Raw genomic sequence first — 72,089 nt, forward strand, 5'->3', positions numbered from 1 at the left:
TTAGAAGTGGGTGGATGAAGGGAGGTATTCTAATGGTGGGCATACCCACTGATCAATATCTTTTTTTCGTTCAGCCCACAGGCTGCATGAAAAAAAAGTTTACAATATATGCCCAACAAGGACCAGCAACGTACTGGTATGTTGCTGGACTTTGAGTGGTTATACCAGAATGATGCCTGCAGGTTTAGGTATCATCTTGGTATCATTCTTTTCAGCCAGCGGTCGGCTTTCATGTAAAAGCAATCCTAGCAGCTAATTAGCCTCTAGACTGCTTTTACAAGCAGTGGGAGGAAATGCCCCCCCCCACCGTCTTCCATGTTTTTCTCTGGCTCTCCTGTCCCAACAGGGAACCTGAGAATGCAGCCAGTGATTCGGCCAGCTGACCATAGAGCTGATCAGAGACCAGAATGGCTCCAAACATCTCTATGGCCTAAGAATCCGGAAGCTACGAGCATTTCATGACTTAGATTTCGCCAGATGTAAACAGCGCCATTGGGAAATTGGGAAAGCATTTTATCACACCGATCTTGGTGTGGTCAGATGCTTTGAGGGCAGAGGAGAGATCTAGGGTCTAATAGACCCCAATTTTTTCAAAAAAGAGTACCTGTCACTACCTATTGCTATCATAGGGGATATTTACATTCCCTGAGATAACAATAAAAATGATTTAAAAAAAATAAAAATGAAAGGAACAGTTTAAAAATAAGATAAAAAATCAAAAAATTAATTAAAAAAAAAAAAAAAAAAAAAAAAGCACCCCTGTCCCCCCCTGCTCTCGCGCAAAGGCGAACGCAAGCATTGGTCTGGCGTCAAATGTAAACAGCAATTGCACCATGCATGTGAGGTATCACCGCGAAGGTCAGATCGAGGGCAGTAATTTTAGCAGTAGACCTCCTCTGTAAATCTAAAGTGGTAACCTGTAAAGGCTTTTAAAGGCTTTTAAAAATGTATTTAGTTTGTCGCCACTGCACGTTTGTGCGCAATTTTAAAACATGTCATGTTTGGTATCCATGTACTCGGCCTAAGATCATCTTTTTTATTTCATCAAACATTTGGGCAATATAGTGTGTTTTAGTGCATTAAAATTTAAAAAAGTGTGTTTTTTCCCCAAAAAATGAGTTTGAAAAATCGCTGCGGAAATACTGTGTGAAAAAAAAAAATGAAACACCCACCATTTTAATCTGTAGGGCATTTGCTTTAAAAAAATATATAATGTTTGGGGGTTCAAAGTAATTTTCTTGCAAAAAAAAATAATTTTTTCATGTAAACAAAAAGTGTCAGAAAGGGCTTTGTCTTCCAGTGGTTAGAAGAGTGGGTGATGTGTGACATAAGCTTCTAAATGTTGTGCATAAAATGCCAGGACAGTTCAAAACCCCCACAAATGACCCCATTTTGGAAAGTAGACACCCCAAGCTATTTGCTGAGAGGCATGTCGAGTCCATGGAATATTTTATATTGTGACACAAGTTGCGGGAAAAAGACAAATTATTATTTTTTTTTTTTTTTTTTGCACAAAGTTGTCACTAAATGATATATTGCTCAAACATGCCATGGGAATATGTGAAATTACACCCCAAAATACATTCTGTTGCCTCTCCTGAGTACGGGGATACCACATGTGTGAGACTTTTTGGGAGCCTATCCGCATAGGGGACCCCGAAAACCAAGCACCGCCTTCATGCTTTCTAAGGGCGTAAATTTTTGATTTCACTCTTCACTGCCTATCACAGTTTCGGAGGCCATGTAATGCCCAGATGGCACAAACCCCCCCCAAATGACCCCATTTTGGAAAATAGACACCCAAAGCTATTTGCTGAGAGGTATAGTGAGTATTTTGCAGACCTCACTTTTTGTCACAAACTTTTGAAAATTGAAAAAAGAAAAAAAAAATACGTTTTTCTTGTCTTTCTTCATTTTCAAAAACAAATGAGAGCTGCAAAATACTCACCATGCCTCTCAGCAAATAGCTTGGGGTGTCTACTTTCCAAAATGTGGTCATTTTGGGGCGGTTTTGTGCTATCTTGGCATTTTATGGCCTTCAAAACTGTGATGGGTAGTAAGGAGTGAAATCAAAAATTAACGCTCTTAGAAATCCTGAAGGCGGTGATTGGATTTCGGGGCCCCGTATGAAGTTAGGCTCCCAAAAAGTGCCACTCATGTGGTATCCCCGTACTCAGGAGAAGCAGCAGAATGTATTTTGGGGTGTAATTCCACATATGCCCATGGCATGTTTGAGCAATATATCATTTAGTGACAACTTTGTGCAAAAAAAAAAAAATTGTCACTTTCCCGCAACTTGTGTCAAAATATAAAATATTCCATGTACTCATCATGCCTCTCAGCAAATAGCTTGGGGTGTCTTCTTTCCAAAATGGGGTCATTTGGGGGGGTTTTGTGCCATCTGGGCATTTTATGGCCTTCAAAAATGTGATAGGTAGTGAGGAGTGAAATCACAACTTTACGCCCTTAGAAATCCTGAAGGCGGTGCTGGGTTTTCGGGGCCCCGTACGCGGCTAGGCTCCCAAAAAGTCCCACACATGTGGTATCCCCATACTCAGGAGAATCAGCAGAATGTATTTTGGGGTGCAATTCCACATAAGCCCATAGCCTGTGTGAGCAATATATCATTTAGTGACAACTTTGTGCAAAAAAAAAAAAAAATTGTCACTTTTCCGCAACTTGTGTCAAAAATTAAATATTCCATGGACTCAACATGCCTCTCAGCAAATAGCTTGGGGTGTCTACTTTCCAAAATGGGGTCATTTGGGGGGGGTTTGTGCCATCTTGGCATTTTATGGCCTTCAAAACTGTGATAGGTAGTGAGGAGTAAAATCAAAAATTTATGCCCTTAGAAATCCTGAAGGCGGTGCTTGGTTTTTGGGGCCCCGTACGCGGCTAGGCTCCCAAAAAGTCCCACACATGTGGTATCCCCGTACTCAGGAGAAGCAGCAGAATGTATTTTGGGGTGTAATTCCACATATGCCCATGGCATGTTTGAGCAGTATATCATTTAGTGACAACTTTGTGCAAAAAAAAAAAAAAAAAAATTGTCACTTTCCTGCAACTTGTGTCCAAATATAAAATATTCCATGGACTCAACATGCCTCTCAGCAAATAGCTTGGGGTGTCTACTTTCCAAAATGGGGTCATTTGGGGGGGGTTTGTGCCATCTTGGCATTTTATGGCCTTCAAAACTGTGATAGGTAGTGGGGAGTAAAATCAAAAATGTATGCCCTTTGAAATCCTGAAGGCGGTGCTTGGTTTTCGGGGCCCCGTACGCGGCTAGGCTCCCAAAAAGTCCCACACATGTGGTATCCCCGTACTCAGGAGAAGCAGCAGAATGTATTTTGGGGTGTAATTCCACATATGCCCATGGCATGTTTGAGCAATATATCATTTAGTGACAACTTTGTGAAAAAAAAAAAAAAATTGTCACTTTCCCGCAACTTGTGTCCAAATATAAAATATTCCATGGACTTAACATGCCTCTCAGCAAATAGCTTGGGGTGTCTACTTTCCAAAATGGGGTCATTTGGGGGGGGTTTGTGCCATCCTGGCATTTTATGGCCTTCAAAACTGTGATAGGTAGTGAGGAGTAAAATCAAAAATGTATGCCCTTTGAAATCCTGAAGGCTGTGCTTGGTTTTCGGGGCCCCGTACGCGGCTGGGCTCCCAAAAAGTCCCACACATTTGGTATCCCCGTACTCAGGAGAAGCAGCTGAATGTATTTTGGGGTGCAATTCCACATATGCCCATGGCCTGTGTGAGCAATATATCATTTAGTGACAACTTTTTGTAATTTTTTTTTTTTTTTTTTTTTTTGTCATTATTCAATCACTTGGGACAAAAAAAAAAAATATTCAATGGGTTCAACATGCCTCTCAGCAATTTCCTTGGGGTGTCTACTTTCCAAAATGGGGTCATTTGGGGGGGTTTTGTACTGCCCTGCCATTTTAGCACCTCATGAAATGACATAGACAGTCATAAACTAAAAGCTGTGTAAATTCCAGAAAATGTACCCTAGTTTGTAGGCGCTATAACTTTTGCGCAAACCAATAAATATACGCTTATTGACATTTTTTTTACCAAAGACATGTGGCCGAATACATTTTGGCCTAAATGTATGACTAAAATTGATTTTAATGGATTTTTTTTATAACAAAAAGTAGAAAATATCATTTTTTTTCAAAATTTTCGGTCTTTTTCCGTTTATAGCGCAAAAAATAAAAGCGGCAGAGGTGATCAAATACCATCAAAATAAAGCTCTATTTGTGGGAAGAAAAGGACGCAAATTTCGTTTGGGTACAGCATTGCATGACCGCGCAATTAGCAGTTAAAGCGACGCAGTGCCAAATTGTAAAAAGTGCTCTGGTCAGGAAGGGGGTAAATCCTTCCGGGGCTGAAGTGGTTAACACAGAGGTTTACGAATTTCCTGCTCAGACCAACGTTAGATTTTCTAGGGATAATAACAGATGATGTTTTTACTCATACGCAGGGCCGGTGCTACCACTAGGCGGATTAGGCCACCGCCTAGGGCGCACTGCCGCCTAGGGCGCCCGGCCACTGGCAATTTTACTCCTGCACTGTCTGTCCTCCACGGAGCCATGTCAAGCAGCGCTGCCGCCACCCAGCCCGCCAACCCCCCGCTCGCCGCTCTAATGTGTACAGTGTTTCCAGACAGTAATCCCTCCTCTCTGCTCTTCTATCATGATATGAGCAACCAGAGAGTGTCACATGTCTGTCCAGCAACGCCCAGGGCGCTCCCTGATCGATGAGTGTCACAGTGTCAGGCAGCAGCAGCCCCCCCTTCCCCCTCCCTCTCCGCTCCCTCTCCGTTCTCCGCTCTCCTCCTGACACTGTCAAACAGTCTGTGAGTGTGACATGTCATGTCTCACGAGACCGCTCTGCACAGCAACACTGTCCATTTTCTGTGTGTGTCCAGGCCAGCAGCACAGCCCCCCAGCTTGGCTCCCGCCCCCCCACGCTCTCCCCCCCCACGTTCTCCTGGCCATCACTACTGGAGCGGAGTACATGGATGGAGGATGCATGATGCATCATGGGAATGGGATATAGCATGGCGTGGCAGTGGCTCTCTGGGCTTGGGGACAGATGGAGCCTGGGCTGGCTGGAACTGGAAGAGGCACCAGGCACCGCACCGACACAGAACAGAAGCAGCAGGCAGGTACACAGGCAGTACAGCAGAGTTGGTGCAAGCGAGGAACAGGTGTTAAGTAAAAACTGTTGAGTTAAAGAGATTGTATATGTGATGACAATGAAATGTAGTTTTAAAATGTGTGTGTATATGTATTATATTGACTGATCTGCTCTTCAAATGTCCCCCCCTAAGGCTGCATTTGATGGTCGCTGGCGAGGCTGCATTTGATGGTCGCTGGCGAGGCTGCATTTGATGGCCGCTGGTGAAGCGGCATTGATAGGCGCTGGTGAGGCTGTATTTGATGGGCGCTGGTGAAGCGGCATTGATGGTCGCTGGCGAGGCTGCATTTGATGGTCGCTGGTGAAGCGGCATTGATGGTCGCTGCCGAGGCTGCATTTGATGGTTGCTGGCGAGGCTGCATTTGATGGTCGCTGGTGAAGCGGCATTGATAGGCGCTGGCGAGGCTGCATTTGATGGGCGCTGGTGAAGCGGCATTGATAGGCGCTGGCGAGGCTGTATTTGATGGGCGCTGGTGAAGCGGCATTGATAGGCGCTGGCGAGGCTGTATTTGATGGGCGCTGGTGAAGTGGCATTGATAGGCGCTGGCGAGACTGTATTTGATGGGCGCTGGTGAGGCTGTGAGGGGGGGCGGCAAAATGAGGTTTCACCTAGGGTGTCAAAAATCCTTGCACCAGCCCTGCTCATACGTTTTTTATATGTTACTTGAAGAGTTTTATATTTGTTAAATAAAGTAGGCTGCTACGGCCTTTGTTACCCCAAAACATTGGTGTGGTCTCGGTTAATATGATTAAGGTATCTAAGTGGGGTAATAAGTTATGTGAGTTAAACACATCTGTTATACAACAGTCATGCCTTTCTGATAAGTAACCAATAAGACAGTAATACAGGACACAAAATCCCACAGACAGACCTCAATCTTGTGTAGGTCTGATGTGCAGCAATATAACAATTCTGAGCAGAGTGTCGCACAAAACCAGAAAGTACAGACCACCTTCACTGTTGTATTTTTCTGATCTGTAGCCAAACAAAGCAATACCTTTAGGATATAAAGGACACCAAACAAGCTTCAGTGCAGTGCATTTCTGATGTACAGCAATATACCCCTTATGAGCAGAGATGTCACAAATCTCAATGTGTATTTCTGCTGTGCCATAAAACATCCCAGCAAGGACAAACCTTCACTACTGAGGTCTACTGGTGTGCAGCCAAGAAGGAGTCATGGTGTATCCCTTTATGAAATAACCAAACAGGGGCTATTTATTTCATAGGCATAGCCTGGGCTGTAGATACTAACCCATCACCACCAGTGAAGGAACAAATCCTAAAATGGTTGGACACCTTACTATAGCAGCTGTTGTCCTACCTTACCTCCGTAGACTGAGCAAATACTATCCAGCTCATACACAGGTGGGGCTGATCAGCAACTAAAGTCTCAATGAGCCCAGCCCTAGAGACCAATTTAAGACAGCTTCTAGAAGAGGTAGTTACCAATTTAGCCTGGAGGTAAATAGCTACCTGCAGGCCTTAAACAAGCAATCATGTAGCTCTTGCATAGGTTTGCACAGAAAATCCTCAATTAAAGGATATAGAAAGCGATTTATGGTAAATTGCCTTTAGATCTGCCACTGAGTGGACTGTAGCCCAAACCAACAAAAAGGTTTTTCTTACCTCCTGCACTATAATATAACAACAGTGTAAAGGTGGAGTGGGAAGTTGGAGCTTATGAAAAGTTACCCATAGCAAGCAACCCCCAAAAAGAGGCTCTGTCACAAGGGAACCCCTACTGTGCCACACAGAAGCTTGGTCCCTGCCAATCGTTGAAAGTTAGGTCAGCTTTTGGCCCCGGTTCACACAGGGGCGACTTGTCAGGCGACTTAGCCGCCTGACATGTCGCGTCCTGTTCTGTACTATGGAACCGCTCTAATAGGAGCAACTCAAGTCATTCCGACTTAGAAAAAGGTCCCTGTACTACTTTTGGGGCGACTTCAGGCGACTTGCATTGACTTCTATACAGAAGTCGTTTTGCAAGTCGCCGCTGAAGTCGTGTGCAGGTTGCCTCACAGAGTCGGCCTACAAGTCGTGTTGCCCCTGTGTGAACCAGCTCTAAAGCATCTTGGAGCAACTTCAGATTCCTAGCAGCTGGGTTAATAGGGCCGGATAACCTAGTGCACCTGCTGACCAGGGGAGCTTACTCCTGAATCCTTCAACCATTGCACAATTAATAACTTGTTCAGTGGTATACATGGCCTGTAAGGAACTCTTTGTATCTACCAGGTCCCCCCCCTTCGCTATATTCACCCCTACTAATGTACCACAACCGGGCATGTAGGGAGAGGCTGGCAACCTACTGTTGCGATAACCACAGTGTCTCTGCTGTAAGAGGGAGCTGTGGCTGGTGGTTTTAGCAGTAGCTTCTGGGCTATTTGTATCCAGACCCCAGGTCCTGCACTGCACCAGTCAGTATATATATGGGGAAGGGGGAGAAATGCTTTACCTCTTTCCCATCTGAGGTGGTTTAAGCACACTCGCTCCTCTGCACCAATTGTCCACCATACAGCGTCTCTGATGTAAGAGGGAGCTGCGGCTGGTGTTTTTAGCAGAAGCTTCTGGGCTATTTGAATCCAGACCCCAAGGGAGATTATCTCAAATGCCCAGAAACCATCTGGCTGGAATTGGGGATTTTGCAGCTAAATTCCCAAGGCAAAGGAAAGTACTCATCGCTGTCGTCTTACCTTTTGCCACAGCCACCGGGCTTGCTTTTCCATCCTTATGGTCCACACGCAAGGAGGATAGCTGCCAAAGTGCCCCCCACCTGCTGTCCCCATAGGGAGCTGCAAGGTTAGGCTGTGTCCTGCACTGTACCAGTCAGTATATACACATGGGAGAGGGGGGGGGCAATGCCTTACGTTCCTCATTCCCATCTGAGGTGGTTTAGGCAGACATCCACTGTAGTGAACTGGTGCCTCCTCGCCTAGCGAAAGGAGGATGTGAGCGCCTGCTCCTGCTGACTCTCAGCCTTCTCTCCTGGGTAAGAAAGCCGCCACCATTTTCCCAAAGTCTGAAAATGACGCGGGTGCTTGTCGCTGTTAGGGGCAACTCTTAAATAAGTTGCTTTAAGTTTATATTGCTTTGTCAAATTATTGCTTCTATAAGAATAATGACACGGAGTCAGATATGTCTGTGTCACAGTCCGGAGCAAAAGAGGACCGCACCCTTTACTTCTTTCAAAGGCCTTTTATAGGCAGCTCTACAAGCAGTAATCTTATCGGCATTACCATATGAGGTGAAGGTACAAAAAGTTTATTATCAATAATCACGTAATGATTATTCAGCAGTTCCAAATTCCATCTAGAGACAGATTGATAAATGAAAAGGCACAAACAATTTATTTAAGTAGAACTCTAAGTCATTATTTCAACCCTATCAATTTCCCCCTTTGACATCATCCTCTCCCTCCCCCTGGGTCCTCATGAACAAGTTCTAGTCAGCTTTTCCTAGAGTACTATCCCTGACCGCGGGTTGTCAGAGGGGTAAAAACCCATCCCCCTAGGTATTACCAACATCTTAAAATTCAAGAAGAGGAGTTTTACGGGAGAAGGGTGATGTCAATTTACCTTAATAGCCCCTTTCTATTCTTTTTATCTTTTTCTGTATTCTCCGATATATGCATATATTGGTGACAGTGAGTATCATTAATGTTAATATTATAATTACCATAGGACTGAATAACCAACTGAATATGCTAGTTGCCGTGGGAGACATACCAAAAAATATCGTACCATTGTGGAGTTATGTCATGTTGTATCTGGGGGGATAGATGTACGAGTCTGCCTTTGTCTATTACAGCGGATATAAAATTATTCTGTAACGTGTGTTCAAGCGTTTCAATATACTGCCTCAAAATTTCTGATTGCTCCAGAACCTCTCTTAGTGGATCTAATGAAATAACGAAAGGTGTAGTATCAGTAAGATTTGATACTTTATAAATTGAGGAGAATACTTTTTCTGCATCTGGCTCAAAGAGGTATGTATCATTATCCCACTTTAGTAACTTTATATTCTTAATACATCCTGAAAAGGGAGCTGATCTATTTAATGCTGACATGGTATAGTTACTACTTGTAATAATACATATGTGCTGGGGTCCTATTTCAATAAATCTATTACTTTCATTCACCGGTGTTCTCTGGAGCCTGCATATACTAGTCTGATAGTTTAACAGGCAAGGTTCATACACCGGAGAACTTCTCCCACACACCATTCCTTTGTTCGTTCTTCCACATAGACCAAGATTATGGGTTCTGTTCTGCTTATCTACATACTTTCCATAGATTTCAGGATACCAGAACTCATTTTTTTATGTTGAGGGGCATTACCACTAATTTGCACATTTCTACTATCTTCTCCACCCTGTAAGCCTCAAACCTGCCCGTACACCACCCATCTTCACATTCTATTTCATTCCCTTCTACTTGGAACCATATGCCATCATTATCTAGTCCCTTGAAGTATTTCATCCAGGTGTGATAATTTCCTAATTGTAGCTCGGTTCTAGCCCGGTTTATTTGTATATGGTAGGATAAAAGATTAAAGGAACACTGGGTCAAATTTATGAATTGTTGAGTCTGATTCCACAGCCCGAGTTCACTTGTTATTGTATAATTTATTAATCCCCCCATAAACTGTAGTAAGGGTATTTCTTTAAGTTGGGTTTCAAAAGCTGTGGGTAGCCATTTACTTGTAATTGTAAAACTATCTGCTATACGTCCTCCTGCATGTTTCCATCTATTATTCGTTTCTTCTATTTCTATCGAGTTTAGAACTCCCATCCCTGTACCTGACAGTCCCAGTAAAGTGTCATACCATGCTCGTCAGTACCTACATTTTGGAATTTCAGGAAAAGTTACATTAAATTTGACTTTTGTCTTTTGTTGTGATACTGATACATTGATACAAGTGTGGGGCACGGGTATTAGCATTGATGATTCAAATGTGGGAACTACTTCTTCCTCCATCTGTATGTGAAACCCATAGGATTGTGCATTCCAATACCACCCGTCCTGTCTCTCTTCCCTCCACCAGGAGGCACAGAGAAAGGTACTTGATTGATTAACTGCAATAATATCCGTTAGGCTGAACATGCCCTCGGATATATTTTCTCCTTCTGACACTGCTACCAAGATCTGATACATTTGCCCCAAGACTTGTTTTTGGGCCTGTCTCCATATCTGAGAGGGTTTTAATTTTTGACATCTATGGTTTCTGGTATAATTAAAAGAAATCCCATACTAGCGTTTAATTGAAATGTTATATCTACCTTTGATGATGGGTCTGCCCTTATCCATCCTATGTTTTCATCAATGTGCAACGGCTTCCTATGTCCTTTGACTGTGAAATTACCCACTACTATGTACTCGTCCATTGTATATCCTGAAACATTCGCAACCTTTGTGTCATCTATAACCCAATCGTATATCTGCCGTATCCTCCATCTCAATCACACGAATACCAGGAGTCCAGCTATACACTTGTAGAATGGCAAGTTTAAACACACAATAGAAAAGCAGAAATTTCATAATGGCGTTTTCTTAAGGATGCTTCTTGCAGTGTGATGTGTGTATCCAGGTTGGCTTTCCTTCCAGCTTTACTGAAGTGGCTGTGGTCAAGAGTACTTGATATGGACCTTCAAATCTAGGTTCCAATGTTTTTCTGGTGTGTTTCTTTACATATACATAATCCCCTGGTAGCAGAGTATGTGTACCTGCTATTGAATTAGGGTCTGGAAGAGAAGAATACACACTTTTGTGGATCTTAGTTAGACGTTGTTGTAATTGTATCACATATGCAGTTAAACTGTCACATTGCAATTGCATACTCTGTGGAAAGTATAAACCTAATCTAGGCGCATTCCCAAAAAGTATCTCATATGGGGACAATCCTGTTTTTCCTGTTGGAGTGTACCTTATAGAGAATAAAGCCAAATGCAGACATTCAGGCCATGGCTTGTTTAACTCTTGCATGGCTTTTTGTATTTTTAACTTTATTGTCCCATTTACTCTCTCCACTGATCCCGAACTCTGTGGGTGGTAAGGGGTGTGAAAACTTTGTTGAACCCCCAACATGGTCATTACATTCTGCATGATTTCTCCTGTAAAGTGTGTTCCCCCTATCTGATTCTATGGTTTCAGGAAGACCAAACCTAGGTATTAACTCAGTGATCAGTTTCTTAGCTGTGGCTTTTGCTGTAGCTGATTTTACTGGATAGCTTTCAGCCAACCTGAGAATAAATCGATACACACGAGGACAAACTCAAAGGGGCCGCTCTAGGGCATTTGTATGTAGTCAATTTGCAGTCTCTGGAAGGGGTATTGGGCCCGGGCCTGGTGTTTTCGTGGGGTTTTTACTCTCTGTCCTGGGTTATTCAGGAGACAGATTTGGCAGGCTGCACAGTAGTTTTTCGCAGTACTACTGAATCCAGGAGCGAGCCATCTTTGGTTCACAATCCTATACATGGAATTGGAACTAACATGTGTAGGTAGGTGAACTGCCGCTGCCATTGCTGGGTACAGAGAGGCAGGTAGGCATATTTTGCCTCCTTCCCTCCATACATTGTCAAGGTCTGGTGCTGCTCCCATTCTGACCCACTTATCTTTCTCGCTCTCTCCTGCTTGCTCCTGTAATTTACTCAGCTGCTGCCATGTTGGTTCTGGGATACTCACCTCTACTGCTGCTAAGGTCTCAGAGCTTCCTTCCCCTAGAGCTGCCTGTTTTGCAGTCAAATCTGCAAATGCATTTCCTTTTGCCTCAATTGTTTTTGCGCTCGTGTGTGCCGCTATCTTCATAATGGCCACTCGTTTAACCTTTTGAAGATTGTTCAGGACTCTCTTAATCCCTTCTCCATGTTTTACAGGTGTACCTGCTGCTGTCAGATAACCTCTAGCCCTCCATATATGGCCATAATCATGCACTACACCATAAGCGTAGGCGGAGTCAGTGTAAATATTCCCTTCTCGTCCTTTTAAGTATTCTAGGGCTTGTTCTAAAGCTTTTAATTCTGCTTCTTGTGCTGACATGTGGGCTGGTAAGGGCTATGCTTCAATCACCTGTGTATCAGTCACTACGGCATACCCTGTGTGATATTTACCTTTGTCATCAGCAAACCTACTGCCATCTATGTATAAAGTGTGCTGAGCATTTAAAATCGGTGTATCTGTAACATGTGGGAATCCCATTGTCTCCTGCTCCATGAGCTGAAAACAATCGTGCTCATCTACCTCTTTAAACAGAAGGGTGTCAGTTTCCTCATCTCCTTCCTTATTAGCACTATTATTCCCCCTTGCCAAATCTGGTGACTGAAGAGGCAAAAAGGTGGCCAAATTTAAAGTTGTACAGCGCTGAAAAGTGACATTTGGAGGTAAAAGTAAAGTACACTGTAACCTTAATTGCCTAGCCATGGAAATGTGTTTGGGCTGTACCTGAGACAAGATTGCATGTATGTCATGTGTGGTGTGCACTACAACTGGATTGTCTAGGACAATTTCTGATGACTTATCTATGATAATTGACACTGCAGCTACCGCCCGTACACAGGAGGGTGAACCTCTAGATACTGGATCTAATGCTGCTGAAAAGTAAGCGACTGGTCTTTGTTTTACATGTGCCTGTGTCAGAACACCTGTGGCGTGTCCAGTGATCTCAGCAATGTACAGATTAAATGTCTTAGTATAATCTAAAGTGATAAACGACTCATAAGCTACTTCTGTAAGCATATACGGTACAATTTTCAAACAATCGTATAATGGCTGCATCAAAGTGCTAGCGTGTGGTATCCATTGTCTACAATATGACACAATACCTAAAAACATATGCAATTGTTTGAAATTCCGTGGGGGTTAACATTCCCTTTATCACTTGAACCCTCTCCTTAGTAAGATGTCTTGTGCCCTGTGATATACAATGTCCCAAAAAGATAACTTTTTCCTGGCACACTTGCAATTTGTTCCTATTAACCTTGCAACCCTTTTCTGCTAAAAATCGCAACAAATTAAGGGTGGTGGCCAAACAAGTTTCCTTGTCAGGGCAGCATAACAATAAATCATCCACATATTGTAACAATACACAGGAATCTGGTGGTACCCATTCTCCCCTCAAGTACTGGATATATCTTGTGTGGTTTACGTTCTATGTCAGTGTATGGGGGTGGGATGGTTGAACTAAGATTATTTAAAATTTCAACATTTTTTGTTCTTCTGTCTTTCATATCCCAACCATCACAATCTGGATTATATTTCCACCCCCCTTCTTTTGCTCTATTTGAAACCTTAATTAAGCATTGAACCTGACGCATCCATTGCTTCTCTAACACCTCTCCTTGTCTGTCCCTTTTTATTTCACTCAGTGTGTGTCCTGCCTAGGTAGCGTGTGGGACACTTAGTGTACAATATAAAACACTTAACCAAGTTACACTAGTTCCTCGTTGCCTTCCTCCTAGGATGCCAGAATACTAAAAACCTCTCCTAGATGAGATTTCTGAAACCGAATTACTTTATATGCTAGTCAACTGACAAATATTATGACCAGACTGACGACTACAACATATACAAGCATTCCTTGAAGTGACCAGGTATCCCACTAGATCTCCGGACTTTATGGAGACCTTATTCCCCCCCCCCCGTATCTGGGATCCCTCTCATACACTCTTATCCCTGCTTTATGGAGCAGACAGGGCTTATACTCTCAACCCGTCTATGGTTTATGAATTAAATTGAATATCAAACTTAAGCGTCAGACCCCCCAAGTCCTCTTGCGAGGTAAGGGCGCATTCCGTTGCTCATTGGGATGATATTCTTTCAATTCATACCAACCTAGGCAAGGCTCATTCACTTTCTCAACAAGACAGACAAACAACAAATAATTCCAGCAATATAAACCACAATATGCAGTAATTCTAGACTCACCACTACAGAGGCTGGTGTTTTAAAACCAGGAGAACCGTAACTGACAGAACGGATAGGCACAAATCAGGGGAGCACAGAATATAAGAAAAATAAAGCTTTTTCTTACCTGCGCAGGTTTTCGATCTGTGGTTCCCGGAATGCCCGTCCTTTTGTTCCGTCAGCGTAGCTCAGCCACCTCTTGTAGCAACTTGGTGGGTCCCTGCTATTCGGGCGCCAAAATGTTAGGGGCAACTCTTAAATAAGTTGCTTTAAGTTTATATTGCTTTGTCAAATTATTGCTTCTATAAGAATAATGACACGGAGTCAGATATGTCTGTGTCACAGTCCGGAGCAAAAGAGGACCGCACCCTTTACTTCTTTCAAAGGCCTTTTATAGGCAGCTCTACAAGCAGCAATCTTATCGGCATTACCATATGAGGTGAAGGTACAAAAAGTTTATTATCAATAATCACGTAATGATTATTCAGCAGTTCCAAATTCCATCTAGAGACAGATTGATAAATGAAAAGGCACAAACAATTTATTTAAGTAGAACTCTAAGTCATTATTTCAACCCTATCATCGCCATTAGCACTACCCTGTTCAGTGTCGGCCGGTGCCCTTCCCAGCAGCCAGGGGCCCAAGAGTCGTGGGACATGCTCCCCCTGGAAAGAACCGACGTCCAGCACCCCTGTCTGAATGGACGCCCGGACAGGTAAGGGAGGAGGCAGGATAATGGCCCCTGAAGTTCTGGGTACACCACTGTACCCAGGGTCCTTCAGCTCTCAGGGGGCTCTTCCAATTGCTGCCTCCCCTGAGGAAAAGATACGGAGACCCCCCAGGAAGGACAAGAATATCCTACCGGACCCAAAGGGTTCCCAAGCTTGTGGTCCGGCTCCCAGGGGGAGACCACCTGCCCCAGGCTTTGGGTCATTTGGAAAAAAAACAAACAGTTTCGCTGTGTAGAGAGAAACACAATCAAAAACTGAGGATCAAGTTGAAGGGTGGGGACTTAAAACAGCTGTCGATTGATTGTGTTTCCTGTAGGGAGGAGCCTCTCATCTCTCTCAAGTGTGCTGTCCTGGAAGATGACTAGAGAAAAACAATATTTTTTACTTTCTGCAGCAGGTGTCAATGAGGAGAGGGATTCCCCAGACAGCCACAGCTTTCACGCACATCGCTGGATTGAGATGGGGCTCAGGTATTAGGTGGGCTGCTACACACATCCTTTTTTACCTTCATGCATGTTTTTATCAGGTGCAGGGTAAGTGGCCCTGCCCACAAGTACATAATGGACTGGTAAATTTTCACACCTTGACCAGGAAAAGGCCTCAGACTGAGTCAGCCATGTGTCTAACTGTAGAGTTTGCATATGTTTGCCTTGGTGGACATATTTTGTACAAATTCTAATATGATGTACCTTAAAGTGGAATGCCACCCAAAAGCGAAAGCTCCGCTTGTTTGCTTCCTCCCCCCCTCTGCTGCCACATTTGGCACCCTTCGGGGGGGAGTGGGTATCTGTTTTTGACAGGTACTCATCCCCACTTCTGGGAGACCTCGCCACACCGTGGTCTCCCGGTAAAACGGACCCCTCCTCCCTCCATCGCCACCAGGCCATTCAGAAAGTGCAGCACGCTTTGGGCATGCACAGTAGGGAACCGGCTGTGAAGCTGCAAGGCTTCACTACTGGTTTCCCTTATGAGGAATGGCGGTGGCAGCACTGGAGAGCCGATTGAAAAATCGTCTGGGATGCTGACATCACAGGATCCCTGGAAAGGTAAGTGTCCTTGTCCTAATTTTAAAAGTCAGTAGCTACAGTGCTGACTTTTAATTTTTGGAGGGGGGGGGGGGGCTGGAGCTCTGCTTTAATACCTATAGCACAGTGCTGGTGAATGGATGACTGACTTCTACTCTGTTTTCAGAGGTCAGACAACACTTCAGTTTCCGTTTATTGTTGAGAGCTGTTTGCTGAATGTACCAGACAAAATGCAGACATTACAGGGATCAACCGAATAGCACTATTCAGAAGGAAGGTCATGTGCTAGCTTCAAATAGATGATGTCACATTCTTCTGCACAGATCAGCCACCCATCTCTGCTTACTTCCAAACCTGGCCAATCTTCAGGACCTAAAGTTAACTGTAGGAAGACTGTTTTTGATATTGGTATGTCTTCCTCTGTGTATATCACCTTCAACAGCAGACCTGACATCATAAAAATTGGGAGGAGAGACTGTAAAAAATGCATACAGTAAAGGTTCCTGCATCTCTTACGCATCTCAGCCACAGAGGGTTTTAATCATAGCTAACTCTGAACTGGAAATTGCAAGCAAAAACAACCTTCCTACCACAAAGGTGAGGGATGATTAACAAATAATACCTATGTAGTGGCAGCTGGTGAAGTTTTAGAATGGGGGGGCGTCAGACCCCGCCCTTCCTATTTGACCCCTCCCACTTGATGAAAATGGGCGTGGTTTCACCGAAATAGTGGGCGTGGCTCTAAGGTGTTGTGGTTAGCCTCTGAGATGAATGAGGGATGGAGGGAGAGGGAGGGAGAGAGAGAGGGACAGCAGGCACAGATCCTACACAACAATAGAAATGTGTATTCTAGAAAGTTTAACAATCAGTAGATAAAGATACTCCAAACACCTGGTGTTAGCACTTCAATCATCCCGGCACCATGGTTGTTATGGTGTCAGGATGATTGAAGTGCATTATTTCTATTATTACATTGTAATATAAAAGGAAATCATTCTACTCAACATTATGCAGAATCAGTGGGAGCCCTGAGCATGTCACTTGCCACATCGCCTGCCACCAGATGCCATCAGGTGCCCCCAGCAGAGTCCCTCCTTACATCAGGTGCCCCCAGCAGAGTCCCTCCTTACATCAGGTGCCCCCAGCAGAGTCCCTCCTTACATTAGGTGCCCCCAGCAGAGCCCCTCCTTACATCAGGTGCCCCCAGCAGAGCCCCTCCTTACATCTGTGTCCCTGTCAGCAGAGCCCCTCCTTACATCCGTGTCCCTGTCAGCGAAGCCCCTGCTTACATCTGTCTCCCCGTCAGCGGAGCCCCTCCTTACATCTGTGTCCCCGTCAGTGGAGCCCCTCCTTACATCTGTGTCTCCGTCAGCAGAGCCCCTCCTTACATCTGTGTCCCCAGCGGAGCCCCTCATTACATCTGTGTCCCCAGCGGCGCCCCTCCTTACATTTGTGTCCCTATCAACGGAGCAGCAGGGTCCTCCTCACATCTGTGTCCCCGGCAGCACAGCACTCCCTCTAGCCATGTCTGTAGCTAGTTCCTGGCTTTCTCCATGTGTTCAGTGGAGAGGGGGAGGGGCCTCCCCTCTCCACTGAACACAAGGGGATTAGTCCTCACGGCAGCCATCTTTTTGTAGCCCGCCGGAAGTGACTTTGTTATCACACTGAGAACAAAGCACCGGCCGGGCACCGGGCGAATGCTGCTCGGCGCAATGGATTGCTCCGCAAAGCAGCTCCAATCCCCGCCAATAAAGCGCCGTGTCTGCAATCTTGTGATTGCATTGACGTGGCACTTCCCATAGTGCACTGAGTCCGGCGCCCGAACACAGTGCACTTAGTTAAAGGACATTTTTTTCAATTTTTTTTCTTAAAGTAGCAGTTTAAAAAAAAAAAAATTTCGGAGCAATCATACGATAATCTGACCATTAGTACAGAGTATTCCAGAGCCGATCAGGACAGTTCATCCGATATTTTTTGATCGGACATGCACAATAATATTTTTCGTAAGATTCCAGATCGTATGATTTTCGTTTAATCAGTACAGCTGTCGTTCGAAAATGCAATACAAATGCATTACAACACATGACATCACTTCTGAATTTTTATTCTGTCGTACGCAAATTTTCGGACTTTAGTAAACTTATCAGATTCGATCTGAGATTAGCATGCAAGAAGAGGAGGATTGGGGCTACTCTGTGCAAAACCCTTACACAGGGCAGGTAAGTATGACATGTTTGGTATTTAGGAAAAAAAAAAAACACACAAAGCTTTAGTTTTACTTTAACCACTTGCTTACTGGGCACTTATACCCCCTTCCTGCCCAGGCCAATTTTCAGCTTACAGTGCTGTCTTTGAATGACAATTGCGCGATCATGCAACACTGTACCCAAACTAAATATTTAGCTTTTTTTTTTTTACCCAAATAGAGCTTTCTTTTGGTGGTATTTAATCACCTCTGGGTTTTTATTTTTTGCTAAAGTAACATAAAAGACTGGAAATTGCGAAAAAAAAACTAATTATTTTTCATAGTTTGTTATAAAAGTTTGCAAATAGCTAATTTTTCTCCCTCACTCATGTGCACTGATGAGGCTGCACTGATGGGCACTAATAGGCACTGATTAGGTGACAGTGATAGGTGGCACTGTTGGGCACTGATAGGTGGCACTGTTGGGCACTAATGAGGCTGCACTGATAGCTGGCACTGATGGGCTCTGATAAACTTTTTTTATAGTTTCTTATAAAATTTTGCAAACAGGTAATTTTTCTCCTTCGCTTATGTGCGCTGATGAGGCTGCACTTTTAGGCTGCACTGATAGGAATTCATTAGGTGGCACTGATAGGCGGCACTGATAGGTGGCCTTGGTGGACATTGATTGGCGGCACTGGTTGGCACTGATTAGCAGCACTAGTGGGCACAGTTTGGGACCGATGTCTCTGTAACAGAAGCCAGTTAATAGCTTTCTTCTTTTCTCCTCACACTGAAGTGAGAAGAAAAACGCCAATAACCGGCTTCCGTATACTTCCGTGATCAGCTGTTATTGGCTGACAGATCATCACATGGTAAAGGGCTACTGTGATTGACCCTGTTCTGTGATCAGCCGAGTCTGAAGGACTCAATGATCACAGAGTGTCCCGCCTGTGTCGAGCAAACAGCGTGATCACAGAATGACACCTATGGACGCCATACTGGCACTGGAAGCCTGCGCTGTAGCCAGCTATAGTGCGGGAAGAAAGTGGTTAAAGCGGAGTTCCACCCATTTAAAAGTCAGCAGCTAGAAAAAGTGTAGCTGCTAACTTTTAATTATCAGACACTCACCTGTCCCACGGTCCAGCGATGTGGACGCCGGCATTCTAACTGTGGGTGACCGGCTGTGGCTCTACAGCCGGGCGAGCCGCTTTGACTGGCCAGGCAATCTTCTGGGACCTGTGACGTGTCCCAGAAGACTGCAGGGAGGGAGGGGGCAGAGGTTAACCTCCTTCCGGTGCCGCAGAGCCAGGGGAGGAAGTGGGAGCTGGGTGCTTGTAAAAAAAAATAAAAAACACACACACACCACACACAGCGTACCCGCTTCCCCCCCCCCTCAAAAAAATGACATGCCAAATGTGGCATGTCAGGGGGTCACCTGCACTTAAAGCGGAAGTTCCATTTTTTGGGTGGAACTCCGCTTTAAACTGGCCATGGATTAATAGAATTTCGAATGAAAGTTCTTAGGTAAAGTTTTAGGAACATTTGTACGAACATTTCTACGTAAATTTTGACTCTCGGTTAAAATTCTTTTCCTGGTGCCTCCATGGCAGCATACCTGTGATAGAGCTCCGCCTCTACTCCCCCTTCAGGACTAGTAAATAGCATAAATTAAAGAGCTTAGCCCCTCCCCCAACATTCTCCTTTATTTCCTCATACCTCTTGACTGGTGAAGAGTAGCAGTATGTCCATACCTCTGCAGTCGGCAGCGCCCGCCGGGTTAAGCCTCTCCCTTGCGCAGTCCCTGTTCTTGGCCGCTATTAGCGCTGATAAGACTGGGAACCCCTTCTGAGGATCTTTTGGGGTCTTGCAGAGTTTCCTCATAGGAACGCAGTCTGCTGAATTTTCAACTAATAAAAATGAGTGCTGGTGGATACGGCGCGAGGATCAGCTTCCTTTTCCCTTGGTCAGGTCAGGTTTTCTTTGTACTTTTTACTTTCCTAGAGTGAGATTGCAAGGTTTGAGTTAAGTGCATATCAAAAAAAAAAATGTTGTCCCCTTTAAGAACTTTTATTCCCGGTTCGCGCATGCGCGTTCCGGGCGACCCGTTTTTAGCACTTCCAGATCCCTGTTTTTTGGTCTGGTGGATTCCCGGGTGTTTCCCCACCTGCTCTGTACCTTTTTTTATCCCTTCCCTCCCTCTGTGGGAGCGGTACGAACAGGAGAAGGCGCCGCCATTCTCTCGACATGGCGTCCCCTCAGGCTCTGTGCGCAGGCATGATCCAGAGCTCAGAGCGGTGTGTATTTTTCCTTCCCGATCCTAGTGCGCAGGTGCAGTAGGTTAGTGAAGCTTCGGCAGCCATCTTGGGGTAGGGAAAAAAATAATAAAATGCTATATTTTTTGCCAGTAATAGGGTAGGTGATTCTAATTAAGATTTCCCTCCCTTTTGTCTTTAAATTCTTGTTCCAGATTGGGCTCAGGGCTGCTCTGCATAACAAGTGTGGGCCCTGCAGTCCAAAATACTTCAGCAAGTCAGGTATGTGTTACGCTTTTTATCCTGTTTCCAATGCAGTAGCCTTACTTAATTCATTTTTGCAATTAGACTCTATATATTTCTTTTGTTTCTTGCTTCGCCTTCCCACAGCTGATCCTCCTGCACATAATTTACCATGAGCCATTCGTCTCATAGTCAAGATCCTCTTGTATCCAATAGGTATGTGGACCACCTGTACGTGAGTAAGAAAAAAGGAGTGCGCCACTGACAAACAAACTTTTGTTTGTTTCAGTCCTGTTCCTTCAAAGCGGTCCTGAAAATCCTCAAAGCGCCATGACAATGACGATAGTCCTGAGCGGAGGTCACGCTCTTCTCACCACAAATCTTCTAGAAGATCAGGATCTCATAAACGTCGTCATTCGCCTTCGCCTCCACTGCGGGCGTCAAGGAAAAAATGCTGGGCCTGTGGCGCGGTTCCAATCCCTGATAAGCTTGTCTGTAGAGACTGTCTCAGGGACTACACAGCTAACCGGGAATTAGAAGGCCAACAGGTGGTTGACCTATTTAAACAAACCATGAAAGACTCTCCTTCTGAATTGACGGCCATGATCCCCGCTTACCCGTTTCTCAAGCTGCGCAAGTATTGGATTCAGACCCCGACATTCCAGGTCCATGAGCTGTTAGTACTCCTTTGCCTCCATCAGGAAAAACAGCTAAACAAATTCCACCTGTAGATTCATACCGGGGAGTCCTCAGATGATACTGAACCATCTGGTTTAAATTTCTCCCTGGTTCAACCCTTTGTCCAAGCAGTGAGGAGCGCCATTGCCTGGGAAGACCCAGAAGAGCCTCCTCAAAAATCAAAATCAAAAACCTATTTTCCATTCCTCAAGAGAAAGCAAATCTTCTTCCCATTAATGGGAGAAATAAGGGAGATCATAGAGGATGAGTGGAACAAAACTGATAAAAAGTTCTCTTGCACGATTATCCAAACTGTATCCACTGGCAGATTCGGATACTCATTCCTTAAGTTCAATGCCTGTGGTTGATGCGGCTGTAGTGTGTCTAGCAAAAAATGTAATGTTGCCAATGGTGGATTCAATGTCTTTCAAGGATCCCCTAGATAGACGTATTGACCTAGACCTCAAGAGGAGCTATCTAGCGGCAAGGGCGGCTTGCAGACCAGCCATGGCGCTGACTTCTGTTTCCAATGCCATCAGGTCTTGGACGGAAAATGTTGAGACCTGCACCAAGACGTTCCTAAAGAGGACATAATCAAAGCTCTGGAGGAGCTCAAATTGGCAGCAGATTTTGTAGGAGAAGCTGCAATTGACACAATCCATTGTTCGGCCAATTCAATGCTGCACTTGGTTATGGCAAAGCGGGCCTTATGGCTAAAACCTTGGACAGCCGATCTAGCATCAAAGCAGAATTGGTGCAAGATCCCCTTTCATGTAAAATCTTTGTTTGGTGAGAAACTCGACAAAGCAATCTCCAGAGTAACAGGGGGCAAATCTGGCTTACTTCCTCAGGAGAACGAAGGCCTATTTATCCCGATTCCGGAAATCAAATTCTAGAGACTTCAGGCAGTCTCGCCCCTTTAGGGACAACAGGAAATCGTGGAGAGGCACCCAGACTTCTTTTTTGGGAGCCAGAAAGAACAAGTCCCTCACAGCTCCCCAGGAGGGGACAAAGTCTTTTTGACGCCAAAGGGGCGGAGACGCCCCCAGTGGGAGCACGGTTAAAACATTTTTTCCCCATCTGAGCCTCCCAGTGTCAAGACCCATGGGTCCTATCAACTATCCGGTACGGTCACTTTTGGACTTTCTCTCAGCAGCCTCCTCACACGTCCTTCAAAGAAACAGTTACCGGCCCTCCCCACAGAAAGCACTGGCCCTAAACCAGTTTTTGGAGTCTCTGCAATGTCAAGGGGCTGCAATACCTGTTCCCCCATTGGAGCGATTTACAGGTTTTTATTCCACCCTTTTCCTGGTGCATAAAAAAACAGGCGACTGGAGACCTGTAATAGATCTGAAAAAGCTAAATCGATACATCCATCTCGAAAGCTTCAAGATGGAGTCGCTCCAGATGATCATCCAAACCATACAACCAGGAGATTGGTTAATATCGATAGACCTGCAGGATGCTTATCTCCACGTCCCTATTCTACCATCTTTCCAAAAATACTTAAGGTTCGCAGTGGGAAATGTCCACCTACAATTTCAGGCTCTACCCTTCGGGCTGTGCACCTAAAGTGGGGGATTAAGAATTTATCACTACTTGGACGATATCCTCTTGCTGTCAAACAACCCGAGCCAGCTTATAGCCCACATGGAGATTCTTCTTCAGCCATTGTCGGAGTTGGGGTGGTTGGTGAACCATCGAAAGAGCCAATTCGTTCCAACACAACAGATGATCTACCTAGGAGCAATGTTTGATACGCTCCTAGGCACGGTCTCTTTACCCCAAATGAAGATGGAGGGCATCAATCAGAAAGTATCCAAGACCATACAAAAGGTCCCATCTATCAACCTCACAGTGTCTGATCCTTATCGGCACGATGTCCTCGTGTATACCTCTAGTTCCATGGTCTCACTGGCACCTGAGACACTTCCAGACGGGATTCTTAATACAATGGAAACGACAACATCTTTCCCAGACAATCCGTTTAACAACACTAATGAGCAGGAGTCTACACTGGTGGACGAATCCAGAGAATTTCTCTCGGTCCCATCATTTGGGTTCCCACTCATGGACCACAATTACTTCCGATGCGAGTGGCCAGGGGTGGGGTGCCCATTGCAGAGAATTACGGATTCAGGGAAGATGGTCCTTTCCCACCAGAGGGATGGTGTCCAATGTCCTAGAAATGAGGGCAGCATTTCTAGCCTTAACCTCTTTTGCATCTCAGGTCAAGGGACAGAGAGTACTTCTGCGTTTGGACAACAAGGCTGCAGTCTCGTACCTTCAGAAGCAAGGGGGCACCCACAGCAAGACACTTCTGAGGGAAGTGGAACCTGTAATGCTTTGGGCAGAGAGGAACCTGGTAGACCTCAGGGCAATATATCTCCCAGGCAAGATGAACACAGAGGCAGATGACTTATCAAGGAGGTTTGGGGACAACAACGAGTGGTCTCTCCATTCCTATGTGTTCAACCAAATCTCCAAACTATGGCAGACCCCACAGGTGGATCTCTTTGCTACGCAGGAGAACTCCAAACTCAGGAGATTTTTCTCTCGCCTTCCACATCCACAAGCGGAGGGAGTAGATGCACTATCTTGTCCTTGGACCTTCAAGACAGCTTACGCCTTTCCTCCTCGCCCACTCATATCAAAGTTCCTCCTCAGACTCATGAGGGAACCAGTCCAAGTGCTAGCAGTACTACCCTATTAGCTGAAAAGACCTTGGTTTCCACTAGCCATGCACCTCAGTGTGGATCCTCTGATTAGAATTTCTCCCTTCCCGCAGTTGTTGACCCAGGGCAGGCTGGCCCATCCAGACCCACAGAAGCTGGACTTTCGTGTATGGAAGTTGAAAAGAGGAGGTTTGCATCATTAGGCTGTTCCCAAGAGGTCATATCCACCCTGTTGAAAGCCAGAAAACCTACAACCAACACAATATATGCGAGGATTTGGAGCAAGTTCTTATCCTACGCCACAGGAAAATGATTTGATCCTATCTCTCCTTCCACTGCTGATGTTCTGAGTTTTCTGCAAACAGGTCTCGATTTCGGGCTCAGCCAGAGTTCCCTCAAGGTACAAGTGTCCTCAATTTCTGCAGCAACTAACACCAGGTGGGCAGAAGACCTTCTAGTGGTCACGTTCCTCAGGGGAGCATTAAAGATGCGTCCTCCATCCAGACGTTCATTCCCAAAGTGGGATCTTCCTCTAATATTGGAAGTCCTATCAACTCATCCGTTTGTGCTGGTTGAAGAGGTCTCAATTTGGAACTTGACTTTAAAAACAACTTTTCTGTTGGCAGGAGGATTTCGGAACTCCACTCTCTGGGCATCGGGGATGAATATATATCCTTTTTTCCAGATAGAGTAAAACTTCGCCCTCTCAGAGGATTCACACCCAAGGTCACCTCAACGGCAAATCTATCAGAACCATGGGCGTTACCAGTTTTCATGGACTCAGAATCAAACTCCTGTCACAAGTTAGACATATCCAAAGTCCTCAGGGCCTATTTGGAAGCCACAGCAAGTTTCAGAAATTCTGAAAGATTACTCATCATCCCATGGGGCAAGAATAGAGGAAAGGAAGCTTTTACCAGAACCTTGGCATCCTGGGTTGTCAAGCTAATTTAGAAAGCATACAGGGTGAAGAACTTAGAACCTCCGGCTCAGGTAAATGCTCATTTAACAAGAGCGGTCAGCTTCTTGGACAGTGAGGGCAAATGTTTCTTTGGAAACAGTATGCAGGGCTGCCACTTGGTCTTCCCAACACACGTTCCTTAAACATTATCGTGTTGATCCCAGAGTTCTTACGACTGTAGAGTTCGGGAGAAGAGCACTTCGTGCTGCTATGTCTGTATCTGATTAAAATTTTTCGTTAAAGCATTAAACCCACCCGTGTGAGCTAGTTATTTATCACAGGTATGCTGCCATGTAGGCCCCAGGAAAACGGAAAATTGTATCATACTTACCGTAATTTTCCTTTCCCGGTGCCAATCCATGGCAGCATAAGCTCCCACCCTCGGTATTCTGTATTATGAAGAATATTGGGGGAGGGGCTATGCCCTTTAAATTTATGCTATTCACTAGTCCTGAAGGCGGAGTAGAGGCGCAGCTCTATCACAGGTATGCTGCCATGGATTGGCAGCAGGAAAGGAAAATTACGGTAAGTATGATACAATTTTCCGTTTTAATGTTTGATTTTGGAACAAATGTGGTTTCCTTAATGAAAATGAAAAACGTTCCCTCAAGAAAGATTGTCCATCCTGCTCCAACAAATTTTATCATCACTGCAGTTGAAAATGAATGTCAATGTGACCCACTAATGATTAGAAAAACAAACTTTTCATTCTTTTGCTAAGAATTTTGATTCGAAAAATTCTACCCATCTATGACCAGCTTTAGTGCTGGTAACTAGGTGATAAAATCAAGAGCCAACCTCTGTCTTTCAAAATAGTATAGAGTTGTTTATCAGCAAACAGAATGGAGAGATTCTTTTTAATAATGTTCACCATTTGTGGAGGAGGGTAACCCTTCTCCTTCCTTTTTTATACTTTTTTTTCCAGTTCACACCACAATTTCTGCATTCTGGATGCATTTCTGCATGCACGTATTGGATGCGTTCCAGATTGTTTTTTCCCCTTTTTTTTAAATTCATCTCAACTGAGGACACTTGAGGACAGGTGCCTTTTTTTACAGTATGTGTTTTGTTGCATTCCAGATGCATGCCATACAGAAAAAAATGCAACATGTTCCATTTTTGTTGACTGCACTGGAATGCACTACACTGGTCTGAACTAGGGGCATTGGAATCCATGTTAATCACTGCCCATGCATTTTTGATGCAGAATAAAAACGCATTGGACTGCATCTGGTGTGAACCAGCCCATAAAGTATAACTAAAGGCAAAACTTTTTTTTTCGTTTTGGATAGAGTTGAGAGGGATTAGAACCCCTGTCAAGGTTTATGTTTCGGCCTGTGCCCCTATTAGGGAGATTCACCCTTTCTATTTGTCATGTTTACTGTAATCACTGAAAGTGAAAGAAAAAGAAAATCCCAATTTTTGGGTTGTCCCCAGAAAAGTAATAGAGGAGAAATCTTCCAATGGGGACCATATTTCTGGTGACGCGGGGGTCCCCATGAAATTCCTTTAATTTGCAGGGATTTTACTCTCACTTCCTGTTTGGCTATGTGACAGGAAGTGAAGGGAAATCTCCACAATGGGACACAGATGGTGAAAACAAATCTGATAGAGTTATATAACCCTCCCTTGTTCTATCCAAAATGAAAACGTTTTTGCCCATAGTTCTACTTTAAAACCAGGCCTCTTTTTCAGACTCGGTGTTTACAAGTTAAAAACAAGTTTTTTTGCTAGAAAATTACTTAGAAACCCCAAACATTATACTTTTTTTTTTCTAACACCCTAGAGAATTAAATGGCGGTCGTTGCAATACTTTGTCACACAGTCTTACAAGCGCACTTTTTTGGGAAAAATACACTTTTTTGAATAAAAAAATAAGACAACTGTAAAGTTAGCCAAATTTTTTTTATATTGTGAAAGATAATGTTACGCCAAGTAAATTGATACCCAACATGTCACGCTTCAAAATATATGAGATATCTCACATGTGTGGTTTGACCACCATTTTCATATGCGGGCGCTACTCACGTATGCATTAGCTTCTGTGCGTGAGTTCGTCGAGACGGGGCACTTTAATTTTTTTTTTTTTTCTTATTTATTTTACTTGATTTTAATAATTTTTACACTGTTTAAGAAAAAAATGGTGTCACTTTTATTCCTATTACAAGGAATGTAAACATCCCTTGTAATAGAAAAAGCATGACAGGTCCTCTTAAATAAGAGATCTGGCGTCAAAAAGTACTCAGATCTCATATTTGGACCTAAATGCAATAAAAAAAAAAAAAATACTTTACAACCCTTTTAAATCAGTTCCAGGTATCACCTAAATCCAAGTAGTCAGAATGAAGTTTATGTGGCTGTGTGTTATGTGACTCATCTTGTCCTTGGAAGCTTTACATTCCAATCATTCCTTCACATCTGTGCCTGACCTGTTTACATATGGATTCTTTACTTCCATCCAACACATTCCATGCTATCCCAAAAATTCCTTCATTCCTTTTGCAATCCAGTCATCTATCTGCGTTAACTTTCACCCTATGACACCCTTGCCCTTGTTTTTGGTCACTTTGTGTTGCAATGCCGCCACTTCAAACAAGAAACGTGTTTATCATTATGTTGTGGATTGCAACATGGGTCCTTTCTTAGATGTGTGCCACTGCTGTTCTTAGGCATGTTGGTTATTAAGAGGTTTGTATGAATTTGATTAGAAGGAAGGCACACCAGTTAGGGTATGGTGAGGTGACCAAAGAAAATCAAGAAGCTTGGCTATACTAAAAGCTGTTACAGTGATTGTAACTGATCACCTTGCATCAAAAACGCATGTAAAGTAGGTTATATGGTTTTCAATGGCATAGTTCACACCAGTGCTTGCAGTTCCAGTGCGTTCCAGTTACAGAAAAAAAAAAAAGTAGAACATGCTGCATTTTTTCTGCACTGGACTGTACTGGAACGCTGTAAAACGCATCAGAAACACACTGGAACGCACCTAAATGAACCAACAATGCACTGCACACTTCTCCTTATTTAAGGTTAAGAAAAAAGAGGGGGGGGAGCATTGGACTGCATCAAAAATGCACCAAAAATGCATCAAAAACGCACTGGAACACATAAAAAACGCGCATGGAGAAACGCATCTGGGCTGCATTTCTATGGTGTGAACTGGCCCTTAAAATAGAAATGAAAGGCAAAACATCCGTGTATGGGTATAAAAAAACAAACCGAAGAAAAACCATTATAAATATAGTTTTCCCTTTTTTACATGTGATCACATTCTCTCTGTTCTCCGCTGCATAAAAGCTGGGGGGAGGAGAAACAGCACTAAACTGATCTTCCCAGTGACAGGCTGTGCAGAGGGGGTGTATCAGGACAAGTCTAATCATCGGAGGAGAGGGCACTAATGCTGGCCATACACTATACGAAAAATCGGCCGAAAAATCATTCGTATAGACACTTCGTTCGTTTTTCGGCAAGTTAATGGGCACAAATCGATAATCGTTTGTGTCGTTTTTGTGGGAAAAAAACGAACGGGAAGTTTGGAAAATTTCTGCCGAACGTACGATAAATTGCAAGGTTAATGTGTTTCCCGTCCGAACTGTCTGCACTAGGTATATGTAAAAAAACGAACAAAAAATTATTTATTCATGTCCACTGAACAATTTATCGGTCATTATATGATGGCACGATCGTTTGCGGTCACGGTCGAACGTTCGTTTTTCGAAAATGGGTTCGGCCGATTTTCTGTATAGTGTATGGCCAGCATAAGTTCCCAGCATAGCTAGAGAGCTGACCACGATGTGCTCTTCTGCTTAGTGTGGTCAGTTTTTAATAGGAAAGCAAAGGGACTGGCAGGAACACCAGAAATTTTACATAAAGGAATCAATACAAAGAGAACAGGAGACTTTCTCATACAAATGCATGGTATAGCAGGCTCATATCAGTAATATGAAATATTGGGGAAACAAACCCTTAATTACAGCATTGCTTTCTTAAAACGTAAGGTATGTGTTATATGTCAACTCTTCTACTACAAACCCAAAACATAAGGGTTTATTCCTCATTTAAAACAGAACCTTGGTCAGCTGAAAATAACTCACATGTATGTGCTCCCCCACCTTTGGGATGAATTAGAGCAGAGACTGTGAGCCAGGCCTTCTCGTCCACATCAGTGCCTGACCTAAAAAATGCACTTCTGGAAGAAAGGTCCAACATTCCCATAGACACACTCCTAAAGACACACTCCTAAACCTTGTGGACAGCCTTCTCAGAAGAGTTGAAGCTGTTATAGCTGCAAAGGGTGGGCCAACTCAATATTGAACCCTACGGACTAAGACTGGGATGCCATTAAAGTTCATGTGCATGTAAAGGCAGGCGTCCCAATACTTTTGGTAATATAGTGTATACATAGCTCCCAACCGTCCCTGATTTCGAGGGACTGTCCCTGATTTGGAGCAATGTCCCTCTGTCCCTCTTTCCTTCTCATTTGTCCCTTATTTCAGTCTGATCCATATAGTTGTATAAAAAATGCACTTTTTATCTTAAAAAAAGTGTTTCCAGTGCTAAACCTTTCATCCAAATTCTAAATTGCTGCATTTGTAAATGTTAAAAGCCAATATAAAGGAATAATAGTGGTATAAAAAAGCACTTGTGGATTTAAATAACCATTTTTTTTAGTTATTTCCCCTTTAAGGGGGTGGGACAGGGGGCTTGTCTTATGCCTACATACGTTTGCTAGTAGGTGTCCCTCATTCCCATCTCAAAATGTTGGGAGGTATGTGTATATATAAATATATGTACAGAATAAATATATATATATATATGAAATAAAATGCTCCCCTATCTCTCCTCTCTATCACCCAAAACAGATAAAGGAAAGAGCTTGAAAGAAAACATAAAAAAGCAAGTAAAAGCAGGTGAAAGCCTACGAGTTTTTACTTGCATTTTTAATGCACACGTGTTAACCAGTCAAAGTCAGCCACGTATTTATTAGCATTTTCAGAGTAATGGCAGTTTACTCATTCCCCTCTGTACAGGTTTCAAACTATAGCTACACACAAATTATGATAATTCTGGCTGCAGCACATACAGGCCAAACCAGTTTCCTTTACATAGAAACCACCTACAATGAGCCAGCAGCTGATGACACCTCCGGATAACAAATGATGTAAGTATCTGGAATTAAGAGCTTACACAACAGCATTTCAGAAAATGAAAATACTGGCAAGGATTAGTTATGAGAAAATGGAGCTGTGGAAGTGTATTCCATGGAAAGAGTTCTATAAATTATATTACGATTAATTTTTCCAGCGTAACTTTTCATGTTTTAATTCAACATTTTCAACACGGTGGAATCCCTGAAATAACTTTCTGTTCCCAGGGAACCCCTGCTAAACATTACTATATCTACAACTCATGACAGATTAGTGTGATGGTCAGTGGGAAGAATGCTTCTTACATATGTGGCCATTGGGAAGAATTACTCCTCTACAGATGGCTAAAAAGACCAATGGTGTCACAGGGAACTTATCTGAGAGGCAGATCTTACTCATTGCTCAAGAATCCCCTAGCAACCTTTTGAGGAACCCTAGGGTTATTTTTCTTATTACTATACAGAATTTATAAAGCGCCAACAGTATGTGCAGTGCTTTACAACATGAAGGCAGCAAGTACAGTTACAATATAATTCAATGCAGGATGAATCAGAGGACCCTGCTTGTTAGAGCTTACAATCTAGGAGTCCATGGAACCCTGGTTGAGAGGCCCTCTTTCTATTGAATCAGAGGCACGTTTGTTGAAAGTGAACACTTTGCCTTCCTCTCCTAAATTTTTAATTTTACTTTTTACTCTTTTTTATTTATTTTTTTTTAATGGCCAACTGACCTAGATGTCCTGGGCCTTTCATTATATGCCATGTTCTATGTTATTGTCCCCATGTTTTGCATATGCTCTATATACTTTTTGATTAACTTCTATTTATGTATTTTTATGATAGACCAATACAGTATATCTTCAAAATCCCTGAAGAAGGAACTGTATAAGCAAAATTCCGAAACATGTTGGGTATTCTGATTGTCATGCTTGATTGTGTTCTCTCACCTTATAGGGCGTACACACGGTCGGACTTTGTTCGGACATTCCGACAACAAAATCCTAGGATTTTTTCCGACGGATGTTGGCTCAAACTTGTCTTGCATACACACGGTCACATAAAGTTGTCGGAAAATCCGATCGTTCTGAACGCGGTGACGTAAAACACGTACGTCGGGACTATAAACGGGGCAGTGGCCAATAGCTTTCATGTCTTTATTTATTCTGAGCATGCGTGGCACTTTGTCCGTCGGATTTGTGTACACACGATCGGAATTTCCGACAACGGATTTTGTTGTTGGAAAATTTTATCTCCTGCTCTCCAACTTTGTGTGTCGGAAAATCCGATGGAAAATGTCCGATGGAGCCCACACACGGTCGGAATTTCCGACAACACGCTCCGATTGGACATTTTCCATCGGAAAATCCGACCGTGTGTACGGGGCATTAGAGTCCTCTCTGTAATGCTTCAGGAGATTAACTGTATGAATTGTTCAATATATTGTTTTTAAATCATGTATTTTATGTATTTTGAATAAAATTTGTTATTTTTTATTATATTCATACGTGCTTTATATGCATCAACCCTCACCCGTACAATCCCCGGGGCAGTTTTTCCTATTTCCCTAGATGTCCTGGGCCAGACATGGGTAGAAATTGGAGTGAGTTCATCTGTGAGGCTGTGGCTGTGTATAAGATGAGGTCAGCACTGTTTGGGGAAGTTCAAAATTCACCCCTGAATTCTGGTGAAGTATTACAGACAGGGGATTTTGCAAGTTCCCACAACATTTCCAAAGAATAAAACAGGCTGGTGGGATATTCCTAAAATCTGATGTATCTGTTTTTGTGACTAGAGCCATTAATAGGATAATTTTCAGGTATTTACATTGCAACTAAGTTGACCTAATGAATAAAATATTCTAATAATAATTGTTACAGCGTTTCTATCTTTTCCAACCCTTAACTCACGTATCTATTTGTGACTGTTCCCTTTGAACGCCCAAATCTGGTGATATACAAGCAGATAGGCCTGGCAAAAACATATTTTCTCAGCTGGGCAAAAACATATTTTTTCAGCTGGGAAAAGTGTGATCTGCAATACATATGGACATCCATACTAGGTCAATTCTATAAGATACCATTATATCTGTTGTTTCAGGAAAAACTGCAATATTCATTCAAATGTTACAATGAGGACCAGCTCTACACCATCTTTCTGGTACAATTATTTTGATTTAATTTAAAGGTATGGTACAATAAGGCATCCAGTCTGCCCACACAGGGGCTTGAAATGCCAACATAAATCAGTACCACACTTCAGGCAGTATCCAACAAAAAGAAAACAAAAGTCACAGTTAAATCTGAAAGGAATGAAGAACTGAAAAACAAGGTCCAGGTAAGATCCGTGTGGATAGCAGTGTCAAACCTGGACAGGCAGATTCCCATCGTCATTCTAAATATTTGTTATCCAAACTATTTGTTAGCCTAAAAAGTTGCGGGTGGGCCATAAAAGGGAAGATAATTGGCAGAGATTATGGGCACATTTTTGGTACATAGAAGATGATTGATGAGAAAAAAATGCCAAGTGGCCAATCGAGACTGCCCTTTAAAAAAAAAAAAAAAACCTTATTTGGGATAAATTCAGTTTACCATAACATTGTACTTGCCACACTGTTTGCTAATTTTGCCTTAGAATATTATACTCAGGGAGTCAGTATTAAGAGGGTCTGGCTATTCCTTCATCTTACATAAGACTAATATCAAAAGATATAAGCTATTCTTTCTCCTGCCTGGTAGATTTTATGCCCATTCTGTAATGCAGATATTGAAGAACTATTCGGCCACTCACGGGGGTGTCAGGTTCAGCAAATCCCTCGCACATGTCTGAGTCAATCACAGCATTTAAGAGAGCTGCACGTTGGAAAGTGCCTGCAACCACAGAAATCCATTCCTCTGTCCCTGGTAACTGCTGAGCGAGGGAAAGCTGGGAACTCTGATGTGGAAATAACAAGGATCAGGGCAGTGACAGGTCCCCAGGCAGCTGGCTACAATACCCATTACAAACATGAAGCTAAAATCAGTGTATACCAAATGACCTGGTACTGTTTCTGCTTTCACTTCTACAGCTACAATACAAGACCATTGTATAAATAGAAACTTCAGTGAACTTTCAAGAAGTCCAGCCTGGGCTTGCTAGGCTGGGCTTCTCCTAAGGGACACAGGAGTGCATTTAGTTTTGCACTCCTGTGACCCGTTTTCAGCAGAGAGCGGTCTGAAGTCTGCTCTCTGCTGACGTCACACAGATCAGTCCAGGCACCGTGTCATCCCGACTTCGGAATTCTGGATCCGCCAGGTGCCTGGACTGATGGCAGTCTCAGCCTCTCAGTGAGCCGCTGAGATGGCCGCTCCCCACCCTTCCACAGCTCAGCACTCCAGTGAGCGTGGAGGAGCAGAGCAGGAGAGTTGCTAATTGACAGTCAGCAGCTCTCCTCTCGGGGAGCCGAGAGAACTGAGCCATCGGCCGTGTTAGGTGGCTCGGTTCTCAGTGAAGAGGCGGCGGGGGACAGATGCAGCATCGGATCGATGCTGCATCCACCTAGGTAAGTATGAATATTGGAAAAAAGCAAAAACCATACTTATCCTTTAAGAGTACACCTTTTGGGATCTATTTATAAGTGCTTTCACATAAGACAAAACGTTCTTATAAGCTTCGCCCATTGGCTTTAGTATAAATCACACAAATAGGAAACACAAGGGGAACACAAAGACACTGAATTGCAAAAGAGCCAACTTCCCTAAACTCTGAACCTTGCTAAAATATATAAATTGGGATAAAATCTTAGAAACAAAGAACACGGAGGAGAGATGGGTTTGCTTTAAGAGCATATTAAATAAGGGCATTAGACAGTGCATCCCATTGGGAAATAAATTTAAAAGAGTGAACAAAAGTCCTGGATGGCTTAACTCTAATGTAAAAATGCATATAAAAGCAAAGGAGAAGGCCTTCAAAAAATACAAAGCTGAGAGATCATCACCAGCATTCAGACTTTACAAAGAATGCAACAAGATATGTAAGGGTGCAATTAAGATAGAACACGAAAGACACATAGCGGAGGAGAGCAAAAAAAAACCCCAAGAAATTATTTAAGTATATAAACAGTAAAAAAGGGAGGACAGACCATATTGGCCCCATAAAGAATGAGGAAGGACATCTGGTTACAAACGATGGGGAGATGGCGAAGGTATTGAATTTATTCTTCTCCTCAGTTTTCACGAGGGAATCGGGGTGCTTCAGTAACCGGTGTTTGTCCTCATGACACATCACAGGAAGCACCCTCATGGCTAACAGAGGACAGAATTAGAAATAGACTTGGGAAACTTAACATTAATAAATCACCGGGACCAGATGGATTGCACCCGATGGTGCTTAGGGAACTCAGTCAAATAATTGCCAGACCATTGTTCCTAATTTTTACTTACAGTCTACTGACTGGAATGGTACCAGCTGATTGGAGAAAAGCCAATGTAGCACCAATATTTAAAAAAGGGCCAAAATACATCCCTGGGAATTACAGACCAGTTAGCCTAACATTAATAGTATGCAAGTACTTGGAGGGGATGATAAGGGACTATATACAAGATTTTAGCAATGAAAACGGTATCATTAGCAGTAATCAGGATGGATTCATGAAGAATTGTTCTTGTCAAACCAATCTATTAACCTTCTATGAGGAGGTGAGCTGCCATCTAGATAAAGGAAGACCCGTAGACGTGGTGTATCTGGATTTTGCAAAAGCATTTGACACAGTTCCCCATAAACGTTTCCTGTACAAAGTATGGTCCGTTGGCATGGACCATAGGGTGAGTACATGGATTGAAAACTGGCTACAAGGGCGAGTTCAGAGGGTGGTGATAAATGGGGAATACTTGGAATGGTCAGGGGTGGGAAGTGGGGTCCCCCAGGTTTCTGTACTGGGACCAATCTGTTTAATTTATTCATAAACGACCTGGAGGATGGGGTAAAGAGCTCAATCTCTGTATTTGTGGACGACACTAAGCTAAGCAGGGCAATAACTTCTCTGCAGGATGTGGAAACCTTGCAAGAAGATCTGAACTAATTAATGGGGTGAGCAACTACATGGCAAATGAGGGTTAATGTAGAAAAATATAAAATAATGCATTTGGGTGGCAAAAATATGAAAGCAATCTACTCACTGGGGGGTAAACCTCTGGGAGAATCTAGGATGGAAAAGGACCCCCAGGTTTGACATTGCATGCTCAGCAATGGTATGCAATGCCAAGCTGCTGCTAACAAAGCAAACAGAATATTGGCATGCATTAAAAGGGGATTAACTCCAGGGATAAAGCGATAATTCTCCTGCTCTACAAGACTCTGGTCCGGCCTCACCTGGAGTATGCTGTCCATTTCTGGGCACCAGTCCTCAGGAGGGATGTACTGGAAATGGAGCGAGTACAAAGAAGGGCAACAAAGCTAATAAGGGGTCTGGAGCAGGCCTGGACTGGGACAAAAAATAGGCCCAGGCATTTTAGACTGAGCAGCCAACTTTTCCAGGGACCGGGGGGGGGGGTTGGTAGACATTCGCGGGGATGGCTGGTGTCGGTCCTTCAGACTGTAATGTGCAGGGATACTGTGATATAAAGGGAACTGCACTATAAAGGGGCACTGCAATGATTACAGTGCAGTCCCCTTTATATTAGTGTCCTGGTCCTATTTTGGCCATACAATGCCAGTACTGTCTGTCTCCTATTGTGCCCACATGGCCCCGTGACACTGACCTGCTCTCTTTCTGGTGGTGCGGGTACAGCGTGGCTCTCTCTCTGGTGGTGCGGGTACAGCGTGGCTCTCTGGTGGTGCAGGTACAGCGTGGCTCTCTCTCTGGTGGTGCAGGTACAGCGTGGCTCTCTCTCTGGTGGTGCGGGTACAGCGTGGCTCTCTCTGGTGGTGCGGGTACAGAGTGGCTCTCTCTCTGGTGGTGCGGTACAGTGAGACTCTCTGGTGGTGTGGATACAGCGTGGCTCTCTCTTTCTGGTTGTGCGGGTACAGCGTGGCTCTCCCACTGGTGGTATGGTGCGGGTACAGCGTGGCTCTCAATGGTGGTGCAGTATAGCGTGGCTCTCTCTGGTGGTGCAGGTACAGTGTGGCTCTCTCTGGTGGTACAGGTACAGCGTGGCTCTCTCTGGTGGTACAGGTACAGGGTGTCTCTCTCTGGTGGTGCGGGTAAAGCGTGGCTCTCTCTGGTGGTCCGGGTACAGCATGGCTCTCTCTGGTAGTTCTGGGGCTATTAGTTCCCCCAGCACAGTCCTCTCTTTCATTTTCCATGTCTCCTGTAGTAGTTGCTACAAGCACTCCTCAGCTTGTTTCCGGGTTTTCTCTTTCACCCCAGCAGAGTGCATGCTGGGGACTGTAGCCTGCTCCCTGCTGAGAACAATTGGGCCACCTATCTCTGGGACTACATTTCCCATGATGCCCTTCTAGTTGCTTCTGATTGACCCTACGCTGTGGCCAATGGGGAGGGAAAACAAACAGACAGGAAAGCCTTCTCTTCCCCTGCTGGCGACATGAGAAGGGGAGGGGGGGGCGAGGGGGGAATATTGTGACAGCAGCCTGCAGCTCTCCCTACCGTGCGGACGCTCATGCCTGGAGGAGAAGAGCGGCTGCGGAACTGTCAGTGCGGCTCTGAGGCCCATGCAGCCGCCAGAGATGGCACAGGCACGGCCGCATAGCGGTAGGCGAGCGGCGGCCGCGGCCTGTGTTACCTATGTTCAGGCCACGGTCGCTGCTTACCTCCCGCTGTGCGGCCTGATCATCAACAGGCCACGGAGCGGGCGGCCCCGGCCCACCGGGCAAATGCCCGGTCTGCCCTATGGCCAGTCCAGGCCTGGTCTGGAGGATATTAGATATGAAGAAAGGTTGCGAGCACTGAACTTATTCTCTCTGTGGAGAAGAGGCGCTTGAGAGGGGATATGATTTCACTTTATAAATACCATACTGGTGACCCCACAATAGGGATAAAACTTTGTTTGCGGAAGGGAGTTTAATAAGACTCGTGGCCACTCACTTAAATTAGAAGAAAAGAGGTTTAACCTTAAACTACGTACAGGGTTCTTTACTGTTATGCCCCGTACACACGGTCGGACTTTGTTCGGACATTCCGACAACAAAATCCTAGGATTTTTTCTGACGGATGTTGGCTCAAACTTGTCTTGCATACACACGGTCACACAAAGTTGTCGGGAAATCCGATCGTTCTAAATGCGGTGACGTAAAACACGTACGTCGGGCCTATAAACGGGGCAGTGGCCAATAGCTTTCATCTCTTTATTTATTCTGAGCATGCGTGGCATATTGTCCATCGGATTTGTGTACACACGATCGGAATTTCCGAAAACGGATTTTGTTGTCGGAAAATTTTATAGCCTGCTCTCAAACTTTGTGTGTCGGAAAATCCGATGGAAAATGTCCGATGGAGCCCACACACGGTCGGAATTTCCGACAACACGCTCCAATCGGACATTTTCCATCGGAAAATCCGACCGTGTGTACGGGGCATAAGAGCGGCAAGGATGTGGAATTCCCTTCCACAGGCAGTGGTTTCAGTGGGGGGCATCGATAGTTTCAAAAACTATTAGATACGACCGCAACATACAGGGATATACAATGTAATACTGACATATAGTTACACACATAGGTTGGACTTGATGGACTTGTGCCTTTTTTCAACCTCACCTACTATGTAACTATCTACAATGTAAATTGAATTATAAGTGAAAGCTGGGTGAATTTGGAGTTTTTATTATTTATTATTTTATTTTATTTCAGGTACTTATATAGCGCCGCCAATTTACGCAGCGCTTTTTTTGAGGTTTTTTTTTTTTTTTTAAAGATTAGCTGAATGTATTTTTCACATGACTTTCAGTTTTTTCTTTTTCTTGCCGTGTCATATTTTCATGAGGGGGTGAAAACTACTTAGATGTTTCAAATACAGCATCTGCAATGCAATACAATATTAATCAGCGCTCAGTACTGCTCCAGTTAATAAGGATCTGTCTAGTCAAGCTATTCTTGCCAAGGGGTCATCCAGAGGTTACTAGAGGTTCCTTGAGCTGTGTCTGATTGACCTCCCATTTGATGGTGCCTGGGTCCATCATGTTTACAGACAGCAAAATGATCATCCCTTGCTTTGTGCACTGGTGCACAGTCATGTTGGAACAGGAAGGGGCCATCCCTAAACTGTTCCCACAAAGTTGGAAGCATGAAATTGTCCAAAATGTCTTAGTATGCCTTAAAGTGATTGTAAAGGGTTTTTTTTGTTTGTTTTTTTTAAATAACAAACATGTCATACTTACCTGCTCTGTGCAAAGGTTTTGCACAGAGTGGCCCCGATCCTCCTTTTCTGGTGTCCCCTGGCGGCACTCCTGGCTCCTCTACTTCATCAAGTGCCCCCACGGAGAGCCGCTTTCCATGGGAGCACTAGTGCGCTCTCGAGTCCTGCTGCTGCATTCATTGACAAAGACAGCAAGACTCGGCCCTGCCCCCCGCTCCCGTGTCCCTGGATTTGATTGACAGCAGTGGGAGCCAATGGCTCCTACTGCTATCAATCTGTCCAATGAGGACTCGAGACAGCGGATGGAGCTGCTGGGCTCGTTCTCATCGCTGGAAAGGTCGGGTTCAGGTAAGAAAAAGGGGGGCTCTGGGGGCTACTGCAGCACCAAAGGTTTTTCACCTTAATGCATAGTATGCATTAAGGTGAAAAACCACAAGACTTTACAACTCCTTTAACCACTTGCCGCTCGCCATATAGCAGAATGACGGCGGCAAAGTGGTTTCAATAACCTGACTGGGCGTCATATGACGTCTTCAGGATATTGAGCAGCTGCGCACCCCCGGGGGCGCACATCGCTGCGATCGTTGTTGCGGGGTGTCAGTCTGACACCCCACAACAGCGATCTAGGTAAAGAGTCTCTGACGGAGACTCTCTACCACGTGATCAGCCGTGTCCAATCACGGCTGATCACAATGTCCATAGGAAAAGCCGTTGATCGGCTTTTCCACACTCGAGTCTGACAGACGCGAGTAGAGGAGAGCCGATCGGCTGCTCTCCTGACAGGGGGGTCTGTGCTGATTGTTTATCAGCACAGCCCCCCCTCGGATCCCACCCAGGACCACCTGGGAAGCCGCCCAGACCACCAGGGAAGCCGCCCAGGACCACCAGGGAAGCCATTCACACGGGACCACCAGGTATGCCCCCTAGACCCCCAGGGAAATACTAATCAGTGCCCAGGCAGCTGCCAATCAATGCCCAGGCAGCTGCCAATCAGTGCCCACTCACAATGCCTACCACTGCCAGTGCCACCAGGGATGCTTATCAGTGCCGCGTATCAGTGCCACGTATCAGTGCACATCAGTGCCCAGCAGTGCCGCCTATCAGTGCCACCCATAAGAACCCATCTTTGCAGCCTTTCAGTGCCCATCAGTGTCGCCTATCAGTGCCCATCAGTGCCCACCAGTGCCACCCAGTGCCACCCATGAGTGCCCATCAGTGCCGCCTATCAATGGCTATCAGTGCTGAATATCAGTGCCACCCATCAGTGCCGCCTACCAGTGCCCATCAGTGCCGCATATCAGTGCCCATCGTCAGTGCCCGCTCATTGGTGCCACCTCATCGGTGCCACCTTATCAGTGCCTGTCAGTGCTGCCTTGTCAGTGCCCATCAGTGAAAGAGAAAACTTACTTATTTACAAAAATTTTTAACAGAGACAAAAGCAAAACTTTTATTCTTTTCAAAATTTTCTGTCTTTTTTTATTTGTTTCGCAAAAAATAAAAAACGCAGAGGTGATCAAATACCACCAAAAGAAAGCTCTATTTGTGGGAACAAAATGATAAAAATTTAGTTTGGGTACAGTGTTGTATGACCGCGCAATTGTCATTCAAACTGTGACAGCGCTGAAAGCTGAAAATTGGTCTAGGCAGGAAGGTGTATAAGTGCCCTGTATTGAAGTGGTTAAGAGTTCCCTTCACTGGAACTAAGAGGCCAAGCCCAACCCCTGAAAAACAACCCCACACCATAATCCCCCTCCACCAAATGATTTGGACCAGTGCACAAAGCAAGGTCCATAAGGAAATGGATGAGCGAGTTTGGGGTGGAGGAACTTGACTGGCCTGACCTCGACCCGATTAGGAACACCTTTGGGATGAATTAGAGCACAAACTGTGAGCCAGGCCTTCTCATCCAACATCAGTGTCTGACCTCACAAATGTGCTTCAGGAAGAATGGTCAAAAATTCCCATAGACACACTCCTAAACCTTGTGGACACCCTTCCCAGAAGAGTTGAAGCTGCAATGGGTGGGCCAACTCAATAATGAACCCTATGGACTAAGACTGGGATGTCATTAAAGTTTATGTGCGTGTAAAGGCAGGTGTCCAAATACTTTTGGCAATATAGTGTATATCATAAAATAAATCCAGAGCAGGCTCCCCCATTTCTCCTTATGGTGCATAAACCTGAATAATCTGTATTTTTAATAGACAGCTAATGACTTGTCAAGTTCTGTATATGCGACAAACACAGCAAACGAAAGCAACTGCTTAATCAGTTTTAAACTAACATAGGAGATGCACAATGGTTTGGAATGGTTTACCAAGTGCATAAGGCATAGCAAAAGAACCTTGTGCTCAGCCCTACTAGTCAGCAAAGTGGGTTTAGCTAATCTCTTTTTATCTGACAAACAGGTCTCTGACCAAATCACCAGGTTATACACATATTTGTACATTCCCTAGTGGGGTTATTCCTAAAGCCTGATACACACTAGAAGTTTGTTTTCCTCCAATCCAGCCGGCTGAACGAAAAAAAAAAAATGGAGAGATCACTGTACCAACACAAGCGATGTTAGTGCAGTGATCTCCCCCACTGTGCCCCCGGGCTGTGTTCTGACTGGAGGACTGCCATTGGTTGCCAGCACTGATCCGATGTGGGTCGGTTCCTGGTTTAACAAACTTGTAATAAATTGCTAAGCAAAGACTTTTATGACTCTAGAACCTGCAGAGAAGGCTGCCCTGGCCACAAAGGTTGTTCATAACGATAACAAATGGATCCTTGTAATTGTACTGCACCTTATGTATTTAAACAGTATACGTCAGGGCAAAATTAAAAAGTTTTTTTTTAAAAACACTGCTCTCCAGTGCACTCGGACCCTAAGTGCAGGAGGCAAGCTGAGGCATCCCAGCTCTTTAATCAGAAGTAGAAATTAAAGCCACCACACACCTGTTTGTGATAATAAGCCTCCATGTTTATTGTACAAACCAGTCCCCACCTTAAAGACTGCCCACTCTAACACATTTCACCCATTCAGGGGCTTAGTCATAGAGAGATCTCTAAGCCCTGATTGGTAAAATGCATCCAAGCCAGGGGACTATCCTTGCCATGTTTGTGGATGGTTTGTACAATAAACATGGATGCTTGTGACAAATGTGTCTTGGATTTTCTTTCTACTCCCAAAAAAAAAAAAAAAAATTGCAGTACATCTCTGCAATACATATACTGTACATTTCCCCATAGTTTATCCAATAAGGCCTTGCAAGTACAACAAAATACCTGTTGATCTGCAGAAATGCACTCAGCTCCTAAAGCTGGACATACTCTGATTGAAATGTGTCCAGTTTAGCAGGGTCCGATCTGTGTGTGGCCACCCCTGTTCGACAGAAGGCGATCATCGAATTGACTTTTATCGAAGGGTCATTTTGGAAAAATTTTGACGATCAGTGGATGCAGCCTGTTGCTGTGAGAATACAATGTCCCTCCACGGGGAGTTCTTCCACTCATCTTGTTTGTGTGGGTGAAGGAAAATGTTACTTTATAGACTGACCATCTCTGGCCAGCTTAAGTTCTATTTTGGTCTGACAACATACACCCCTTTTCTGACTGAGTGGTGTCAGCCCTGCCCGGTTTTCTTTTGCTAAGAAACATAGAAGAGTAACAGAAGCAGAAAAAAGACAAAGTAGTCCATCAATTCTGTCTCATATATACTGTGTATATAAATATAAAATATTTTCTAAGCATTCTAAGAGGTCATGTCCCCGTGTTTTTGATATTGGCTTCCTATTAAAAATACTGGCCTCCTGAACCTTATTCAACCTCTTGATGTATTTAAGGTTTTCAGTCATGTCTCCCCTTTCCCTTCTTTCCTCCAGACTGTACATAATAAAGCGGAGCTTCAGTCTCCCCCCCAAAAAAATTAAGTCAACAGCTGCAAATAGCTGCTGATTTTTAATTTAAAGATCCTTTCCTGTCCAGGGGTCCCGAGATGTGCTCACCCGCGACCGTTCTTCACTGGGCTTCAGGTCCCTAGCACTGGCATCTTAACTAAGGGAGGATTCCCACTGTGCATGCGTGAGCCACACGGCGCTTCGTAAATGGTCCCACAGCCTTCTCGGACTTGTGATGTGTCCCAGAAGGCTGCAAGCGATGAGGGACGGTGAACCCCCTCTCAGATGGCCACAGCGATCTAGGCGGAACTTGGGAGTGGGTACCTGTAAAAACCAGTTAAACCCCCCAAAAAAACATGCCAAATGGAAAAGAGGGGGGGAGAGTAACTTTTGGGTAAAGTTCTGCTTATGGTTTCTGAAGTCTCTCCTGATATGTTTTATTCCTCAGACCTTTCGCCAATTTTGTTGCCCATCTCTGAACTCGTTCTATCCTATCAATATCTTTTTGTAAGTGAGGTCTCCAGAACTGGACAAAGTATTCCAAAATGAGATCTAACTAAAGATCTATATAGGGAAATCAGGACCTCCTGCTGGTGATGCCTCTAGCTACATCCTAGAATTTTATTCAGAAATCTACTCAAACCATCCTGTCCTTTTGTTAACAACATAGACATTAATCATCCTGTAGTCTCAAGATAAGAACCAGGAGAGCTAATTGGACTGCTGAGATAACACAGGAAGTGTTCACTAGACACAGGTCAGCTCCAAATTTCTGTCATAACAGGTATCATTTTGCACTTATCAAACAGACATAACAAAACACTTACAACTGTATATGTAGCAGATCAAAAGAGGCGTAAATAAGTTTGTTGTTGGGGTTTACATACAAGTATGTATAAAGTCAAAACCCTGCTAGGTTGTCTGTTTTTAACAAAAATGGCAACCACTCCAATTTATAACTAGCTTTTAGAGTATATACACATGTAAGGGCTTGGTAGACAGCAAACAAAACAAAATGACTTTCCCAGCACACTTACCAGCTAGCCAGCAAAAAAGCAAAAAAAAACCCAAAAAACTAAATTACACTGTGTACCAAATTTGTTTTAAAAACTGAGCTTTTAGTTGCACAACATTTGCAAACATATATAGAAGCTGCACTGCCTTGTTAAGGCCCCTCTGTATAGTGCGGCCCTAACTCTAGTCAATGAGTCTCCATGTTGGAGCATACTGTATATGTCAATAGATAAATTAACAGCAGGTATGCCTACAGAGAGTCTTTTTTGCCATCGATGTGCCATTTGGGATTTTTCCTTTCACTTCCTGTTCTGTAAACACAGCAGGACGTGAGAGGTAATCTCTCCAAAATGAAATCTCCTTATAGATAGTTGCCATCAAATCAAGTGCCCATTGGATGTTTCCCCCTCTATTCCAACTCCGGTAATAACTATAAATGTTGGATTTTCCCTGGTTTTCAGTCCCAATGACAATGAACGAATACAATGGACAATGGACGAGTGTGAATCTCCCATCACAGCATTCAAAACTTTAAAAAAAAAAAAAAAAGTTTTGGCTTTAGATACATTTTAACAACATATACAATACAATAAAATAGTGATTTTGATTCTTTGAAAACAATATTGTGGACAAGTACAGATTAAAAAAAAAGTGTTACACCTGCCCATTTCACTGAAATAACTTGCACTGGAAACATTGCAGTGAAAGTTCTCCAATTCTGTATTATATTATGGCTGTATCTTCTAAAGCAGAAGTTTTAAATAGAATTTGAATGTTACGTAACACTGAAAAAGACAAGTGATGAGAAGTCAGTGAGTGTGATATACAAAAAAGGAACTGACACAACTTCCCATTCTCTCGATTTACTGGCATGCTTTTATTGACTGAGCCCTTTGTTATTAACATAATATATAAATATATATATATATATATATATATATATATATATATATATATATATATATATATTTATTTATTTATATATTATCTCACAAAAGTGAGTACACCCCTCACATTTTTGTAAATATTTTATTATATCTTTTCTTCAGTGACAAGACTGAAGAAATTACACTTTGCTACAATGTAAAGTAGTGAGTGTACAGCTTGTATAACAGTGTAAATTTGCTGTCCCCTCAAAATAACTCAACACACAGCCATTAATGTCTAAACCTTAAACCTCTGGCAACAAAAGTGAGTACACCCCTAAGTGAAAATGTTCAAATTGGGCCCAAAGTGTCAATATTTTGTGTGGCCACCATTATTTTCCAGCATTGCCTTAACACTCTTGGGCATGGAGTTCACCAGAGCTTCACAGGTTGCCACTGGAGTCCTCTTCCACTCCTCCATGACGACATCACAGAGCTGGTAGATGTTAGAGAACTTGCGCTCCTCCACCTTCCGTTTGAGGATGCCCCACAGATGCTCAATAGGGTTTAGATCTGGAGACATGCTTGGCCAGTCCATCACTTTTACCCTCAGCTTCTTTAGCAAGGCAGTGGTCCTCTTAGAGGGGTGTTTGGGGTCGTTATCATGTTGGAATACTGCCCTTGCAGCCCAGTCTCTGAAGGGAGGGTTATGTCACAGTACATGTTGGCAGTCATAGTTCCCTCAATAAACTGTAGCTCCCCAGTGCCGGCAGCACTTATGACACTCCCACCACCATGCTTGACTGTAGGCAAGACACACTTGTCTTTGTACTCCTCACCTGGTTGCCGCCACACACGCTTGACACCATCTAAACCAATAAGTTTATCTTGGTCTCATCAGACCACAGGACATGGTTCCAGTAATCTATGTCCTTAGTCTGCTTGTCTTCAGCAAATTGTTTTCGGGCTTTCTTGTGCATCATCTTTAGAAGAGGCTTCCTTCTTGGACGACAGCCATGCAGACCAACTTGTTGCTGTGTGCGGCGTATGATCTGAGCATTGACAGGCTGACCCCCCACCCCTTCAACCTCTGCAGAAATGCTGGCAGCACTCATACATCTATTTCCCAAGGACCACCTCTGGATATGACGCTGAGCACATGCACTCAACTTCTTTGGTTGACCATGGTGAGGCCTGTTCTGAGTGGAACCTGTCCTGTTAAACCGCTGTATGGTCTTGGCCACCGTGCTGCAGCTCAGTTTTAGGGTCTTGGCAATCGTTTTATAGCCTAGGCCATCTTTATGTAGAGCAAAAATTCTTTATTTCAGATCCTCAGAGAGTTCTTTGCCATGAGGTGCCATGTTGAACTTTCAGTGACCAGTATGAGAGAGTGAGAACGATAACACCAAATTTAACACACTTGCTCCCCATTCACACCTGAGACCTTGTAACACTAACGAGTCACATGACACCGGGGAGGGAAAATGGCTGATTGGGCCCAATTTAGGGGTGTACTCACTTTTGTTGCCAGCGGTTTAGACATTATTTGCTGTGTGTTGAGTTATTTTTAGGGGACAGCAAATTTACACAGTAAGTAAGTAAGAAGGGTCGCTGGTTCGAATCCCAACCACGACACTACCTGCCTGGAGTTTGCATGTTCTCCCTGTGCCTGCGTGGGTTTCCTCCGGGTACTCCGGTTTCCTCCCATACTCCAAAGACATGCTGGTAAGTTAATTGGATCCTGTCTAAATTGTCCCTAGTATGTCTGAATGTGAGTTAGGGACCCTTAGATTGCAAGCACCTTGAGGGTAGGGACTGATGTGAATGTACAATGTATATGTAAAGCGCTGCGTAAATTGATCATATATCAGCTCATTGATTATCAGTGCAGAGCCACCAGGGATGCCCACTAGAGCTCATCAGGGATGCCCACCAGGGATGCCCATCCGTGCCCACCAGGGATGCAAATCAGTGCCCATCTAGGATGCCAATCAGTGTCCATTAGAGATGCCAATCTGTAATGCCTTTTAGTGCCTCCTCATTAGTGCTGCCTATCAGTGCCAGCCATCCGTGCGGCCTATCAGTGCCCATCAGTGCGGCCTATCAGTGCCCATCAGTGCTGTCTATCAGTGCTCATCAGTGCTGCATATCCGTGCTGCCTATCAGTGCAGCATATTAGTGCCTCATCCTCAGTGCTGCCTCATCAGTGCCCATCAGTGAAGGAGAAAACGTACTTATTTACAAAACTTTATAACGGAAATGAAGAAAAAAATTTTTTTTTTTAATTTTCGCAAAAAATAAAAAACCCAGTGGTGATTAAATACCACCAGAAAAAAGCTCTATTTATGAGGAAAATATTATTAAAATTTAGTTTCAGTACAGTGTTGCATGACCGTGCAAATGTCATTTAAAATGCAACAGCGCTGAAAGCTGAAAACTGGCCTGAAGGAAGAGGGTATAAGTGCCCTGTATTGAAGTGGTTAAGAGGTGGTCAGCACTGTATGGTTGGTGTTAGCAACGAAGGTTCCCCAGCAGTTGCAGTGTATCCATTAGGGGCACCCGGGAGCTGCCCCCTCTGTCACACCATCCCCTCTGTGTAGAATGGATAGATTCATGTATAGCATGAATCTATCCATGGCCGCTGTAACCACCCCCTATTCAGGCATCTGGCCCCTTTTCAGACGCCGGGCACCTGAATTCGAGTGGCGGGGGCCATAGGCTCTAATAGGCTTCAAAAAAGGTGTGTTAGGAAAGTGAATGAATATTCGCTATTCTAACACTGACCCGCCTCTCAGCCAATCAGGAGGTCTAATACCCATCACCTGATTGGCTAAAGGCACTAGCACCCCAATTGGACACCTAATGGAACGGAAGAAGAGAGTGAGACAAATGGAGGACACAGGAGCCGCCGCCTGACCCGCTGCTCATCCCACCATCCCACGGCCTGACCCGCTGGCTGATCCCCCACCAAGATGGGGTAAGTGCCAGGCAGTCAGCAAGCGAGCGAGCCAGGGGGCTTAGTGGCTGCATATGATGGGCACAAGTGGCTGCATATGACGGGCACAAGTGGCTGTATATGATGGGCAAATTTACAATGTGTTTGGTGAATTCGCATAGCACAGACATCGCATGTGATTTGCACAGCAGTGCAGTGCGAATCACATGCAATGTCTGACATCGCAGCAGTGTGAACCTGGCCTAAAAATAAAAAATGAAAAGAATCACATGTACATAAGTATTTACAGCCTTTGCCATGACATAAAAATTGAGCTCAGGTGCATCATGTTTCTACTGATCATCCTTGAGATGTTTCTACAACTTGATCAAAGTCTACCTGTGGTAAATTGAGTTGATTGGACATGATTTGGAAAGGCACACACCTGTCTTAAAAAGGTCCCACAGTTAGGCCCCTTTCACACTTCTGCGACTTGGGACTGCAAAGTCGCATGACAAGTGGTACCCCATGATTTCCAATGAGTGCAATTCATATCTGTGCGACTTCAAGTTGCATCAACTTCAAAGTAGTCCCTGTACTACTTTGGTCCGACTTTGATGTGAGTTGAGGTCCTCAGACCACAAGTTTACGCAGGCATTCCCTGAAATCGTGGCAAAATTGCGTCAAAATCACGGCCTTAACAGTGCATGTCAGAGAACAAACCAAGCCCTTAAGTCCAAGAAATTGTCTGTAGACCTCTAAGACAGGATTGTATTGAGGCACAGATCTGGGGAAGGGTACAGAAAAATATCTGCAGCATTGAAGGTCCCAATGAGCATAGCAGCCTGCATTATCCGTTAATGGAAGAAGTTTGGAACCACCAGGACTCTTCCTAGAGCAGGCCACCTGGCTAAACTGAGCTGGGAGAAGGGCCTTAGTCAGTGAGGTGACCAAGAACCTGATGGTCACTCTGACAGAGCTCCAGCGTTTCTCTGTGGAGAGAGGAGAACCTTCCAAAAGAACAAGAATCTCTGCAGTACTCCACCAATCGGGCCTGTATGGTAGAGTGGCCAGATGGAAGCCACTCCTCAGTAAAAGGCACATGGCAGCCTGTCTGGAGTTTGCCAAAAGACACCTGAAGGACTCTCAGACCACGAGAAACAAAATTCTCTGGTCTGATAAAACAAAGATTGAACTCTTTGGCCTGAATGGCAAGCATCATGTCTGGAAGAAACCAGGTACTGCTCATCACCTGGCCAATACCATCCCTACAGTGAAGCATGGTGGTGGCAGCATCATGCTGTTGGGATGTTTTTCAGCGACAGGAACTGGGAGACTAGTCAAGATCAAAGGAAAGATGAATGCAGCAATGCACAGAGACATCCTTGATGAAAACCTGCTACAGAGCACTCTGGACCTCAGACTGGGGCAAAGGTTTATTTTGTGCAATGCATTTCGACATTTCATCATTTGCCGCGTCACGAATCTTAATTCTAGATTACGGACGGTAGTTTACAAGACTGAACTCTTCCCAGTCGTTCCTTTACTCCTCGAGCATGCGTGTTTGTACTTTTGACCTTTGTGTGATGGATTTCTGTATTGACGATCCAAAAATCAGACGTTGAGTTCACATCCGACAAAAATTTTATAGCTTGCACATCCAGCTTTTGTCTGACGAAAAAGTCAAATTGGCTGTCGAAAGCACTGAACTAACAATCCGAAAATCCGCAGACAGCTCATCTTACGAATTTTCCCTTCTGATTTTCATATCGTGTGTACTGGACCTAAGGCCTCATTCACGCAAGGTGGATCCGCTCAGTGGAGTCCGCCAGCTCAGCAGGAGATCTCTCCAAGCTCACTGAGCAGGGAGGGGCCTGTCAGAGCGCCGCTGATTCCTATGGAGGGATCGGACAAAAACGGACAGCATGTCAGTTTTCATGAGATCTCATCCGATCTGCCCAGATGGATGGCAAACGTATCCCCATAGTCTGATTTTAGCGGATCGGATGGCAGATATGTGTCAACGGACACATTTCCGCTGACATCCGTCTCCCCATAGGAGTCAATGGATGGCCCGCTCGGATCCGCCTGAAAAATGGACAGGCAGATCGGAGTGGGCTTGCCGTGTGAAAGGGGCCTAACTCTCCTGGGAAAAAAAAAAGTTTTGCCTTTAGTTACACTTTTTACACATTTTATACCTGCAGCACTTTTTTTCACAAAGAGAACGTCTATTTAAATATAATAGTCTAAGAAAGGTGTTGCACAGCATGCATAGTATATTCAGCATCTCAAACTACAAAGTTTATCTGTGTAGTGAATGAATGTCTAAAACAGTCATTTTCATATTCAAGAAAAACTAAACCTTTAGGCTGGGTTCACACAATTGAGAATTTTAATGCGGGTTTCCCCGCAGTCAATTCGCATGTCAGGAGATTGTGACCGGCTCTCAATGGAGCTGATTCACACAGTTCAGGGACTGCTGCGGAGCAATATGCACTCCAGTCCTCTGCGTCTTCTGGTTCATTTCAGGTCCCAATTCAGCCAAAAATTCGGACCGAAATGGTGAACAGGGACGAACCGGACCCCTGCTGTGAGTCGCACCAGACGGCAGTGTGAACCCAGCCTAAAGCCCCATACACACGATGGGACTTGCCGACAACAAAACCATGGAATTTTGTCCGAAGGGTGTTGGCTCAAACTTGTCTTGCATAAACACGGTCACACAAATCTTGGCCAAAAATTACGAACGTAGTGAAGTACTAGATGTACTACGTGGTTTTTCAGCTCTTTAGCGCCACCCTTTGGCCTTCTTCTGCTAATTTCGTGTTAGTAGAAGTTCGGTGAGTGTTGATTCGTGCTTTTCTTTTCGCGTTTTTCATTTAGTGCTTTTCAGTTCGTTTCTGAACAGCCGTTCGTCAACCAGACATGGGGAATCGGAGGAGATAACGTGTTATTTATTATTGACCCTGGAGTTATTGCTTTGACATGATTTTTTTGGTTGAATAATGATTTGATTTGGTATTTTTTCTATATTTTTGGATGCATAGAATGCACTTTTTGGTTAAATTCTATTGGCAGATAGCATGTCTAATTTTTTTTTTTTTTTAATGCACAATGAAAAAATTGTGTAGAATAATACTTGGCTATGTGTGTTACTTCAAATGACAGTTTGGGAGTAGGCAGTTACATCTTAAAAAATACAATGTAAAATTGACAAGGGACACCAACATAGTTGTATCTTTGATCTTAAAAACTACGGGATAATTGTGTTGTGGTAACTTGCACAAATAAAAAAAGAAACCCATAATAGAAAAAAAAGCCTTTGAAAATTTGTTTGCAATAACTCCATCAGTATCACCAGCAAAGCATCTTCATTAATATCCCATTAAAGAAGAAGAGAATTGTGCGCTGCATTTGGAGATTTCATAATTTTCCACATCAGGAATGTTAATTCTCCATTACAAACGCAAGTTTACAAGACCGACCGCTTCTGCTTCCGAGCATGTGTGTTTGTACTTTGGACTTTTGTCTGGCGGACTTGTGTACACACGATCGGAAAATCTGACAACACACATTTGTTGGCGGAAAATTTGAAGACATGCTAGCCAACATTTGTTGACGGAAAGTCTGACAACAATTGTCCGATGGAGCATAGACACGGTCGGATTTTCTGCCAACAGCCTGACATCCAACATTTCCTGTCGGAAAATCTGATTGTGTGTACGGGGCTTTAGATTTAACTTTTTCCAAAAATAGTCACATTCAAGGCATGCTATGAATGATAACTGTTATGCCCCGTACACACGGTCGGACTTTGTTCGGACATTCCGACAACAAAATCCTAGGATTTTTTCCGACGGATGTTGGCTCAAACTTGTCTTGCATACACACGGTCACACAAAGTTGTCGGAAAATCCCATCGTTCTGAGCGTGGTGACGTAAAACACGTACGTCGGGACTATAAACCGGGCAGTAGCCAATAGCTTTCATCTCTTTATTTATTCTGAGCATGCGTGGCACTTTGTCCGTGGATTTGTGTACACACGATCGGAATTTCCGACAACGGATTTTGTTGTCGGAAAATTTTATATCCTGCTCTCAAACTTTGTGTGTTGGAAAATCCGATGGAAAATGTGTGATGGAGCCTACACACGGTCGGAATTTCAGACAACAAGGTCCTATCACACATTTTCCATCGGAAAATCCGATCGTGTGTACGGGGCATAATGCTCCGTTCACACCTGAGTGTACTGGAATCACGGGCGGAATCGTGCAATTTTGCCTGCGATTCCAGAAACGTGACAAAACACTGGACGTGTTTGCAGTGCCATAATTTAATAGCACCCCAGACGTGGTTCGATTTTACCGCTAATGCCAACACCAAAAGCTCCTGGCGCGGTGCCAAGATTTGGTACATGAGCTTCACTGGAACGTTTTTCGAGTGGAGGGAGGCCCAATTAAATGAATGGTGCCATTCCAAAAACGCGCCACAAATTTTTTTTAAAAAAGCTAAAAAAATGCGGTGCAGCAGCTGTCACTGCACTACGCTCAGGTGTGAACAGAGCCTCAAAGTTGCTTGTGCTTTCAATTGAACTGTCAAGCCATCAATGGCTGGTGTTATAACTGATCACACGTGCAACATCATGGCAACAGCAGATCAAACAAAAACAGCAGCTTCCTTGGCTGGTTCAGCAAGAAACAGACACATTTTGAATCATCAAATTTCTAATCATCTAGTTAATTGACTTCAGGACAACCAGCCTGTTGGGTGTTGTTTTGTTTTTTTTGTTTGTTTGATCACTGCCTGTGGCTATAGCAGTAGTCATTGCATTCTGACAGTGGGGAACCCCCCACTGTCAAAATACAATGGCGCAGTGAGAGGGATCCTCTCCCTGACTGATTGTGTTGATGAGGGAATTGAGCAAATTAGTTTCCTTCAACCCATGGTTGAAGGAAAGAAAAATGCATAATGTACAGTGTACAGTCTTCCTTAGTTCTGCTTTTATGCAGACACTACCAGATGTCTTAGAGTGCTTCAGGAACCCACAAAACTAGGGCGTGCTGACATGCAAAGAGTGACCAGATCCCATATTTGCTGGTGTAGCGCACCCCCTAAGGAGTCACAGTTAAACTGGGACCCCTGCCCTGCACAGCCAGGCACACCAAATTTTCACAGGCACTGCAGAGACAGAGAACAGTCCATGACTTCATTTTTGTGGTTTATTGAGGTTAATAACTTGGATGGGGATGTGTCAGAAACCATGAAATCAGATCAAGACAGAAGTACAGTTAAATCACACTTGTTTAATAATAAAAGTAAATAGAACAAACGTAGGCAAAACATAGCCAGAGTTCAAGAACTGGAACGGGTAGTCAGACAAGCCAAATGTCATGGAGCCGGAGATAAAACAGCAAGCAGGATCTGGAGCCAGAAGGGATGTCAGCCAAGCAAGTCTTTTAACAGGAATGCAGGAGACCGTCTCTGTGATGTTGACTAAGGCGAAGGCAGAGATCCCCTGAGCTGGACGGGTAAAGTAGGCAGGACTGACGAGCAGGATATCATCAACAGCTGAGTACTGTTGTGGAAATCTTATGAAGATGTATTTCAATATGTATTGTCACAGTGTCTCCCAGTGTTAGTTCTCTCGCAACCCACTCTACAGAGCTGACTGGGGCAGACTGACGCTGGTTCAGTTCCCGACTGGTAGTGGAAAACTTCCTGGGGTTGGAGAGAGGTGTTTGCAGAGTGGGGGTATGTCCACAAGCAAAAGGGCCCTGTGGATTGCACAGACGATCGTCTGAGGGGATATGTTCGCTCTGCGAGGACATTATCGTTATAGGCGGATGTACGCTCTTGCCTCTGCTGTGACAGAACAGCACATGTTGGGACTCATATCGTGCACCTGCAGATAGCCTCCCATCCACAAGGAACGGTAGTATAATCCGGGTATGCATTGTTCTCTGGAACAACGCAGAAAAAGGACTCCTATCAGCGGAAATAAGGGAGTCTTTGAGTTGTTATGGTCAGATACGGAGTCCATGTTTGAAAGCCATGCGGCTTCCTTTGTTTACAGGTACAGGGAACAGGAAAAACATGCATGCACCCATTCTCTGCTCAGACACTCCCATAAGATGCTTTTAGCTATTATTTATTGGTTGTTTGTATTAACTCATCCTGTTGGAAAGATTTCCTGTGATGTCATTTCCCATGGAGGAAGCGATTGGCTGCTGGAGCCATCACTTTCTGTTTGTCAATGCTTTTGTGATTTACGAATAAAAAGCCAAGCACACTGGTCACTGGGGCAGTCATGCTGATGGAGCTGAGAACGTAAGCTATGGTGATGTCTGTTTACTTGGGGATATACGGGAAATAGAGCTATAGGTAAGATGCATTATATCATTAGACAAAATGTGTGCTTATTAGCACAGGAGATATGGTGTGCGCATAGCACACCATATCGAGAGATAGCGAGAGATAGGAGCTGGCAATTAGCTGACAGCTGAACGGCCAACTCAGAGAAGGAAGGGCTAAGCCCAGCCCTGACACAGAGCACATGCGCCGGTGACGCCACCTCAGCTCTGTTGCTGTGTGGCTGTGTGAAGAGAGGTGTGTCTCTTCCCTCCAATCAGCTTTCAGAGATCTCCTCACTGAGCTCTGCAGAGTGTAATTTTAGCTCTTCGACCCCTTTTTACTGAACTCTCGGACAAGCTGTATAAATTCAGCACTTTCAATGGATGTAGAGAAGAGAAGATGCAGATAAACAAGTAAAACTTTTGTAGGAGGATTTGTTTCAGCTCTGTGTATCACCTGAGGCTAGACACTTCACTGGGTATATGTGAGGGTTTACAACCGCTTTAAAGCATGTCATCATTCAATGTACAGTTGTGCTCATAAATTTACATACCCTGGCAGAGTTTAGGATTTCTTGGCTATTTTTCAGAGAATATTAATGATAACACAAAAACTTTTCTTTCACTCATAGTTAGTGTTTGGTTGAAGCCATTTATTATCAATCAACTGTGTTTACTCTTTTTAAATCATAATGACAACAGAAACTACTCAAATGACCCTGATCACAAGTTTACATACCCTGGTGATTTTGGCCTGATAACATGCACACAAGTTGACACAAAGGGGTTTGAATGGCTATTAAAGGTAACCATCCTCACCAGTGATCTGTTTGCTTGTAATTAGTGTGTGTGTATAAAAGGTCAATGAGTTTCTGGACTCCTAACAGACCCTTGCATCTTTCATCCAGTGCTGCACTGACATTTCTGGATTCTGAGTCCTGGGGAAAGCAAAAGAATTGTCAAAGGATCTGCGGGAAAAGGTAGTTGAACTGTATAAAACAGGAAAGGAATATAAAAAGATATCCAAGGAATTGAGAATGCCAATCAGCAGTATTCAAACTCTAATCAAGAAGTGGAAAATGAGAGGTTCTGTTGAAACCAAACCACGGTCAGGTAGACCAACTGGGGTTTCAGCCACAACTGCCAGGAAAATTGTTCGGGATGCAAAGAAAAACCCACAAATAAGGACTCTCTGAAAACATGTGGTGTGGCTGTTTCAAGATGCACAATAAGAAGGCACTTAAGAAAGATGGGCTTCATGGTCGAGTCGCCAGAAGAAAGCCATTACTACGTAAATGCAACAAAGTATCCCGCTTTCAATATGCCAAACAGCACAGAGACAAGCCTCAAACCTGTTGGCACAAAGTCATTTGGAATGATGAGACCAAAATTTAGCTTTTTGGCCAAAACCATAAACACTACATTTGGAGAGGAGTCAACAAGGCCTATGATGAAAGGTACACCATTCCTACTGTGAAACACGGAGGTGGATCGCTGATGTTTTGGGCATGTGTGAGCTACAAAGGCACAGGAAATTTGGTCAAAATTGATGGCAAGATGAATGCAGAATGTTATCAAAAAATACTGGAGGAACATTTGCATTCTTCAGCCAGGAAGCTGCACATGGGATGTACTTGGACATTCCAACATGCAATGATCCAAAACACAAGGCAAAGTCAACCTGTCATTGGCTACAGCAGAATAAAGTGAAGGTTCTGGAGTGGCCATCTCAGTCTCCTGACCTCAATATTATTGGACCACTTTGGGGAGATCTCAAACATGCAGTTCATGCAAGACAGCCCAAGAATTTACAGGTACTGGAGGCTTTTTGTCAAGAGGAATGGACAGCTTTACCATCTGAGAAGATAAAGAGCCTCATCCACAAATACCACAAAAATAGGATTTTTATAACAGCTTTCCTGTAAAATCCTTTACTTGTGAAGTACATCACGGGACACAGAACCATAGTAATTACTATGTGGGTTATAGTCCACCTTCAGGTGCTGGATACTGGCACACCCTAAACAGGAAGTTGCCTCCCTATATAACCCCTCCCATATCGGGAGCATCTCAGTTTTGTAGCAAAGCAATACATGTGTATACTAGAAAGAGGGGCGGGACCTCTGTGTCCCGTGATGTATTTCAAAAGAAAAGGATTTTACAGGTAAGCTGTTATAAAAATCCTATTTTCTTTAATCGTACATCATGAGACACAGAGCCATAATAATTACTATGTGGGATGTCCCAGAGTAATGCCAACTGAGGGGAGGGAGACACAACAAAAGTAGGGCACCATGAAATCAGAGGACTTATACTGCAGCCTGCAGAACACTGCGCCCAAAGGCGACATCCTCATGTCTTTTTACATTCACCTGATAGAATCTGGTAAATGTATGGATTCAAGACCAAGTTGCAGCCTTGCAGATTTGAGCAATGGAGGCTTGGTGATGCACTGCCCATGAAGCACTAACAGCCCTAGAGGAGTGCGTTTTGATTTGAGAGGGTAGAAACTACCTCTTTAAACCATAAGCTAGAACGATTACTTGTCGAATCCATTTAGAATAGTAGATTTCCATGCTGCCTGTCCTCTTTTCGTACAAAACATCCATTTTCCGAATCTGAGCAGTCGTCTTTAAGTAGAGTGCTCTCACCACATCAAGAGAATGTAGTGATTTTTCTTCCATAGAACAGGGGTCTGTAAAAAATGAAGATAGAATAATATCCTGGTTTAGATAAAAACCAGATACTACCTTCGGTAAAAAGTTAGGATGAGGACGCCATACTACCTTATCCTTGTGAACAATAATAATATGGCTCTTTTACAAGAAAAAGCAGCCAATTCTGATACCCTTCTTGCAACAGATATGGTTACCAGAAAAAAGTTTCCTTGTCAAAAAAGGACCAAGGGAATATGTCGTATCAGTCCAAAAAAAGGCTGTTTTGTAATGCCGCCAAAAACTAAATGCAAGTCTCAAGGTTTCAGGGGTGACCTAATCGGGGATTAAGCCGTGTTACCCCCTGAATAAGGTTACAAACCAAAGAAAGCGAAGCAAGTGGTCGTTGAAATAATACCGATAAGGCCGAGACCTGTCCTTGGAAAGCACTCAAGGCCAGCCTTATTTCTCACCTCATCTGCAGAAAGTCAAGGATTCCACCTTTGACCTATTTCCTGGGGTGCAACCCCTGGTTTCACACCAGGAGACATATGCTTCCCAGACTCCATAATATATACTTATGGAGGCCGGCTCACTTGCATTAATCAAGATAGAAACCACTGAACCTGACAGCCCACGTTTCTTCAGAGTGTGGGTCTTAATAGCGTGCTCAGTCTGAGGCTGTGGAACTTTGTGTAAGTGGAGCTGGTATAAGTGGGAGTTAAAAACCAGAGTTATAGAGTGAATAAGTCTTGCTTGTTGATTGCTGGGTTTGCTGGGTTGCATTTTTGGGGCTTTTCCTTTTAGTTTTTCATTTGCCTTTTTCTGTCACTTTTTAAATAGCTTTTTTTTCTTTTTTTTTTCTCTGGTTCCTTCAGTCTATCAATTAAGGGGGGTGGTTAATTGCTCACAGGTGCCTATTTAACTGGGTGTAGGACTCAGTCTGAGCGTGCTCAGTCTGAGGCTGTGGAACTCGGTGTAAGTGGAGCTGGTATAAGTGGGAGTTAAAAGCCAGAGTTATAGAGTGAATAAGTCTTGCTTGTTGATTGCTGGGTTGCATTTTTGGGGCTTTTCCTTTTAGTTTTTCATTTGCCTTTTTCTGTCACTTTTTAAATAGCTTTTTTTTTTTCTTTTTTTTTTTTTCTCTGGTTCCTTCAGTCTATCAATTAAGGGGGGTGGTTAATTGCTCACAGGTGCCTATTTAACTGGGTGTAGGACTCAGTCTGAGCGTGCTCAGTCTGAGGCTGTGGAACTCGGTGTAAGTGGAGCTGGTATAAGTGGGAGTTAAAAACCAGAGTTATAGAGTGAATAAGTCTTGCTTGTTGATTGCTGGGTTTGCTGGGTTGCATTTTTGGGGCTTTTCCTTTTAGTTTTTCATTTGCCTTTTTCTGTCACTTTTTAAATAGCTTTTTTTTTTTTTTTTTCTCTGGTTCCTTCAGTCTATCAATTAAGGGGGGGGTGGTTAATTGCTCACAGGTGCCTATTTAATTGGGTGTAGGACTCAGTCTGAGCGTGCTCAGTCTGAGGCTGTGGAACTCGGTGTAAGTGGAGCTGGTATAAGTGGGAGTTAAAAACCAGAGTTATAGAGTGAATAAGTCTTGCTTGTTGATTGCTGGGTTTGCTGGGTTGCATTTTTGGGGCTTTTCCTTTTAGTTTTTCATTTGCCTTTTTCTGTCACTTTTTAAATAGCTTTTTTTTTCTTTTTTTTTTTTTTTTTTCTCTGGTTCCTTCAGTCTATCAATTAAGGGGGGTGGTTAATTGCTCACAGGTGCCTATTTAACTGGGTGTAGGACTCAGTCTGAGCGTGCTCAGTCTGAGGCTGTGGAACTCGGTGTAAGTGGAGCTGGTATAAGTGGGAGTTAAAAACCAGAGTTATAGAGTGAATAAGTCTTGCTTGTTGATTGCTGGGTTTGCTGGGTTGCATTTTTGGGGCTTTTCCTTTTAGTTTTTCATTTGCCTTTTTCTGTCACTTTTTAAATAGCTTTTTTTTTCTTTTTTTTTTCTCTGGTTCCTTCAGTCTATCAATTAAGGGGGGTGGTTAATTGCTCACAGGTGCCTATTTAACTGGGTGTAGGACTCAGTCTGAGCGTGCTCAGTCTGAGGCTGTGAAACTCGGTGTAAGTTGAGCTGGTATAAGTGGGAGTTAAAAACCAGAGTTATAGAGTGAATAAGTCTTGCTTGTTGATTGCTGGGTTTGCTGGGTTGCATTTTTGGGGCTTTTCCTTTTAGTTTTTCATTTGCCTTTTTCTGTCACTTTTTAAATAGCTTTTTTTTTCTTTTTTTTTTTTTCTCTGGTTCCTTCAGTCTATCAATTAAGGGGGGTGGTTAATTGCTCACAGGTGCCTATTTAACTGGGTGTAGAACTCAGTCTGAGCGTGCTCAGTCTGAGGCTGTGGAACTTTGTGTAAGTGGAGCTGGTATAAGTGGGAGTTAAAAACCAGAGTTTAAAACAGGAGGTTATAACAGGGGTCATAGTACCTGTGTAGTGTGAGTATCTGAGTGTTGTCTGAGTAGTGTGTGTGGATCGTTAGTACTTGTGTATTGTGTACTGTATACTTGAGTATTGCGAGTGCACATAGGTCTGCGACTGTTCTGCGATTGCACGTAGGTCTGTGAGTACCTGTGTATTGTCTTGTTGTGTACCTGTGTATTGTCTTGAGTATTAGTGCCAGGAAGCTAGCTGTTAGGTAATTTGGACAGGGTAAAATCCCCAAATCCTCACTAAATTTAATAGGTACGATGCCCGGCGGGTGTGGAGAGGCGTCTCTTTGTACATCTTGCTGCATGTATGCGTTCCTTGATCATCCGATCGAGGGCGAATACTGCTGTGCAAAATGTAAGCACATTGTTTCCCTGGAAGCCCAGGTTCTGAATCTGGGGAAGCAACTGTCAGCACTGAGAAGTCCCTCCATACTAAAGGTGAGCCAGGAATGTACACGGCAGGTGCCGGCAGGGGCCAGCACAGAGGCGGGTGGAGACAAAGAGGTGCAGGCACTAGCAAAGAGTAGATGGGTGACAGTCAGGAGGGGTAGAGGGGGAAGTGCCAGAGAGGCCGATCCAGGACTGGAGCATCCCAATAAGTACGCTCCATTGAGTGACATTGGTGAAACCAGTCAGGGACCAGCACTGCTGGAGATGAGGGACTCTCCTAGCTGCCAGGGGAAGAACTCCTCCAGTGAGAGTGGGGGGGCAGCAAAGGGAAAGGAAAGACAGATTCTGGTGGTAGGGGACTCAATTCTTAGAAGGACAGAGAGGGCAATCTGTAACCAAGACCTGAAGCGCCGAACAGTATGTTGTCTACCGGGCGCTCGGGTTCGGCACATCACGGATCTTGTGGACAGATTACTGGGAGGGGCTGGGGAAGACCCGGCTGTCATGGTGCACGTTGGCACCAATGACAAAGTCAGAGGCAGATGGAGTGTCCTAAAGAACGATTTTAGGGACTTAGGCGCTAAATTGAGGAAAAGGACCTCCAAGGTAGTATTCTCAGGAATACTACCGGTACATCGAGCCACACCAGAAAGGCAGAGGGAGATTAGGGAAGTAAACAAGTGGCTGAAGAGCTGGTGTAGTAAGGAGGGGTTTGGATTCCTGGAGGACTGGGCCGACTTCTCAGTCGGTAACCGGTACTATAGAAGGGACGGACTGCACCTAAATGAGGAGGGTGCAGATCTGCTGGGAATGAAGATGGCCAAAAAGTTAGAGGGGTTTTTAAACTAGGCGATGGGGGGGAGGGTCCAGAGACAGTGATAGCCAGCGCGGAAGATATTCCAGAGGGTAGTATTGGGGGCATTAGTGGTAGGTTAACCAAAGCACAAAAACACAAGGTGAGTATAGTAGCAAGTCCTAGTTGCAATTTTGAAACACTCAATACGAGGACAATATGCGACCGGTCTAAACTATGTGGCATGTTCACCAATGCCAGGAGCATGGCGGACAAGATGGGTGAACTAGAGATACTGTTGTGCAAGGAGGATTTGGATTTTGTGGGAATTTCAGAGACCTGGTTCAACAGCTCTCATGATTGGCTGGCAAACATTCAAGGGTATACCCTATACCCCAAGGATAGAGAGGGTAAAAAAGGGGGAGGGGTATGCCTATATATCAAGAATAATGTACAAGCGAATGTGAGAGATGACATCACTGAGGGAGCTAGAGAGGAGGTGGAATCCTTATGGGTAGAGCTCCAAAGGGATGAAGCTAAGGGGAAAATAATACTGGGAGTATGCTATAGGCCCCCTAACCTGAGGGAGGAAGTGGAGACGGATCTCCTATCACAAATTGGATTAACAGCAAGGATGGGAAGTGTTATCATAATGGGGGATTTTAATTATCCAGACATAGACTGGGCGGAGGGAACCGCGCATTCATTTAAGGCTCGCCAGTTTCTTAATGTCTTGCAGGACAATTTTATGGGTCAGATGGTAGACGCACCAACTAGAAATAAAACATTACTGGATCTACTGATTACCAACAATACAGACCTGATCACAGATGTGGAAATACGGGGCAATTTAGGTAACAGCAATCACAGGTCAATTAGTTTCAGTATAAATCACACAAATAGGAAACATGAAGGGAACACAAAGACACTGAATTTCAAAAGAGCCAACTTCCCTAAATTACAAACCTTGCTAAAAGGCATAAATTGGGATAAAATATTAGTGTCGCGGACACTGGCTGCAAGGACCTTTTTCTGTCCACATTCACCCTGTTATTTGGTATTTCTATATTAATCTTTTATTTTTTTGAACTTGCCCAATACATGATTCTTGAAAGAGCTGATCACTTTAACCTGCAGAGACGAACTGTCTGGTCACCAGGTCTGCCTTAAGTGTTGTGTTAATTAACATGTTAATTATATTATTGTCTTTTAAGTTTTTGCTAGAGGGGAGGGGGGAGTGTCCATGAGTCAGCCCTACCTCGTTATCTAACCCCTTGTGTTAAATGTGTATAAAAAGGCTGTGTTCTGCCCAATAAAGCAGTCAAGATTCTACAAGCTATTATCGACTAGACTTGTATTTACTGCAGCTATAATATTATATCTGTCTGATGGTCATACTGGAGTAAGCAGTGTTATTGACGGAGGCACTCAGTGGAGTGTGGAATAGGATCCGTCACAATTGGTGGCAAGCTCTGGGATGCTCCTCTTGCCTAGGCACACCCAAATCACCACCGGGACCCCCTGCTCCTAACAGCAGATGGAACATCACTACGCCAGACTCAAGCGCAGCACCTTGAAGGATCTCTTGGAAGCCCGTGGAAAAGTCTCCAGCAACAAATCCAAAGCGACTCTCATCACCGAACTAATGGAGATTGACCAGGCCAGTAACCCACCAGCAGATACCTCAGAGGCGGCAGAGTTCCAGCGTGACGTCCAGTGGCGACTGGCCTTGTATGGTACTCACCCCCCGCAGGAGGTTATCAGTCAAGTGTTAACAGAGGTGTCCCAGCTGCGAATGGCTGAACTCCAGCGGGACCAAGGAGCGTCAGTTATGTTCAACCGGGAAGCTCCAGCGGCCCGCAAAAAGCTACCCTATGCCGCCTTCCGCATGTTTCAAGATGGTGAAGATGAGATGGATGTTTACCTGCAAATGTTTGAGCGTCAATGCGGTCTCCAATGTGTCAATAAAGCAGATTGGGTCACGCTCCTGGTCAGCCGTCTCACAGGAAGGGCTGCAGAGGCGTACAATAATGTCCCTGATGAGATCAGCCAGGACTATGACCGGGTAAAAGAAAGACTATTGGCTCGCTTCGGCATTACTCCAGAGGCACACCGTTTGAGGTTTTGCAACCTCCGCCGAAAGGAGAGAGAGCCTTACACAGAATGGGCTCATCAAATGACCCGAGCAGCGGAGAGTTGGATGACCGGGCGCCAAGCTGTTACCATGGCAGATGCGCTCCAGCTAATCCTCCTGGAACAAGTCTACGATCATACCCCACATGAGGTTAGAGACTGGGTAAAGGATCGGCGGCCAGTCACAGTAGATGAAGCTGCCACCCTAGCTGACCAATACGTGGATTCAAGGCGGACTGTACAACCAGAGCCTAAGACCCCAGCTCGGCCTGTCCCCAACATTCCACGGAGCGATGTCCCTCCACACCAGCCGTCGATCCCCGGCCCCACTCAGCTACCATCTTCACGAGGAAAAGGGGACCTCTGCTACAGATGCAACCAATCAGGGCATGTTAGGAGGTATTGTCCGCAGAATGTTTCCCAGGACGCGCGGAACAACAGGCCCCTTGGACCTGCCCGGGCTGCTGCACACTGTCTGGAGAGAGATGATGTGACTTACCCAAGCGAGGAGAATATTGGAATTCTACATGAGGCAGACCCTGTGCAAGCTGCCACTACAGATAATCGTTTGCACCATCAACAAGCCGTGTGGATTAATGGTCGGGCTGCCCAGGGACTGCGGGACACGGGAGCTACTATTACCCTGATACAGTCCCGAATGATAAACCCGGCAGAGCAGACGGGATGGTCTGTGGCTGTGCGGGTGGCCGGGGGAAATGTTATGCGGGTCCCCACTGCCAGGGTTCACCTTGATTGGGGTTCGGGGGCCAAAGAAGTGGAAGTGGGAATAATGCAGAACTTACCTGCAGAGGTTTTGTTGGGCAACGATTTGAGACGTTTAAATTCAGCCTTCTCCCTGGATGTATCCCCGGAAGCCTATCCTGTTACCACCCGCCAGCAAGCCCGGATGGAGGTGCGCTCCCTCGAGGACGGGACCCAGGTAAGACCTGTCACCCCTGACCTAGACTGTACTACCCCAACTAACCCTATCCCGACTTGGGCTTCTCCCCAAGAATTTGCTCAGGCAACTCTTAGCGACCCTTCCTTAGCTAGCTATAGGGAAAGAGCAGGATTGGACCCTGGGGGGTTGGAGAGGGAGCGAATAGAGTGGGTCCAGGGATTACTCTATCGGGTTACTGAGGGAAAGACAGCCTCCCATCCACCCAAGCGGCAGCTGGTTGTGCCGCAGAAATATCGTCATGACCTGCTGCGCATTGGGCATGACATACCCTTAGCCGGACACCTGGGGATGTCCCGGACCCTCCACCGTCTGACTCAGTCGTTTTTTTGGCCAGGGATTACAGGGGATGTCCGACAGTATTGCCGGACCTGTGACACATGCCAGCGGGTGGGTAAGCATGGGGGCCCGCTGAAAGCTCCCCTACACCCTTTACCGATCATTGATGAACCCTTTAGCCGTGTTGCCGTAGACCTGGTTGGACCATTGCCCAGACCTAGTCCTTCTGGGAAGAGATATATCCTTACTGTGGTGGATTATGCCACCCGGTACCCGGAGGCCATTCCCCTGGCAAATATCCATGCAGAAACTGTGGCTGATGCTTTGCTCCGGATCTTTGCCAGGGTGGGTTTCCCTCGGGAAATCATCTCTGACCAGGGGACCCAGTTCACTGTTGAGCTCACTCAGCAGTTATGGAGGCTGTGTGGGATAAAGCCCCTACAGAGCTCTCCCTATCACCCCCAGACCAACGGACTGTGTGAGAGGTTCAATGGAACACTGAAACAGCTGCTTAGGACATTTGCAACCTCTCACAGGGATTGGGAGAGATATCTGCCACACCTTCTCTTCGCTTATCGGGAGGTGCCGCAGGAATCTACCGGGTTCTCCCCATTTGAGTTACTGTATAGGAGGCGGGTGAGGGGGCCCCTAGATCTAGTCAGAGCCCACTGGGAAGGGGGAATTGATCCCCAAGGGTCCTCTATCGTAGCATACGTTCTTGAGTTTAGGGACAGACTGAAGGAGCTCACGGACACTGTCCAGGAGAACCTTCGGGCTGCCCAAAGGCGGCAGAAACGATGGTACGATCGTACTGCTCGGAACCGCACTCTGGAGGTTGGGCAGAAGGTTCTTGCCCTCAGACCAACCAAGCAGGACAAGTTACAGGCCACTTGGCAGGGACCTTACCGGGTTGTGGCAAAGCTCTGTGACACAACCTACCTAGTGGCTAAATGTTCGGATGAAAGTGTCCGACGGACCTTTCATGTGAACATGTTGAAAGCATACTGGGAAAGATCAGGAGAGGTAGCCGCTATATGTGCTCCAGCTGTGGAAGATTCTGAGAATCTTCCCCTGCTGGTGTTCCCGGAGCTAAATAGAATTACTGCAGGGATAGAGATGATAAAGCTTGACGACCAGCTAGGGCCGACGCAGAGAGAACAAGCTAGACAGGTCCTTAGTCAGAGAAGGGAAATGTTCTCCACAGTCCCTGGGTACACTACTATGGCAGTGCACCGTGTGGAGACCCCGGGACAACTGCCACTAAGACAGGCGGCTTACCGGATACCTGACGCAGTGAGAGAGGGGATGCGTCATGAGATTAAGGAGATGCTTGAATTGGGAGTCATTGAGCCATCCAGCAGCCCCTGGGCTTCCCCGGTGGTCCTTGTACCGAAGCGGGATGGCACAACTCGCTTCTGTGTAGACTACCGCAGATTAAATGAGTGCACCACCACTGATGCTTACCCTATGCCCCAGGTCGATGATCTGTTAGATCGCATTGCTCGGGGAAAAATCCTGACAACCCTTGACCTATGCAAAGGATACTGGCAAATTCCTCTGGATGCGGAATCTATTCCGAAATCGGCGTTCATTACCCCATTTGGCTTATACCAGTCTAAAGTAATGCCATTTGGGATGAAGAATGCACCGGCGACTTTCCAGAGGATGGTAGACCAACTCCTCGATGGCCTCCAGGACTATGCTTGTGCATATCTGGATGACATTGCGATCTACAGTGATACCTGGGAGGACCATCTGGTTCATCTGGGTGTCGTGCTAGACCGCATCAAGGCTGCAGGACTAACCCTTAAGCCAGAGAAATGCAGCATAGGGATGTCCGAGGTACAGTACCTTGGACATCGAGTAGGCAGTGGACAACAACGACCTGAGCCTGCTAAGATTGAGGCCGTTGCCAAGTGGCCGACCCCCCGTACTAAAACCCAGGTCCTGGCGTTCCTCGGCACAGCTGGGTACTATAGGAAATTTGTCCCGCAATATAGTTCCATCGCTAAGCCCCTGACAGACCTGACTAAGAAGCACCTTCCCCGACAGGTACTGTGGTCCCCTGAGTGTGAAGCTGCCTTCCAACAATTAAAGAATGCACTAACTTCAGCTCCTGTTCTAGCTGCCCCTGACCCAACCAAACGTTTTTGTGTCCACACAGATGCCTCTACATTCGGGCTGGGGGCAGTACTGAGCCAAGTAGGACCTGATGGCGGTGAGCACCCAGTGGCCTACATCAGTCGGAAGCTGCTACCCAGGGAAGTCGGTTATGCAGCCGTGGAGAAGGAGTGTTTGGCGCTGGTGTGGGCTCTCAAGAAATTCCAACCTTATCTCTACGGACGATCTTTCACGGTGCTCACCGACCACAATCCATTAATCTGGCTTAATCGGGTCTCCGGGGATAATGGACGTTTGTTACGATGGAGCTTGGCACTGCAGCCCTACAATTTTACCATACAGTATCGGCCAGGAAAGCAGAATGGGAATGCTGATGGACGTTCCCGGCAAACGGAACTATAAAACTCTCCCGGACAGCCCCAAGCTGACCCGTGGTGGATCTAGTTGGGTCTGCCGGACTATGGGACAGGGGGGGGGCACTGTCGCGGACACTGGCTGCAAGGACCTTTTTCTGTCCACATTCACCCTGTTATTTGGTATTTCTATATTAATCTTTTATTTTTTTGAACTTGCCCAATACATGATTCTTGAAAGAGCTGATCACATTAACCTGCAGAGACGAACTGTCTGGTCACCAGGTCTGCCTTAAGTGTTGTGTTAATTAACATGTTAATTATATTATTGTCTTTTAAGTTTTTGCTAGAGGGGAGGGGGGAGTGTCCATGAGTCAGCCCTACCTCGTTATCTAGCCCCTTGTGTTAAATGTGTATAAAAAGGCTGTGTTCTGCCCAATAAAGCAGTCAAGATTCTACAAGCTATTATCGACTAGACTTGTATTGCGCAGTGGCAGTATCATAGCCAATGAGGTTCAACTGAGGCGTGATTATTGCTAATTGCTTCTCGGCCTTTCGGCTAAGATCAAGTGTAGTATCTGTTCTTATCAGTTTCCAGGAGGTGGCGCTTGCTTCCGTCCCTGATCTATGGCGAAATAGAGACGGGATTGCGGTTGCTATGCAAAGCCTGCTGGAGTGAAGGTGACCTGGAGCGGTTTGTAGCCGAAAGGGAAGCCTTCTGATAGGGATGGAGAACCACGGGGTCTGAACCGGAGGGTCGGGACCCTGGCCTTCTGGCCTGGATTGGGGCAGATCTAGCTCCGGACAGTTATTCGGGAGAGAACGCTTACTTCCCTCTTACAGGGGGAGGGCAGTGGTTAGTACTTCCCGAATGTAATTAGGAGGGAGTGATGGGAGCGACGGCAGAGCCTGATAAAGGACTCTTTCTGGCTTCCTCATCTCCGTATCCTTTCTGCCTGTGGTGGTGTCTGCTGTGGTCTGGGCGGGGGGTCGGGACTTTTTCGAAAAGCCAGTGGTGAATGTGCCCCTGAAGTGGCAGTTCAGGGGTGCCGTATAGTCACGGTGTGAAAGCACTTGATTTTATGGCACCATGGTCACTTCACCACAACACACGTTTTTTGCACCTGCCTCTTGGGCCAGGCCTTTTGGCCAGGACCAGGGGAAATTTTTATGCCTGGCCGGAGGGCCGGCCATTGTATAGCACAATGGCCACTTTCACTCTCCCATCTCACTATCTTCCCCACTCTTTCTTTTACCCCTGTTTGTCACCTTTTTGTCTTTTTTTTTTGGTTGTCTTTGTATACACGTTTTGTCACTGTGTGGCGAGTAGGGTGTGGGTCCTTGGGCCTACTCTGAAAGTCTTGGGAGGGGGTGGACATAGGCCTTTTGGCTTGGTTCGCCCTCTCCTTTGAGGGGTCTCTCTTCGGGAGAGCCCCACTGTACTTGGGTTGGTCTGCTTCGGCAGACCTTCCAGTTGTGGGGGTCCGCCTGGTTTCGGCCAGATGGACCCTTTGTCTGAGTACCTCAGTCCCTGTCTGGAGCCTAACGCCCCGGGGGATCAGGGCAAGGTCCTTCCCTAGTGGAGGACTCTGTACACCCGTTGCACTTTTTTGTGTTTCACTCTCTATGTGTGGGCACTTTTTTTTGGCACCGGGTGGAAGTTTTTGAGGTGTGTTTTGCACGCCACTGGCTTTTCGATAGAGTGTATTTACTGCAGCTATAATATTATATCTGTCTGATGGTCATACTGGAGTAAGCAGTGTTATTGACGGAGGCACTCAGTGGAGTGTGGAATAGGATCCGTCACAATTAGGAACAAAGAATACGGAGGAGAGATGGGTTTGCTTTAAGAGCATATTAAATAAGGGCATTAGCCAATGTATCCCATTGGGTAATAAATTTAAAAGAGCGAACAAAAATCCTGGATGGCTTAACTCCAATGTAAAAATGCATATAAAAGCAAAGGAGAAGGCCTTCAAAAATTACAAGGTTGAGGGATCATCCTCAGCATTCAGACTTTATAAAGAATGCAATAAGAAATGTAAGGGTGCAATTAGGACAGCTAAGATAGAACATGAAAGACACATAGCGGAGGAGAGCAAAAAAAATCCCAAGAAATTCTTTAAGTATGTAAACAGTAAAAAAGGAGGACAGACCATATTGGCCCCATAAAGAATGAGGAAGGACATCTGGTTACAAAGGATGGGGAGATGGCAAAGGTATTGAATTTATTCTTCTCCTCAGTCTTCACGAGTGAATCGGGGGGCTTCAGTAACCAAAACTGCAGTGTTTATCCTCATGACACAACACAGGAAGCACCTCCATGGTTAACAGAAGACAGAATTAAAATTAGACTTGAGAAACTTAACATTAATAAATCACCGGGACCAGATGGCTTGCATCCGAGGGTACTTAGGGAACTCAGTCAGGTGATTGCCAGACCCTTGTTCATAATTTTTACAGACAGTCTATTGACTGGAATGGTACCAGCTGATTGGAGAAAAGCCAATGTAGCACCAATATTTAAAAAGGGCCCAAAAAACATCCCTGGGAATTACAGACCAGTTAGCCTAACATCAATAGTATGTAAACTCTTGGAGGGGATGATAAGGGACTATATACAAGATTTTAGTAATAAGAACGATATCATTAGCAGTAATCAGCATGGATTCATGAAGAATCGTTCTTGCCAAACCAATCTATTAACCTTCTATGAGGAGGTGAGTTGCCATCTAGATAAAGGAAGGCCCGTAGACGTGGTGTATCTGGATTTTGCAAAAGCATTTGACACAGTTCCCCATAAACGTTTACTGTACAAAATAAGGTCCGTTGGCATGGACCATAGGGTGAGTACATGGATTGAAAACTGGCTACAAGGGCGTGTTCAGAGGGTGGTGATAAATGGGGAATACTCAGAATGGTCAGGGGTGGGTAGTGGGGTTCCCCAGGGTTCTGTGCTGGGACCAATCCTATTTAATTTGTTTATAAACGACCTGGAGGATGGGATAAACAGTTCAATCTCTGTATTTGCAGACGATACTAAGCTAAGCAGGGCAATAACTTCTCCGCAGGATGTGGAAACCTTGCAAAAAGACCTGAACAAATTAATGGGGTGGGCGACTACATGGCAAATGAGGTTCAATGTAGAAAAATGTAAAATAATGCATTTGGGTGGCAAAAATATGAATGCAATCTATACACTGGGGGGAGAACCTCTGGGGGAATCTAGGATGGAAAAGGACCTGGGGGTCCTAGTAGATGATAGGCTCAGCAATGGCAGGCAATGCCAAGCTGCTGCTAATAAAGCAAACAGAATATTGGCATGCATTAAAAGGGGATCAACTCCAGAGATAAAACGATAATTCTCCTGCTCTACAAGACTCTGGTCCGGCCGCACCTGGAGTATGCTGTCCAGTTCTGGGCACCAGTCCTCAGGAAGGATGTACTGGAAATGGAGCGAGTACAAAGAAGGGCAACAAAGCTAATAAAGGGTCTGGAGGATCTTAGTTATGAGGAAAGGTTGCGAGCGCTGAACTTATTCTCTCTGGAGAAGAGACGCTTGAGAGGGGATATGATTTCAATTTACAAATACTGTACTGGTGACCCCACAATAGGGATAAAACTTTTTTGCAGAAGAGAGTTTAATAAGACTCGGGGCCACTCATTACAATTAGAAGAAAAGAGGTTTAACCTTAAACTACGTAGAGGGTTCTTTACTGTAAGAGCGGCAAGGATGTGGAATTCCCTTTCACAGGCGGTGGTCTCAGCGGGGAGCATTGATAGCTTAAAGAAAGTATTAGATAATCACCTGAATGACCGCAACATACAGGGATATGTAATGTAATACTGACACATAATCACACACATAAGTTGGACTTGATGGACGTGTGTCTTTTTTCAACCTCACCTACTATGTAATAGCCAAACCGTTAAATTTTGCGTTTGTAAAGTAGGATGGAATACCGGACCTTGCAAAAGAAGGTATGGCCGTGTCGGTAGGGTCTATGGGTCCCCTATTGTCATCTTTACTATTCCTGCAAGATTTCCTGGGCCCCGCTGGAGGCCACAAGAATCACCGACTTCCCTTCCTGCTTGATCCTGCGAAGAAGTCGTGGACGCAGGCAGAATAGGAGGGAATGCATAAATCAGTGAGAACCGATTCCACGGGAATAGCAAGGCATCTGTTCCGCATGCTAGTGGATCCTTTGTTTTTGACACAAAGTTGTTGATTTCTTTGTTGAACCTGGGTGTAAACAGATCTGTGTCTGGGATCCCCCATCTTTGACATATTGACAGGAAGATATTGGGGTGAAGGAACCATTTTCCTGGGAACAACTGCTGGCGACTCAAGTAGTCCGCCTGCCAATTTTCTATTCCTAGAATGAAGACCGCCGATAGGCAAAGTACATTGTTTTCTGCCCAAGATAGGATATGATTCACCTTTCTCTGGGCTGCACAACTTCTTGTGCCCCCTTGTTGATTAATATAGGCCATTGCTGTGGCATAGTCGGATTGAATCCTGGCAGGATAATACCGTAAAATGAACGTTCAGGCCCTCAGAACCAAGTGCTCTGCCTGAATTTCTAGAATGATAATGGGCAAGGTTATTTCTGATCTGGGTCACTTCCATGGTAGGCTTTGGAGTCAGACACATTGGGAATCTAGAGCTTGAACCCTTTGTTCCAAGCCAATAGGATAATGTTTTGCAGCAGTCTCGAATGAAACTGAGCATAAGGAACGGCCTCGAATGAAGGCACCATCTTTCCCAACAACCTCATGCAAAGTTGAATAGAAGAATTCATCTTGCTTCGACCACCTAAATCAGTTCCTTTATGGTGCTGATCTTTGCCTGGGGCAAGAATACCCTTGTCTGGGTGTACTTATGATCAAACCCAAGTATCTTAGCCCTTTTCATGGTTTTAACCACTTGCCAACCGCCGCACGCCGATGTACCTCCCTTTTTTGACGACGGATATCGTTGTTATGGCAACAGCTAGCTGCCATAACCCTGGTATCCCCATTTTCGGCTGGCAGTTGGCTACAAGATAAAAGTGGTCTCTGCGGCAGATTTGCCGCAAGATCACTTTTATCGGTGGCGGGAGAGGAGCCCCCCGCCGCGATCCGGTGCCCTCCGCCGCTTACCAGAGCCGTCGGCACCGGTGGAGGTGATCGCGTCCGTTCCCTAGCTGTGCATGGAGATGAGTGAGGGGAAGATGGCCCCCAACCGTCTCCATGACACTGCAGGGTGGAAGCGACGTCAAAATGTCACTTCCGCCCATACGTCTTAAAGCCACATTTTTTCAATGTCATTTTTTCAAATGATATTTTGTTTTGTTTTTTATTGCATTTAAGTCCAAATATGAGATCTGAGGACTTTTTGACCCCAGATCTCATATTTAAGAGGACCTGTCATGCTTTTTTCTATTACAAGGAATGTTTACATTCCTTGTAATAGGAATAAAAGTGACCCAAATATTTAAAAAAAAAACAGTGTAAAAATAAATAAAATAAAATAAAAAAAAAAAAAAAAAATGTTAAAATGCCCCGTCCATTTACCATGCTGTTAATCTTGGTACGCCCCGTCCCGACGAGCTCACGCGCAGAAGCGAACGCATACGTGAGTAGCGCCCGCATATGAAAATGGTGGTCAAACCACACATGTGAGGTATCGCCACGATCGTTAGAGCGAAAGCAATAATTTTAGCCCTAGACCTCCTCTGTAACACAAAACATGAAACCTGTAGAATTTTTTAAACGTCGCCTATGGAGATTTTTGAGGGTAAAAGTTTGACGCCATTCCACAAGTGGGCGCAATTTTGAAGCGTGACATGTTGGGTATCAATTTACTCGGCGTAACATTATTTTTCACAATATAAAAAAGAATTGGGCTAACTTTACTGTTGTCTTATTTTTTTATTCAAAAAAGTGTTTTTTTTCCAAAAAAAAGTGCGCTTGTAAGACCGCTGCACAAATACGGTGTGAAAAAAAGTATTGCAATGACTGCCATTTTATTCTCTAGGGTGTTAGAAAAAAATATATATAATGTTTGGGAGTTCTAAGTAATTTTCTAGCAAAAAAAAACTGTTTTATAATTGTAAACACCTAAATTCCAAAACGAGGCTAGTCTTTAAAATGGAGTTCCACCCAAAAATGGAACTTCCACTTTTTGGATTCCTCCCCCCCTCCGGTGTCACATTTGGCACCTTTCAAGGAGGAGGAGGGAGCAGATACCTGTCTAATACAGGTATTTGCTCCCACTTCCTGGCATAGCTCACCGCGGCGCTTGCGGTGACCTATGCCACTTCCAGCGCCTACCCTGTCCTCCTCCGCTGTATTCTGTGAGACACAGAACACAGCAGGGACCTGAGAGGACGTGCAGTGCGACTCGCGCATGCGCAGTAGGGAACCAGGAAGTGAAGCCGCATGGCCTCACGTCCTTATTCCCTTACCGAGGATGGCGGCGGCAGAAGCCAAGAGCCAAAGGAAGGACGGCTGCCAACATCTCGGGCTCCCTGGACAGGTAAGTGTCCATATATTAAAAGTCAGCAGCTGCAGTATTTGTAGGTGCTGGCTTTTAATATTTTT

General features: G+C 44.7%; 1 long non-coding RNA gene and 1 pseudogene across 2 annotated transcripts; one reads left to right on the forward strand and one right to left on the reverse strand.

Moving 5' to 3' along the window:
• Nucleotides 1–8,388: 8,388 nt before the first annotated feature.
• Nucleotides 8,389–20,380, reverse strand: LOC141117589 (uncharacterized). 2 transcript variants are annotated; one of them, XR_012237180.1, is made up of 3 exons: nt 20,232–20,380; nt 19,808–20,053; nt 8,389–10,955 (listed from the first exon to the last, which is right to left on the reverse strand). It is a non-coding gene; the product is annotated as an uncharacterized lncRNA (long non-coding RNA). The 2 variants fall into 2 exon arrangements; XR_012237179.1 differs by having other exon boundaries at nt 19,773–20,053.
• A 45,603-nt stretch (nt 20,381–65,983) lies between these two features.
• On the forward strand, nt 65,984–66,048 carry LOC141124506 (U4 spliceosomal RNA; annotated as a pseudogene).
• The last annotated feature ends 6,041 nt before the right edge of the window (nt 66,049–72,089 follow it).

The sequence above is a fragment of the Aquarana catesbeiana genome, linkage group LG01 (assembly GCF_042186555.1).
Source record: "Aquarana catesbeiana isolate 2022-GZ linkage group LG01, ASM4218655v1, whole genome shotgun sequence".
In the NCBI taxonomy this organism is placed as follows: domain Eukaryota; kingdom Metazoa; phylum Chordata; class Amphibia; order Anura; family Ranidae; genus Aquarana; species Aquarana catesbeiana.